We start from the raw sequence: 72,089 nt of genomic DNA on the forward strand, positions 1-72,089 counted from the left end.
TCCAAGTGAAGTTTCTGTTGATTCTGTGCAGAGTAGCTTGGATGCCAGAGTGACCCCCTGAACAGAAGTGTGGTATTCATGGAGAATGGTTGCAATCAGTGACGATTTGGCTGGCAGATAAATGCGGTCACGGTGGAAGAGCAATTCGTTGCGGGTTTTCCAGTCAGCTATAGAACTAGGGTTGTCTTGAATTTGTTGTAACAGAGCTGTAGAGTAGGGATCAGATTTGTACTCAGACTGTAAAACTATTGTGTGGTTAAGAACTGGGCCAGAATTGGCCATGCAGTGGGGTTGGGAAATCGTTGCACCCCCTGTAGATGAACGGGACAGGCTGTCGGCCACCGTGTTGGTCTTACCGGCCTTATACGTGATCGTATAGTTAAATCCCAACAATTTGGATAAGAATTGTTGCTGCTCAGGAGTCTGAATGACTTGACTCATCAAGTTATGAAGACTTTTGTGGTCTGTGCGTATGGTAAATGGGGAACCAAGGAGATATTGACGCCATTTACTAATGGCGGAAGTAATCGCAAACATTTCTCTAACATATACCGACTGTCGCTGCATTGCAGGCGATAACTTGCGGCTGTAGAAGGCCAAAGGTTTCTCATTCTGTAACAAGACAACACTGATTCCCACCCCAGAAGCGTCTGTTTCAACTACAAATGGTTGGGAAAAATCGGGTAGGGCCAATATGGGGGCTGTAATGAGATGATTTTTGAGTTCACGGAATGCTTTATCCGCTTCCGTAGACCAAACAAACCCATTTTTAGAGAGCAAATCAGTGATTGGACTAGCAATAGAGGCATATTGCTTAATGAATTTCCTGTAATACCCTGAAATACCCAAAAAGGCCCGCACTTGTGTGGTGTTGGATGGAATGGGCCAGTCCAGAATAGCCTTCAGTTTATCTGGATCAGGGGATACACCACCACCTCTAATAATATGGCCTAGATAAGGAACCTCGAAACAACCAAATGGACATTTCTCCTTTTTGGCATATAGGGAGTGCGCTCTTAAGGTAGTGAGAACAGCCCGCAAATGATCTAGGTGTTGAATTGGGGAAAAGCTATACACCAGTATATCATCGAAGAATATGACTACAAAACGCCGAAGGTAAGCAGAGAATATAGTGTTCATAGTGGCCTGGAAGGTGGAGGGTGCGTTAGATAGACCAAATGGCATTACCAAGAATTCGAAATGGCCATGGTGTGTGCGAAATGCTGTCTTGTGAGAGTCCTCTGGGTGCATACGGATCTGATGATAGCCGGAGCGCAAATCTAATTTAGAAAAAATTGTTGCGCCATGTAACTCATCCAGCAATTCATCAATAGTTGGAATAGGAAATTTGTCTTGCACCGTGAGGGCATTGAGGGCCCTATAATCTACACAGAAGCGCCATGTGCCATCTTTCTTTTTAACCAATAAAACTGGTGAACTGAAAGCTGAGTGACTGTGTTGAATCACCCCAGTGTGCAACATTTCAATCACAAATCGCTCGATTTCACTCTTTTGGCAGTGTAGGTAACGGTAGGGTCGAACTTGCACCGGTTTTGAATTAGGCAAAAGATGAATATGATGGTTATAATCTCTATCCGGAGGTAGAGAGGAAGGTTCCTGGAAGACATCATCGTATTCTTGGAGCATGTGATGCAACCCCGGAATGGTTTCTTCCGTGTCCACTGTGTCATTGTTAACGTTCAATTGGGAAGCAAAACACATTAAACAGGAAGATATGGAGTCATGGCTCATAAGTTTGTGCAATTGGGAAGAACTGATGTGGTTGAGGTTTGTGTCCAGATCCCCTTGAAGTAACACCTGTGAGTTATTGTGAGTAAAGGACATAGTTAGTGCAGCAAAATCCATTACAATTGGGCCCAATGTGGAAAGCCACTGTACCCCCAATACAATATCAGCCCCTTTTAAAGCAATGACATACACATCGATGCTAAATAAATGAGATTGAATGTCAACCGAAACTGACTTGCAAGAGGCAGAACATAACAAAGCATCCCCATTACCCACCCGAACCTTAAAAGGTGGAACAGCCTGTAAAATTAAATGTAAATGGGAAGCCATACGAGCTGTGATAAAGTTATGAGTACTACCTCCATCCACTAGCAATTGAACTGGTTGGCCATGAATTTTACCTTTCAACCTGAATGAGTTAGAAGAGCGATGGCCCAATAAAGCATTAAAGCTAATTTCATGAAAAACCTCTTGGGGAGGTGGTTCGGGTAACTCCACCACGGGCTCTACTTGTTCTGGGGATATATCAGGGGGCTCATCATCAGTCCCTTCTAAATATAGCAACGTAGCACGTCCTTTACATCTATGCCCACGGACAAATGTCTCATCACAATTATAACACAAGTTTTTGTCACGGCGGGCTTGCATTTCTGCAGGTGATAACCGTTTAATGGGAATGGGTGGTAACACTGAAATGGGTTTATGGGTAAGAGGTGGGGGTACTGTATTAATAGGGGTGGCGGAAACTGGTGATGTATTTGGAGTGGAACGTGAGAGCCACGGTTTAGTAGCACGGTTTTCGGTAAATTGATCCTCATAAACTTTTGCATAAGCAAATGCGGAAGACATATCAAGCGGTCTATAAACCAGGACCGCTCTGCGGATTTGAGGTTTCAGTCCCGCAATAAACAAGCTCTTTCTCATGAGAGGAGTGAGATCTGTAGTACGACGAGCAATTAGTTCAAATGCTGTCTGAAACTCAACAACAGATCCAGATTGTTGTAGTTTAGCCAAAGAGCCCAACGGATCCTCGAATTCCGTAGGACCAAAGCGTTGGTTAATAGATCTAACAAAAGTGTGCCAATCTGGAAAATGGCCATGTGTAAACAGTGTCTCAAACCAGCAAGATGCAGGCATGTCCAAGTTAAAAGAAACGAGATCCAAACGATCTTGATCTGGAATTTGATAGTAACGAAAGTACCTGTCCACTGCAAAAAGCCAAGGACCTGGGTCTCCTGAGCTGAATCTGAGGAAATCTATTTTCATAGATCGAATCGGCTGTGGGGAGCGAGAGGGTGAGGCACCCAGTAATCCCACTGGTGGGTTGGTGGTCATGGTTGTCATCTGCTGTTGCATATTTTGAAGCAGAGTGAACACTTCTTGGAACTACCTGGTAAATTCATCCAGCCGTTGAGTCTGGGAAAGCTCAAACGCGTGCTGCCTGTTGTCAAGGACGCGTTCCAGATTAGAAAATTGTAGGTCATGGGCTTGAACTTGGGTAGTAAGATCCTTGAGTCTGGTATTTTCTGCCATAGCACCTCAATGGAAACACCAATGTAACAGGGAAGTTGTAACAGAAATGAGAGAGAAAGGAGAAAGAGAGAAGGGAGAGAGAGTTTGCTGAATTTTTCATATCCTTTTCTGAAGCCGCAAAGGCTATTTGTAATACAATGGGTGTTGAAACCTAACATGAATAACAGTGGATAATCAGAATTGCATAATAAACTGAATTAAACTAATGGGCTCATGTCACAGCTCAGCCCAAAACAAAGTCTTTCAAATATGCTGGACACTTAGTTGCTCTTCCTCTATTGGGCTTCTTTATATTAGGGTCTTTACCAGCCCTAGAACCCGTTACAACCACGGGTAAAGTAATCATAGAAATCATTACCACGAAGAGTTGTTCGTCAGAATGAATAACCATTTGATATACGCAAAAGTCAGTATCCATAACAAAATTACCCATTTAAGCAGTTTAGTAGCCCATGATATAATGATTCGCCGCTTTTTCTCTAGGTATAATTCAAATTTAGCCTCTTTAAAATGACTAGCTAAGTAGTTAATTAGGAGAAATAAATCTCTCATATTAAATAATATGCCTTTGCCATATAAAAATATTGTGTTTATCTTTATTAACATTTATAAATTTTGATAAAATTTTACCTATCTAAGGAATATTAATGTTTACGAAGAGAAACTCTAGTACAAAATTCTCACGTAACCTTGTGTAAAAATCTTATATGAGAGCCTCCATCGGAAACATTAACAATATCTAACATTTTTCCGATAGAAACTTCCTAACAGTGATTGTGCAGAATTAATTCTTATGAGAAAAATGACTATAAATAAAATAAAAGAAGGAATGTTTTATATATGTTGCTCGATTGCAAAATATAATGGTCTATTGTTTACAATAGGCAATTAATTATACTTCCTTATTATTGTTACTGTGTTTGACATCTCGCATTATTATTACCATAATTAAATTTATTAAATAAAATATCAACATAAGAAAATTAAATTGCATGAAACAAAAAGTTTTACTTTACATTGAAATTAAACTACATTCACGTGTACATAACCCCCATCTGATCTGCAAGGAGCATGAAACTCAAAGCAAGAGGTAGCTCTTCTTCCGCAAGTATTGCTCTCACTTAGAATATGTTAAACACAACAATCCCAGTTCCAAGCCAGTAAAACATGGATATCTCCCACAACTGCATTATAATGACGAAACACAAGATCTATACCGTTGACTTGTTGAACTGACTATGAGAGTTTCTATCCACACTAAATTGCCTAGGTACTCAAAAACTATAAATAATTGAGTCTTAGAAATATGTTACTGTAATGACCCGAAATTATTTAAGAAAAAAAAATGGAAACAAAAAAAAAATGTTCAATTTCATCCTCTCTTGATGAAATCAACCATTGGATTTGATGCAATCAACGACAATATATGAAAAAAAATAGTACTAAACTTAAGAAGATGATTGTGTTACTAAATTATCACAGCTCAGCTCCAAACATAACTTGAATTTTTTCTTTTCTTTATTTTTTGTATTTTCTTTGTCATTTTCAAATATTTGGGACAAAATTAGATATTCACAATTACCTAGACGTGGATAAAGAAAATTAACTCTATAATATAACAATAACTCTAGTTATCAACCATCATGGACTCTATGTTACTTGATCTTGCATTATAACCTAACATACTTACCAATTGGACTAAACGCTAATACATAAGTATATATCGTGATTTCTAAACTCATAATAGATTACATAATTAAATGAATTTATAGAAAAAATTTAAGTTACTCATTCAACCCATTTTATAAATTCAAGTACACAATTTAATAGAAGCCAAAAGCCAATAAAATTCCAAGAGTGAATGCTGCCAGCAGGTCATGGAGTAGCAGAAACCTTGTCCATTGAGCACACCACACCAATCTTCTAACCCGATAAACTATTAGGGTCCGTCGGTTCTCATGTTGCTGCTAATGAGAAAAGTTGTAGCAAATTTTTAACACTAGAATACACGTGCGGATCCTAGGATACACGTGCGGATCCTATCAAAACAAAAAAAACTAAAAAAATCCAGGATTCGGACGCGTATCCTGTGTTACTGCAAATTTTCCCTTCTGCAGTCACATAAGAAGTACTTTCCCCAAACTATTATATATTATATAGAGAAACACGGCATGTAACCGCGTGGTGACATCCGGAAACTCGACTTTGCTACTGAAAAGAGACAAATTTACCAAATTATAAAATGAAAACTCAATACAAAATTTCCATTTCAAAATGATATAATAAATATCTCTCCTATTGCTGGGATATTTAATATGTCAAGTGTTTTTTTGAATTATTTTATTAATTGTAACTATCCTAATGTATCTCCTAATCTTAAAGATCAGTTCATGTGAACATGTTTTGAATATATAGCTTGTATATATTATGTACTTGTACATCTTTTGTATCATGTGAATGGAATCATCTTTCTCTAAACCTCTTTGCCGATAATTAGAGTTTTTTTGGGTAGATAGGCTTGGTATATGAATTGCAAAAGGGAGAGCCCCTTAAGACCAAAACAAGAAATAGATAAACGAGAAAACAATGGTACGGAATTGTTGGAGAAAAATATCCTAGAGCTTCTCATTCTTTAAAAGCATCATTTTAACTATTCGATCTAGTCATATAGAACTCCTTGGTAGATATATTAATAATATAGTCTAATAGTATGTTTACATACAAATTCAATAAGTGAAAACACGATTATTTGAGTTTATATAGGCTGAAGCACAAACTGTTGATCATTTCAAATTTGATGTCTCTTGATGTAATACTTAAAGCACCTCAAAATCATTCTCTTTTAAACTCATTACCTCCAACACTCCTCACATGCATGATTAAAAAATTATATTAGATGTTTGAGTTTCTAATTATTAAATTCAAGTCAACCTTTTGACCTAAAAACTAAATTTAGTACATGGAATAGTGATTTTATAAAATAAGAATAAAAAAAATCAAAAAGTAATTATGCATAAGTATTCAAAAGTAATTGCAAAATATATAAGGTATTATTTAAAAAATAAAAAATGTGTATGTACACGTGAATCACATCCTCTCATCTACCAAAACTTTTCAACTCAGAAGAGGGATTCTTTATTCCAATAAAAAAACTCAATGGTAACCCTCCTAAGTAACACAAACCACAAGTCAAACCAAGCATTTATTATGCACGATATATTTTTTTAGGTGAAGTATGGGCAACATCTTAACATAAATAATGGACCTCTTGATCGCCGGCATCATAATGGACCTCTTGAAGTAGAAAAGATTTTTCTAAATTAAATTTGTTTCTGAAGTAAAAAAATTAAGAGTATATTTATCTTTAGATTTTAATGAGTTAAACTTATGATGTATTTCAAATTAAATTAATAATAAATATATATTATTATATATATATATATAAGTTTATTTTAAAAGAGTCTTATTCTTATCACTTTATGAAAAAATCAATTTTTAGTCGCGCACTCATTTTCTTGTCCAATTCAGCAATAAAATTGCAATTTTCTAAATTATTTTATGTAAATTGCTGAAAAAAATTGTGCCCTGCGCCCCTGCCTGTTTAGAAAATAAAAGTATATATAAATAATAGAATGTTGATGTACGGTAAAGTTTGTATGAAAGCAAAACAAGTAAATTCACCTTCCTGATTGAACAGTTTAGTGCCTTCCCAACGACACATGGTATCCGAGGGTGGAATGTGCAAACATAATTTGCGTAACTTGAAAAAAGGGTATTAGGTTGGACACGAGGGAATGAGTAGGGATGGCAAAACATGACCGCGAATCAAATTCGTGTCATGTTTAGTTTGACTTACAGGTCAAACTGTCCAACTCAAATACAATAGATTTTTGTTTTCGAGTCAAAAATTAAAATTCGAACAAGACTTGCCACTTGTCGCAAGTGATGCGAGTTGAATTGTCAAAATTGAAAATATGATTTTTTTAATAAAAATTAAAAATAAAAGGAAAAGATCTTAATAAAATACACGAGTTGACTCGTGATCCACGATGCATGACCCATAACTGAGGTATGTTAAAATCACCAAAATTTTAACATTTTTATATTTTTTGACAAAAATATTGCGTGGTGACATGCGGGTCATGTGGGTAAACCCGTGATATGACACACACGACACGTCACTATTTCGTGTCATTTACCCAAACCCTCACATGACCCGTTTTATCCCATGAGTTGACACGACCTGTATTTTGACATGTCATGTCGCGGGTCATGATATATTGTTCCTTCCTACAAATGAGCAAGTTTGATTTGTGCATTATTCTCGCCATTAATTAATTATGATAACAATGTGATTAAGTTTAACCAACATGTGAGAGGTATACAATGTATTGCAAACGTAATTCTTGGGTAGTCCTTGTGGGAGGGGTTATACTTACCACCACAAAAGTTTATCACCCTTACAATCAACTTAATCAACGTTAGATCAAAATTAAATTTAATGGCTCACAATCAATTCTTATAATCCTAATTTTTACTCTTCGCCTTCTCTCTCACATTCTCTTTAAATCTGATAACTCTCTCTTCACCCTTTCTCTTTCGCAGTCAAAATTTATTCCAGTGGTCACTGATCAGTTTTGCTGATCTTTGCCGTCTCATCTTGTTCACAAGATTGTACGAACTGAAGCCAAAAAAAGTGAATGTTTACTACAAGTAATGATTTTTATTCTGGTTTATATGCTTCTACATCAATGAAGGGTTGTCTTATGGCATGATCACCGTGCGTTTCATCGGATTTCCCCTCGGCATTGACGGAGCCACTTGTCTGTCAGTTGGTGCCTTGGTACAAGCTAATTTTTAAAAATGGTACAAATTTTCTTCAAAAATTATGATATATTCTTAATACTGATTGATTTTTAAAAATAATACAACCTTGACACTAGTTGAATTATACTTGTTACATCTTTTAGCACTGACTGAATTTTTCTTCTGGCTTCGCCACTACCTTTTGGGTTTTTGAGGGTTTCAGATTTCCCTTCTAGTTTTTAGATATGATAGTATTTGAGAATAATAGATGATAGAAATAATTAAATATTTCAAAAAATGAAATAAAAGTGGGCCAAAATAAAAAATCATATATCTGTTGATTTGTATTCAAAGAAAATTGTAGGACACTAAATCTTGTGATGGGTAGTCCTTGACGGATGCAATGTATTGCAAACGTAATTTTCAAATACATTAGTTTAATAATGTTCGAGGGAAAAATATATTTGAAGAATATGAAACGGTGGAGATTGGCGAAACTAATCAGTGACCACTGGAATAAATTTTGACGACGGAAAAGAAAGGGTAGAAAGAGAATTGTCAGATCTTCAGCTTTGAAAAAGCTTATTTATTAAAAAGACACTTTCACGAGAATTGTCAGATCTTCAGCTTTGAAAAAGCTTATTTATTAAAAAGACACTTTCACAAGGCCTGGCCTATAAGCCTACAGACCGATCTATATTGTGCTATTTATTTTAAATAAAATAAAACAGAATAAGTATGGCTTGAAAAAAAATAAAAGATATAAATTTAATCAATTATAATTATTTATAACTTAATTATATTCGATTATATTTTAATAGAAATCTAACTTTATTTCTTATATAGGAGGAACCAATATATCAACATGTTAAATTGTGTATATGAATATATTAAAAGGTTTTTAAGAGAGATTATACTTACTACAAACATCATGATGTGTTGTTGGATTCATGTAATTATTTTAATTTACATAGTATGGATTTGTTTGTTGGATCTGATGAAATATTTGTTATTTAGTTTGAGCATTTTGCTTTTGAAAAATGACTTTAATGCAGATTGTATGAATTTTGTTGTGATTCATGATTCTGTTTGGACGTTGAAATTATGATTTTTTGTTTAGCAACAAAATTTGAGTATTTTGTAAAGTTGATTCATGGTTCTGTTTGTAAGTTAAAAATTAACAGACTAATGGGCTAAGCCAGACTATTTGTTTTTTTATAAACGGACCAAGTCAGGCTAACAGTTAGATTCGTAATAGACTTGGGCTAGGCCAAATTGAAATTTTTTGACGTAGGCTTGGGCTTTTCGGAGCAAAGCTTGGCCCAGCCCAGCCCACTTTCACCCCTAATGAAGAGTAAAAATTAGGATTATAAGAACTAATTGTGAGCCATTAGATTTAATTCTGGTCTTACGGTGATTAAGTTGGTTATAAGGGTTGTAAACTTTTATGGTGAGTACAACACCTCCCTTTCCCATATATTATTTATCTTAATTAATTATGATTACACGGTGATTAAATCAATTAGCATGTGATGAGCATTTGAATTAATTAAACGCTGGTTATTTACGGCAACAAATTTGAATTTCCAATTAGCAAAGTCTTAAAAACTATTTTCGATATTTTATTTATCTCAATGGATTATGGTAATAACATAATTAAGTTTGATTAGCATATGATGAGCATTTGAATTATCATACTTGATAGAATTTGATTAGCTTTAGTATTTAAAGAAATGATTTTATCAATTAGAATCTTGGTATTTAAAGTCATTTATGGAAAACAATAATGTATTTAAATGAGACCTTGAACTGAGAACAAGTAATTTAAAAATAAAAAAATGGGTTTACCAAAAAAAAAAAGCAAAAAACAAAAGAATGGCACATGTATGATTCCAAATCAATTTTAGGAGCATCATTCTCCCCTCAAATCGATTACCACACATTATCATAAGCCAGTTATAAGAACATTATCCTCCCTTCGGATCAACTATCATAGGTGGCAAATGAATAATTACTAATAATATTTTAGAGCAACAATTTAAATTTAAAACAATGATGTTTGGACTTTTGATAAAGAAATAAATATTTGAATTATCATGATTAATCAAATTGATTCACCTCCTTATTATAATGAACTAACATAAATAATACAAAATATTTACACAATAATATAGAAGTAAAATTCTTTCACCTTAGTTAAAGGATCAATCATCCAAAAAGTTTACCTTTTTCACCAGACAATCACTTGGGGCCACGAGAAACAACCCAAACCCAACTTTCCGTTTTCCAACAGGAATAAGAAAATAAAATTGACAACAGACAACGGAGAAGGCATATAATAGATAATAATATTTACGACTGTGTGTGGAGCATGCTTTTGGCGTTGAACTAAATAGCCAAGTGGGTCCCACCTCACATTGGGTGGCCTTTCCTCGGCAGCAACTAACCACGTGTTGTTCGAGAAACACACAATCACAAAATACTCGCCATTTCTCCATTCCATTTCCTCAATCACAGTTTTAAATTATAACCTACAAATTATATTTATTAACAGTAATTAATTAATTATAATAATAATCATTACTTAATATATTCATAAAAAAGGTACACACGAAAAGGCAAAGAAAAAGGAAATCAATTAAATAAATAAGGAAGGAAGGAAAGAAAGAAACAACGTGTTGTTACATCTGTACACAGTCCAATTTCCATTTCCATTTTCCAATTCCAATTCCAATTCCAATTCCGTGTGCCCTGCCCACTCATCACACCAGACCGACCACGCCCCAATTCCTGCCAATACTAGGGTTTTGCTCTCTATCACGCAACTCATGTTCTCCATTTCTTGATTCTCTCCCTTCGATTCGATTCCCTTTTTGTTCCTATGGAACAACAGCACCCGGAAACAACAACCACCACCGCTGCGGCGGAGCTCGTGAGCGGTGGTTTAAAGAATTTAGAGAAGTCGGAGAAGCTCGTCGGTGTCCCTGTCAAGCCCGCTCGCGATGTTGACATGGCGGAGAGAGACGATGGTTGTTGCCACGTGACCGTTTTGAAAAGGAAGCGTGGTCGTCCAGCTAAGAGCCTTACGAAAACGAAAACGAAAACGACTCCTCCGTCGAAGGACGACGAAGATGTTTGTTTTATATGCTTCGATGGCGGCAGCCTCGTTCTCTGTGATCGCCGGTGAGTCATCATTCTTCATTCCGATAATATAGGAATTTTTTTTGCTACTTTACTTTGGACTCCGTGTGTATAATTGCTCACTATTTGGCACTTTGTGTTTATAAATTCTATCTCTACTTGGCTTTTAGCTTGCAATTAAGGTCGCTCATGCGTTATTCGGTTACAATCGTTCGAGTTTTCATTTTTTTTTTCCTCTCTTCATTTCCCTATTTTTAGGGGTTGCCCTAAAGCGTATCATCCCGCGTGTATTAAGCGAGACGAGGCTTTCTTCCAATCAAAGGCCAAATGGAATTGTGGTATGTTGCTTCTTAAGCTGCGTTTGTTGTTCACCTGTCTTACTTAGCTTGCATACCTGTTCGTTACTAACATGCAAGTGGATCTCATTTGGCTAGCTTCGTATGTTCTTTGAAATGTACTTGGAATAATATAAATGTTGGTTACACTTACATTCTGTATACATTGCCATCCATACAAATTAAGGAGTTTTAATTAAAATTTAAGTTACAAAATCATATACTTATTCACCTGTATGGGGTTTAGAGATATTTGAATTAATTTAAAATTTTAATATTAAAAGTAATTAACTTACTATTGTTCAAATAAGATCTAATCATTTGTCAATGAAATCTGACGTTAAACTTTATAAAATTCAAATATATATATAAAACAATAGGGTTGATTCACTGATGACACAATTGTATCAAGGGAACATTAATTTGGAGGGGGGAAATTCATGTACAATTGACATTGGCTCCACTTGCATAGATTGTGATTTATATAAATACTAAATAGATTTCCTATTCTTTGTGTTTTTGCCACAAACATTTTCATAGATGTTTTAGATTATACCGAACCAACTCTATATTCTCCTATGCTATTCATTTATTATCTCTTTTAATGGAGTCTCGCAATTATTACATTTGCCAATTTTTGCACACTCGCTCCTTATATTTGAGAAGTCAATCTCATCTATTTGTTTTGGATTTTAATATTTTAATATGTATTAAATGGCATAGCTTTCCTTTAATAACCATTCATTTTTGTACTACTTAGGTTGGCATATATGTAGCGTATGTGGGAAGGCATCCCATTATATGTGCTATACTTGTACGTATTCTTTGTGCAAGAGATGTACAAAGGATGCTGATTTTGTCTGTGTCAGAGGAAATAAAGGTTTATGTGGAATATGCACGAGGACTATAATGCTGATTGAAAACAGTGCCCAGGGAAATAAGGCAATGGTATGTCAAACTTTCTTATATATGCGTGTACACAAGTACTATTTCCCTCTCACTTTTCCCTCTCTTTTGTGTGCTAGGGAGAGAGAAAAAGAGAGGGGGGAGCGGGTTGCTTGATGTTGAGTTAATGATATATGAAAGCATGATGGTCTAATTTTTGTATTTTTTCTTTCCTTGTGCTACTATTATAGTGTGAAGTGGATTTTGATGACAGAAGCAGCTGGGAGTATCTTTTCAAGGTGTATTGGATTTATTTGAAAGAGAAGCTATCTTTAACGTTTGATGAGCTCCTTCGTGCTAAAAGCCCATGGAAAGGTGCTACTCCTATGAGTTGTATGGTTGAAACTCCTCAAGAATTTTTTCTTCTTAAAAATGACAAAGTTTCTGGTTATGAGAACTCCAGTATAGACACAGAATCAAATAATTCGAAAAACAAGAAGTCTAAGAGAGGAGATAAACATAGACATATTTGTGATGGTGTCTTGAATGATATTGGATGCAGTACACAAGACTTAACCCATATCCGTGAGCCAACTGGGAGTATATCTATAATAAAGAACCAAATTAACCCTAATGTATCAGCAATTGAAAATAGCACTAATGCAGGAGATGTGAGATTAGAAGCGTCTGGTGTTGCAGCGGGCATTTCATTAGTACTTCTCTCTACAGGGATGGAGCAGCCAATTAGTGATTTTGTGGATGATAAATCATGGCATTATCAGGATCCAACTGGGAAGGTTCAGGGACCTTTTTCTATGTTGCAGCTGTCTAAGTGGAATGCAAGTGGACATTTCCCTCCTGATCTCCGAATATGGAAGGTAGATGAGGAACAAGATAACTCTATATTGTTAGCTGATGCACTAAGTGGGAAGTTTTCTAAAAATGTGTCATTGCCATACAACAGCATACAGCTATCTTTGGAGGCCAGTGTTACATTGGATAATAAAGAGAATAGTCAGGATGGTGGGAGCATTGTCACAAGGAACGGAAATCATGCAAACAGCCAAATTGTCGAAGACAGCAGGGAGCAAAGGGTGGAAGATACTTGTACCCAATCTAATGGCAAAGATGAATCTGTTAGGAGCAATGGATGGCACTTTCAGTCTCCTTGTTGGACTGTACAAGCAGATGGGAATAACAATGAGGAACAAAGTGGAATTCTTGAAAGGAAGGAGGAGTCGTCAAAGGGTGAAATTTCTTGTCATGACCGTCCCCATGTATACCCTTCCCTACCTTCAACTACCTTTTCTGAGAAATTGAATGAGAATCCTTCTGATAAATTAAGGGAAGATCATAGGACTGAGGGAAACTCTGAAGATAATGGAAATTGTGGCTCAAACAGGATTTCTGAGGGTCAGAGTAATAGTGTGCAAAGTTGTCAGAAACAATTTGATGGTGAAGAGAATTCTGGGCAATCTTCTGGTCAGAACTGGAGATGCCCTGATGTAGTTCATCCAGCATGTAATACATCTACATGGCAGGCAATATTTGGTGATCCCTTTGATTTTGAAGAATCCGTTTCAGATCTGTTGGCAGAAGTGGAGGCAATGGAGTCACTTGAAGGCATGGAATCTCCCACTTCAATCATGAAATGTGGTGAGGAGTTGACTGACGGTTGCATAACTGATTGTCTCAGTTTTGCACTTGGGCTTAGCCCAATGCATGATGCTGGTAAAGGTGATGCAGTAAGTTCCACAGGCGATTTACACTTACCTTCTCAATCCACAACAGCAGAGGAACCATTTCGGCAAGCAGATGTACACCATCATGCCTCAAGAAGTTCTGAAGTTGAGGTGGGTACAAAGAACATTAGAATTTCATGTAATTACTGGCAATCAGGGTCAGAAAACTCTCTTATTATAGTCTCAAGTAATATGTATTTTGAAAATTTACTTTAAAAGGATTACTTTTAGTCGACAGGAACTCATCTATTAATTTTGTGCAGTCTACTTTCTCAAAGATTAGCTGGAATCCAACCAATCGATATTCCTGGGATCCAAATTGTAAGTTGTTTCTCCACTTCCTTTGCTACGCATAACTATTTTTGCAAGTTCCTATCATATCTTGAATAATTAGAGCTAGCGTTCGTAATTCTTTGAATTTGGATGTTTTGCTTAAATGGTTCTTTGGATTTGCAGATTGACGGACAGATTATGTTTACGACCATTTTTCTTATCTTTTGGCTGCACAAATCTTAGACCCACATGAATCGGAGATCCTGTTTATAACTACATTCTTTGCAAGCAATAACCTCTTGCCTTTCCTTCGTTGTTTGTTTGTTGATGAAGAAAAGCATTAGTGTTGAGTTTCTTGGTAGTCTATACTGCTTGGTAATTTCTTTGAATTTTAAATGTGAAGAAGTTATTAGATTTTGGGAATAGATCCTCCGATATGATGTCATGAAATAGAATTTCAACTATTTAAACATAAATCAATGGAGATAGGAGAAAATATTAAATAAAGAGTAAGAAAAGAATAACCGTTGATTTATATTAAATAGTTGAGAGCTTCTCATATAATCTCACGTCACATGAGATGATTACTTCCCCTGCATTTCCTTGTTAAACAGATCGGGGTTCCTTTTCTGTTCATCAAAATCATGGGATTGAATCGTACAAAAGTAAACAAATTCTTGGATTGAATTAACCCATTATATAATGGATATTATCCAACATGAACAACTTCTGTTATTTATCCAACATGAACAACTTCTGTTATTTATCCTAGGTTCTGCATTTTGATCTACAAACATTTGCACTTGCACGACAGCACGAGTAGGGACAAGAAGCTTGGAATCTGGGTTGGAGCTTGGATTTTGATCCCATGGTGGTCTCGCTCTTAATTGAAAAATGAAAAGTAAAATCATAGAAACCAACTTCTCAACACTTGAAAAAAAATAACAATAAAGTGCAGAATTTTCTTTATAGTGCAGAAATAGTTAGCGCGTTGCAAACAAGGGTTAGACATTCTTGGTCAAATCTTTTGCCTGTACTAGTGGCTTGGTTTTGATTATGAGATTTTCTTATTTGGAAGGTGATATATAAAGTTTTGTAAACTTTATATGAGATTGGTGGTTGTTTTTTCCTAATTAAACTTTCTTTACCAAAAATAATAGTTATTAAATATTTTTAGTTATATAAATAATAAAGTAATCATATTTTTTCTATTAAAGTTATCCATAAATTAAATTCTCTGTTTCTCATTTTGAACCTTTGACATTTAAAAAAAAAGAAAGAATTATGAAGATGCATGTTGAAGTTTGCTGTCACGAGATGAAGATTAGGATGGATTTTGTGCATATACTAGGCTATGAGGTAGCCCTTGATATCTTTTAGATATCTAAGATCAATATTTAATAAGGGGAATATGTTGATGATCATATAAATCATAAAACCATAGTTGGTTGGATCAAATAACCAAATGCATAAGGGTTTTTATGTGATCGCAAAATTTTTATGATGTCCAAAGAAAAATTCCATAGAATAAAAAAAAATGGTTTAATGATAACGGAGCTGAATGTTGGCTAATACATAGTTAAATTGAACATAAAATAGGAGTAATAAAAATGGAAATGTTAAGGTAAATGTGCTGAAGATATTCAATAAAAGGTAAGAGTAGTATTGGTTGCTAAAAAAGTGAGAGAATATAGATTAAGATGTTTTGGATATATTATTTGAAAGCCACTATATACTCTAGTCAAAACCTATGATGCACGGACACCGACACGGGATACGGGACACGACACGACACTCCGACACGTTAATTCTAAAAAATGCTAAATTTCGACACGTTGGGACACGTTTTGATATTAAATAATATTTATAATATATATAATATAGTTTACATTTAATACATATACCAACTCATAATAAGTCATATAAATTATTTATTTTGCATAAAAGAATACAGAATTTTATGGAAATTCTTTTTCTTCATCTAAGAATGAAGAAGGGAGGTGGAATACAGCTGGACAATCTTCATTTACTTTTATTTTATATAATTCCATTCTGGTTCTCTTGTCTTTTTCGGCATTTTGGCTCTACTTTGGAATTTTGGCTCTACTTTCGGACTTTCAGCATTTGTCCGAGTCGGTCGAACCATTCCCGTAGCACTGCTCTGTTCTCCATTTCTCCACTCTTGCTGCTTGCTAGTTGCTACCTTGATCAAAACAAAACAAAACAAATTAAAATGAAAAGAGTTTTCACAGCTCACAACGGCGTCAACACAAAAGAGCAACAGTTGAAATCAAGATCCAAAAAAACTTACCGGGTTTCTAATTCGGACTGAAGAGTAGACGACGAGCATAGGAAGAAGAGCCGAAGGCCAACGAAGAAGAAGAGGAGTAGCTCCAGCTTGAAGAGAGCAGAACTTAACGGGTTCTCCATTTCTAGACTTTTCAATTTTTATTTTTTTAAATTGTAATTTTATTTTATTTTTACAAAAAAATGTCAAAACGTGTCCGAAAACGTGTCCAAATACGTTGACTGCGTGTCGGATTCGGTCAAAATCGCGTGTCCCTCTAGTCAACGTGTCCCAAAAAGTTGACCACGTGTCGGACGCGTGTCCAAACGTGTCGGACACGCAATTTTCTCCAACAAACCCGTGTCCATGCTTCAGAGGTCAAAACCAAAGTTTGCTACAAAGAGTATGACACAAAAATAGCAAGACTTCAGTTGAAACTTACTTGAGGAAAAGTAGTAAAATAAGGTGTAATGAAGTAGAAATAAATTTACAGATTATGTGTCTTAAGACAGTGGAGAAAATTACCAATGTAAAGAGATAGACCAATTTTTTGTGATGTTCCAAATGGTCATTTTCGTATGCTATGATTCCATGCATATACTAGGATAATAGGTATCCAAAAAAGATTTTAGATATATGGAATCAATGTTTCACAAGGAGGGAGAGGTTGATGAGGTTGTAAACCATGGAATTAGAGTAGGTTGAATAAAATAGAACAGTGCATCAAGATATTTATGTGATTGCAAAATCCCTCCAAGGCTAAAAAAAAATTATATAGAATAATTGTAAATGTTGTCTTCTTATATTGAGTGGGATGTTGGTCAACATATAGACAAAATGAACATAAAATGAAAATAGTGGAAATGAGAATATTAAGGTGGATGTGATGAAGATATTCATTAAAAGATGTGAATAATATCAATTGCTCAAAGGATGAGAGAACTGTTAGGTGATGTTCGTCGATTAATGTTGGCACGTACTCTCATTTAACGAGGTGCATGACTCAAGGGCACAACCACCTCATCCACCTAATGATTAAAGAAGATTCTCGAAGAATGTGGAGAGTTTCCCTCTCCCTTATATAAACCCCATCAAATCATTTGTATTTTGGTTAGATTGTGGAAAAGTTCTTTGAATACCTATAAAGAGAAGCTTGAGTATTAGACCTCTTTAGGAAAGTTTAAGCGTACCACTATTTTTGGTGAAGTTTGATTATTTGTATCTCATTATTTACATAGTGAAAATTTGATTCTGCACTAGTGTCACATGTATTTTTACTTCTTCACATTTGACTGTGTTCTTCTCTCTCTCCTCTGTGTTCTTCTTATTAAACTTTCTTTACCGACATTCAATTAACATTAAATATTTTTAGTTATATAAATAATAAAGTAATAATATTTTTCTATTAAAGTTATCTATGAATTAAATCCTTTGTTTCTCATTTAGAACCTTTGACATTTAAAAAAAATAAATCGAATTATGTTGAAATTTGCTATCACGAGATGAAGATTAGAATTTTGTGCATGTACTAGGCTTTGAGGTAGCCCATAATATGCTTTTAGATATCTAAGATCAATATTTAATAAGGGAAAGATGTTGATGACGATATAAACTATAATGACCGCAACTGATAAATCTTAGTTAGAGATCTAATTTATGGATTTAAATATCATAATTAGATTCAGAACGTGATTTCGAGTGTTTTGACTATAATCATGATTACGTCATGAACAATGATTTTTGCCGGGTATTCTGCACTGCTGTGTAGCAACCGGTAGAGCTCGAAAATGAGCAGAATGGTGTTAGAGAACTAATTTGGCAATTGTGATGCCAAACATGAGTTCAAAACGAAAAATTGTGTAGTCTGACATTTTTTGCAAAAATCTCGTAAAACATGTTTCTACCGGGTATTTGTACCGCCATTTAGGTAATCGGTAGAGTCCAGCAATAAATAAATGACATAAGAAATATATGAAAGTCCAATATATGTCAAATAACTCATGTTTAGACCAAAAATGATAAGTTTAGTAGTATAAATTAGAGGTAAAAGCAACACTTTAAAAGAAAAAAATCACTTAAGTGACAAGTAAGAGAGAGAAAGAGACATAAAAACACCATGTTCTTTCCTTGCTTCTACTCTAAACCATGGACAGCACCCATGGAGAGGACTTAGGGTCATTTTCTTTCTTCTTCCATTTTCATCATCATCCACTCATCGAATCCAAAAAGTTTCAACACAAGAATTGTTTTTTTATCATCTTAGGAGTAAAACCCATCCATTCTTTCTTCTTGGGAAGCATTTTTGAGAGAGACACCTCCCCTTTACAGCCACAAATGACTGTTCATTGGAGGGAGAAAATCTAATTATTTTTGTTGATTCAATGCATGGAACTTAAAGCTTTGGTTGTCTAGGAGCTATTCAAGGTGAGAAATCCTGTTTTCCTTGGTTGATTCATGGAGTTTCATTTTAGGGTTCTTTAAATATTTTTTTTTGAAAATGATGAAGTCACCAGAGCATGAATTAGTTGTTTGTGGTTAAGGGATTAATTACATTAAAGTATGATTGTAGTATGTATAAAAGCATGTGAGGTTGTTGAAATTGTGAAAAATCATCACGGTCCCACCTATGTACAAATCTGCCCACATGATGAAATTGATGCAAATTACGTGTTTGATGAAATGTCAATGTGAAAATAAGGTTTTGTATGTGTTTATTGATGAGTGATATGAATTATGACTTGTAAAATGTATGTTTGTATAAATGAAAAATTAGTTGCCAAAATTTTGAATATTATGGATATGTACCTCTGATTTTGGAGTATGATATCTCCCTCATCTCTTGGTAAAATGAGGCTCATGATACCTTATTTTAAAGCTTGAGATGTCATCTATATTGACCTAGAATTTGAGATGATTATGTGCTGTGGTTTGTCCCTAAAGTCAAATTGAGTACAAACTGCCCAAAATCGTGAAGTTCAGGGGCGATTCCAGTAGTCCGACTTCAAAAATTCATATCTTCCTCATTACTTACCCAAATTAAGCTTATGATACCTAGAATTAAAGCACTAGGTGTCTACTACAACATATTAAAATTTGAGAGATATCAGACTTGTGGAACTTCCACAATGGCGAAAACCGTGAGGGAGTTTGGGATACCCTGCACTGTCTGAAAACAGAGATTAGGTTGAATGAAATAGCATAGTGCATCAAGATATTTATGTGATTGCAAAACTCCTCTAAGGCTAACAGGAAAATTATATAGAATAATTGTAAATGTTGTAATCTTATATGGGTTCATTTTTCTGTAGTTAATGCAAATAAGTTATCTGCATTGATCTCAAAATGACGTCGTTTTGGGACAGAAATCAAGGTATTTGGTAATTTTAATTTATTTCAGGGTTATAATAGTCTTTATAATTATAATTTTTTAATATTTTAACACCAAAACGACGTCCTTTTGGGAGTAAATGCAGATAACTTATCTGCAGTAACTGCAGAAATATTTTTCTGATCTTATATGGAGTTGAATGTTGGTCAATATATAGAAAAAATGAAAATAGCGAAAATGAGAATATTAAGGTGGATGTGATGAAAATATTCAATAAAAGGTATGAATAATATCAATTGCTCAAAGGGTGAGAGAACATATATTGAGATATTTTGAACATATTATTTGAAGATCAGTAGATACTATTGTGAGAATATAAATTTACTACTTATTTAGAGAAAAATAGTTAAACAATAATTAATTGACCAAGAAAAAGATTGACACATTATGTTATTTAGAATGGATTGAAAAAAAATTATTAGCAATGTGGAGAAGTAGACATATTTTTTCCTATGTGGTCATTTTCCCTATATTAATTTTTCTCTTTAATCTATTTTTTCTTTCTTATTTATTTTTTCTCTCTTAGATATATATATATTTTTTTGGTAAACTATTTTTTTTTATTTGTTATTATTATATGTTTTTTTTTAATTTTATTTTATTTTTTCTCTCTTAGATATATATATATATTTTTGGTAAACTATTTTTTTTTATTTGTTATTATTATATGTTTTTTTTTTAATTTTATTACTTTTTATTTGAATTCATGCCTATCCATCAAACTAATTTAAGATAAAGATATAATTAATGTTAATATTGATTTTTGGAATTTTAATTCCTAAGAATGTATTTAGCAAATTTCTTATATATAAAAACATATTCTATCATTAAAAAAAAAAAAACATATTCCATCATGCAATCTCTTATATTATCCTGGTAAGCTACCAATGTGAAACTTCAACAGTACAGTGACATTAAATTCGGGAAGCCACCACCACGTCAGAAAACAAACAGAAAGAGAAAACCGTTTATCTTCCCGCAACGGTCAACGGAGAAAAGAGAGTTGGGGGATCATAACCAGAATTCCGATCATCGAAACGACGATCGCTCTGCATATTTTGGGTTTAGAATGATGGCGGCGACGTCGTATCTGACGCCGACGCAGAGGTACGCAGCCGGAGCCGTGTTTAGCCTGGCTCTGCATCAAGCCCAGCTTCACCAGACCCACCCGCTAGGCCTAACAATCAATGACTTCCCTTCTGACAATAACTCCCCCACTGTTGCAGTTTCCGAAGATCCCGACCTTTGGATCCACCACAACTCCGGTTTGCTCCGCCCTGTTTTCATGTATGTCTTGTGTTTTCTCATCCTTTACCCTAAATTTGAAATAAAGTTATCATGTTCTGAAATTAACTGCAAACTGGAAAATCCAATTACTGTGCTATGTTGGGTTTCTGTTTCAGTGTTATTCTGTGTCTCTGAACAGGTTTCTAGATATTAATACCGCAGCTTGGTCTGGACTCGAGGAAACTGCAGGGTCTTCTTCAGCTTCACGTCACGTGGGACCAGTACGTCATGCTACTTCCTCTTTACTCCTCCTTAGCGTGGTGTTATATACAGTAGTAAAATGTATTCACGGTTATGCCTTCTTATGTTTCGTTGCTTTAAGTATGTTCCTATATTCCAAACGTGGATTACCATGTTCAATTTTGGATTCTCCTTTACTTCCCTACATTATTTATTTATCTGGTGACAGGTTTATAACTTCATACCCCTTTGTTTCCTTTACTCTCATCTTTGTTGATATATATGTGTACTTGATGTGCCTCTAACTAGGGTGTAAATGGGTTAGGTCGGCCTAGCCTATATCAAGCCAGATTTGGCTGATTACATATAGTTAAATAGAGTAGGCAAATGCTTTTAAAAAAATCTATATAAAAAATAGGCCACAGGCTTTTTTTTACATGTCAGACCTATATGTTTACAGCTCGACCTATACCATCTTATTTATTTTAAATAAAACAAATAAAATTATTATTTTAATTATTGAATGTTTAATAGGCTTAAACAGGCTAAAAGGTTTAGGCCAAGACTTTTGTTTTTAAAATATAGGTCAGATCAGACTTATAATTTAGTCTTACACAAAGCTAATAGGTCAGGTTAGACCTAAAGTATTTTACACAGGTCTAGGCTATTTAAGCCAAAAGCTTAGCCTATTTATACCCCTACCTCTAAGGATATCATGCATGACTTGGCTTGTGTCTTTAAACACTGTTATCAAATAAAGAATTGTTAAAAAATCCTAAAAAGTTTAGTTTTCATTTCTTTCTTTCTTTTTGTGGGGGAGGAGCTAAACAGCATAAAACATTTGACAAAAAAAATCACCAACCTTTGTGTGGCATGACATGGATTGTTGTTTAAGGTACTGATCCACTGTTCTTGTTTTCTTCCCTCTTCTCTACTAACTGCCCGTGTCACATTGAATTCAGTGCCTTCTTGTCTACAATTTATTCCTGTGGGCATAACTCTTTTGATGTTTACTTGTTATGTTCGTATACATTCTTTGTTTTTTTATTTAATGATTTGCTTTTATGCAAATACATCACTTATGGATAATCTATGTGAATGTCACAGTTCTTGAGACTATTATCAGAAGAATTTGGTGATGATTGTTCTCAAAGGTCGGATCAAGAACTTGCTTTGTCAGAAGCTGTTGATGCCATGGTCCTTAGCCTGGAAAAAAATTCAGAGTCTTCCAAATCTAAAAGAGAGAGGTTTCATGAATACGAGCATCAATGTCGTGAAAAGTTTTCCACTGCTGATGTTCAACCAAATTCTGAGAAGGTAGATGTGGATTTGGAAACTCAGGAGGAGACAAAAACTCCTTTCTTTGACTGTGATGATGCAGATCAGGGATCTATTGATAGTAAAATTGATGAGAGTCAAATTGAAGAGGTAATGATGCTCAGCTATCAGAGGAAAGTGACAGTTCTCTATGAACTTCTCTCTGCTTGTCTGTCAGATTTAGCTGAAAAAAACAAGAAATATACTCGGAGAAGAAAGGGTTATGATGCTCGGCATCGTGTGGCTCTACGGTTGCTGGCAACTTGGCTAGATATCAAGTGGACAAAAATGGTTTGTAAAATGAATCTTTTAATTGGTAATTTTTATGTAATTGGGAACAACTTTTTATAAGTTGAGGTGATCATGAGATATAAGTGTGAGGATTTTTGACTGTTTATATTGTACTAAAAAGACATGTCAAGAATTAGTCTTCACTTTGGTGAACATCGACTATACATTCACCTTGATTTCTATGTTACATGTTTAGCCTAATTCTACATGGGAATAAGTCATAAGCTTTGCTTTGAATCGTCCTTTATTAAAAATCTCAAATTTATTGGTTAAATATCTTCAAGTGATGAAGATGAATCTTCACTTTGCAGGAGGCCATTGAGATGATAGTTGCTAGTTCTGCAATGGCTTTCATTAAAGAACAAGAATCAAATAAAGAAGAAACTGAATCAAAAGAAAGCAAGTGGTCTAAATGGAAGCGGGGTGGTATTATTGGTGCTGCTGCATTAACTGGGGGAACCTTGATGGCTATTACTGGGGGTATGAATACCTTAACATCTTTTCTGTTTGTGGGAATATATAATTTCAGATTGAATTAATTTTCTTGTGGATTTGACTGTTCTTATTTTTAAGCATTAAACAGGATTAGCTGCCCCAGCAATTGCTGCAGGACTTGGTGCTTTGGCTCCAACTTTGGGTACTCTGATCCCTGTAATTGGAGCAAGTGGATTTGCCGCAGCTGCTAGTGCTGCAGGAACTGTTGCTGGTTCGATTGCAGTTGCTGCATCATTTGGAGGTATATATATTTGCTTACGTGTGATTGAATTTACTGGAATCTTCTCATGCTATGCTATTATATCTTCGCTTTGTATGGAAATTAAGTAGCCCTTTGTGAGTTTCCAGTGTTGCTTAAGGATACTACCAGGACCACCAAGTCATTATTCATATGCTTATGTGTCTTAGAGGAGTGTTGTGTTCTGTTGAGATATATAAAACCATTAATGTAGCCTCACCCAATAGCTTAAGCTTTTGGGGTGAATTGGTTCTTTACATGGTATCAGAGCCTCGGTGTACCGGGTTCGATCCTCACCGCCCCCCACTTTCTTTCTTGTGGAATTTCTTTCTTCACACAGGTAGGTGGGCCTGTGCATTGTCCACCTTTCAAGTCCAGTGGGCTCTCGTGTGAGGGGGCGTGTTGAGATATATAAAACCATTAATGTAGCCTTACCCAATAGCTTAAGCTTTTGGGTTTAGTTGGTTCTTTACATGTTCTATTTGGGGTTTTGGATTGGTCCTCAATATGGTGGTTTTTGTGCTACATTACTGGTCAAATTATACATTTTTATTGCTGTAATTTATTTATTAGCATGCTTACAGTAATTGCTTGAATGAGATAAGTTAGACAACTGCCAGTCAAGCTGCAAATGGAACTCTTTAAATTGCCTTTTTAGACGAGGAGTTATAAAGGTTATATGGGAATTTTTCTAAAGTTTTAGAACAGTCTGGAGGAGTGGTGCATGGCACATTTATACCTCCTATATCCTATTATCTAATGGGCCTAAAAGTAGTGAGTAGGTTAGTTAGTTTGTTAGGGAAATTTTATTCTTAGAGGAGGGAATGTGTGGAAGAGGTAGGCATGAATTGAGGGGATATTGGGGATCTCTTAAAGCCTAGGTTTGTTGGCTTTGAGGGTGATTGGGGTCTTTTGGGTGTATTTTTCTGCATTTAGTCTTTGTAAGGAGCTTGTCTCCATTTGTTTTCATCAATTTCAGATTAATAAAATTAGGTTCCATCATTATCCTAAGACAGTACCTTCAATGTTCAATTTACAAAATTTCTTTACAGTACATGCTAGTTTTATCTGTTATTGGGACTCATGTATGATCTGTAGGACAATAAACTCTCTTTCTCACAGTTGTTTCTACTTTTCTGTGTTACCATTAACGAAGTTCCATTTTTAGATGATGAAAATATTTTTTGTATCACTTTGTTCTACCAGCTGCTGGAGCTGGACTTACTGGAAGCAAAATGGCTAGGAGAGTTGGGAGTGTTGACGAGTTTGAATTCAAAGCTATAGGAGAAAACCATAACCAAGGCGTAAGTTTTTATTGATTTTATTCCTATTTTCTCGTTACACTTCTTACTTGATTGAGTTATGATCCGCGTGAGCATGTGCATGTGTGAACTTTGTCTAATCTTTTTGTATTATATAGACCTACTTTTGTGCTTAGTTTATTGTTTCAAATTAGATTCTTATCGGACTTATGCTTGCAGAGGCTTGGGGTTGAGATCTTGGTCTCTGGATTTGTCTTTGAGGAGGATGATTTTATAAGGCCTTGGGAAGGACAGAATGACAACTTGGAGAGGTACACATCTTTGCCAATTTCCATATCCTAAAATGGTTGTGTTTCCTTAATCGTTATTTGGGAAAAATCAGTTGATGCAATTATGAATACTATTGTTGAATACAATTTTCATTTAGCCAAGGACAACATGTTGATGGAAAATCATCTTATTATATTGTGATTGCATATTTTCCTGCAGTTTTTCTTCATTTTAAAAATTACAATGTTAAACGATTTATGATCCCATCAAAACATTTGACATTTCATATGGCCCTTGCCAAAAGTTAGGTATGCGCTGCAGTGGGAGTCCAAGAATCTAATTGCTGTGAGCACTGCAATTCAGGATTGGCTTACTTCAAGTAATTGGTTTGGGTTTCAGGCTGCTAGTTTTTCTGAGTAGTATATTTAAGTAGAGTTGTGTATGACGTCAATATTGCTGTGATTTGCATTAGGATTTGCGATGGAGCTGATGAAGCAAGGGGCAATGATGACTGTATTGAGTGCACTTTTAACTGCATTGGCTTGGCCAGCTGCATTACTTGCAGCAACTGATTTCATAGACAGCACGTGGACAATTGCTATCGACAGGTTTACATTTAACTCTTGATTATAAGCGGAATATAACTTTTGCACAGTAAAGGAAATGCATCTACTTGCTTTTTGTTACTTATAGTACATAGGCAATTCAAGGGTTTCAATTGTTTTTGCTGGACAATATGCAGTGATGTAATTGATTGTTAGTGGATTATGATAGCATTTCACAAACTTGAAAACTGTCATGAAAGTTGACAACTGCATGAGACTAATTTGAATTAATTTCATTTTGGGGGGAACTTTCTTACGATGTATCATTTGTGCTATTCCTAGCAGATAGGTTTTCTAAGGCTTCATCATCTCCCACCTTGTCAACATGAAATCCGGCATTTGCCTATATCCTGTTTGTTAAATACCATATTTTTTTAGCCTAAACCATGTAGTGGATAAACTGTGGGATGTTTAGGTGCTTTGGTATTTCAAGGATGTATCTGTTTATGTTTTTCTCTTTTTTTTATAAAAGGCATGGTAAGGAGCGATGTTTTCACCATCTCAATGAAAAAATTGTTCAATAAAGTACCTTTTAGGTCCTCAACAAATATCACGGGGCTCAATTTAATTCCTTAGAAAAAAAAAGTCGACTCGTGATCCATCTGAAATTCAAAATAGAGCCATGTTAGTCCTTTTGAGGAACTAACGTGGGTCTTTGAATTTCAGAGGGATCACAATTTTGACTAACTAGATCTATTTTGAATTTCAGAAGGACCACAAGTCAATTTTTTTTTTTTCTAAGGGGTTAAAATGGGCCCCTTGGTTTTTGTAAAGGATCCAAAAGGTACTTTACTCAAAATTGTTATACTGAAATCTGCTTATCTAAGTTAATTTTACTTTTCAGATCAGACAAGGCAGGGAAGTTGCTTGCTGAAGTATTATTAGGAGGATTGCAGGGAAATAGGTAGTTGGCTTATTTTAAAGTTCCTTTTAAAAATTCAGCTCTTGAAATGTGTAATATCTTTAATCTATGAGTTTCAGGCCTGTGACACTTGTAGGTTACTCACTTGGGGCAAGAGTTATTTTCAAATGTCTAGAGTGTTTGGCTGAAACAGAACAAAATGGTAGGTATTTCCACTCTTTCCTTTTATGGTCCTTGATATGATAGATTATTTTCCTTTATTTCCCTGGGGATCTTTTGATCTTATTGACAACCTATCAAAGGCTAAGTTTGGTTTCCCCTTAAACTTCTCAACTCTAGTGATGGGCACATATGATTTCATGTCTGCGGGGACTCTTGTTTGTTTATCCGTTAAATAAGATGTTACTTTTCTTATTGATTTTAAGGTGATTCTTCTCTTTATTGGCAGCTGAATTGGTAGAAAGAGTTGTTATTCTTGGAGCCCCCATTGCAATCAAGGATGAGAACTGGGAAGCTGCTAGAAAGGTGGATGGGGATTTAGTTTTTATCTTAATAATACCTTTTAAATCTCACCTATATGATGGAAATATAGTTTTCATTAGTTTTTATGAGATCCTGGTATTCTGTAGATGGTAGCAGGAAGATTTGTAAATGCTTATTCAAGGAATGACTGGATGCTTGGTGTTGCTTTCCGTGCCAGGTACGTGAAAATGTAGTTGTAGAATTTCTGGTAGCGCTGTGGATTCTTCCAGTTGATCCACAGTACATAACCTATGGACCAATTAATTCTTGCAAGCGTTCACTTCAAAATCAAAATTGAAAAATGAACGAATGGCATGAAGTTGTATTCGTGGTTCTCATTACATTATCTATGGACCAGATATTTTTTATGCAGTTTTATCCATGAAAGTTGTAAGTTATGCGGCATTCTGACCCTGCAACAGCAGATAACATCATTTCATATTTTTATTGACTCCATTTCATCATTGATTTGAACCCATAACGGTCTCATAATTGTGGCCAATTTTCGCATTATACCCATTTTATGTGTGAGCACTGTCTCATCTAATCCATACACACAGAAATAAAGGGTAGGTTACAGGCATATAACACAGTTGTTTTAAATTTTATGCAGTCTACTTTCTCAAGGACTAGCTGGAATCCAACCAATCGATATTCCTGGAATCCAAAATGTAAGTTTTTTTTTTTTTTTTTTTTCATCCTCTTCGCTACGCATACTATTTTGCAAGTTGCTATTTTTTTATTTCGTTTATTTTGTGGTACAATTGCAAGTTGCTATTTTTTTATTTTTATTTTTGGGTAAAAAAAAGTTTAAGTGGAGTTAGACACCAGTATCCCACTAGGGTCAGGGAAGATCTCCAAACCTCTTTGAAGATTTCTTGGAGGGATTACATATCACCCACCAACAAAGTCCTCACATCGATCAGCGAGATTTGAACCCACGCCCGGATATGGACCAAACCCTTAGTCAACTGTGCCCCTTTGCTCCAAGTTGCTATTTTAACTAGTATAATTAGTGCTGGCATTCACAATTCATTGAATTTGGATCTTTTACTAAAGGGAAATATAAGAATCATGTTGCAGAAATGATACTATTCATTTCTACAATAAAGATCCGGCAACGTATCTTGAGAATACGGCGCCGTATCCTGATTTTGGTTTGATTTTTTTTTTAACTGTGGACTCCACACTTGATTTGTGTGTGTAGAAAAATAATCCTGTCATGTGACATGACAAAAAGCGAACCTTTTATTAAAATGGTTCTTTTGATTTGCAGGTTGACGTGACGGATCACATTGAAGGCCATTCATCTTATTTGTGGGCCACACAAAAGGTCTTAGACGAACTTGAATTGGATACGTATTATCCCGTTTATAATACCATTCTTTGCAAACAGTAACCCTTCCCAATTCTTCCTTGCTTGAATATATAGAACTTTATAGTATCGCTGTTTTTAGTGGAATGAAATTGCCTTAAATTTCCAAAGAAAGAAATTTACTGTGTAAATATTTTTTCACCAAAATCCTTGGGTTGAATTAACGCCTTATATATATGCATGCTATCCAGCGGTCAGTCACATGAGCAAGTTCTATTTTTAAAACCAAAATTCTCCATCGAGCTTGGTTTTATATAAGGTTTGATTAAATCAATTCAATTACAGATTTGTTAGAGAAATATAAAAATCATTAATTTAGTCTCATTCAATAGCTTAAATTTTTGGATTGAAATAGTTCTTTATACGATATCAGAGCTTCTTTGATCAGATAGTCCTGAGTTCGATCCTTACTGCTTTCATTTAATTAATAAATAATTAATTATTGTGAAATTTATTAGCATAGTCTTGTGCATTATCCACTTTTCAAGTTCATCAAGTTATCGTGTGAGGGGACGTGTTAGAGAAATATAAAAATTATTAATGTAATTTTATCTAATAGTTTAAACTTTTGGGTTGAAATAGTTTAGTTCAAAAATATTTTTGTTGTCAATTTATAAAGTTTCATCGAAATTATCTTTCTTTGGTCTGATTTAAGTAAAAATGAGTGCAGTAGAATTATAATTTATAAACTAATTCAATAACATTTTTATATTATATGATTGATAGATTAAATTGAATAGATTTTTTTATTATTAAAAGACTAAATTGATAGCAGTTTTTTTATAAGACTAAAATCATGACACTTTACATTGTTAAATAGCCAAATCAATAATAAAAATATTTCAAGACTAAAGAGTATCATGCTTGTATTTTTTTATAACGAAAATAAGAGTTGAGTATAACTGAATCAAGCTTTTCTTTTTACACGGTTAATTTAAGGGAAATATTACTCTCCTTTTATGAGGTAACTTATCTCATTTTCTCTCACTTCGATTTTCGCACCCCACTTTTATCTTTTTTCTTTTAATGGTGGAACCCACCTATTTTCTCTCTATGTGGAAGGAGATTAATAAAACTCTTAATTTAAACAAGGGTAATTGTATTATCATGGGACAGCAAAATTTTTTTTGTCTCCTGCACACTTAAGCTGAAGTGGGACCCATTAGGAAAGAGAAGAAAAAAAACAAAAAAAAACGACACAGGTATTGATGTATGGAAAGGAGATAAGAAAAATTTGACAAACAAAATATCATAAATAATAATACCAATATATATATATATATATAGGGTTTTATAAGAGTTATCTTGTAGGAAAGATGATTGTGTTATATTATAGAGATTCGTTTTGCGTGCCATAGTTTTTTTTTTTTCAAAACATGCGGGTCCCACAAAATATTGTGTATGTAAAAATATTTTGTTGTCACGTTAAATGATAGATATAAACCCCATATATATATATATGGGAAAAATATTTCTCCGGCAACTTGAGATAAGTTTATTTTCTGCCACCCAAAATTACGTCATTTTGTTTATTTATTTCCTTATATTAATTGATTCACCTTTGAATAGTTATGATTCATTTTTTCTCTCTTTCTTTATCATCATTGATTTAGTAGCCAGAGATAAAATTATCTCAAACAGCTTGAGAAATGATAAGTCCTATATATATATGGCTTTTTGACCCTTATAACCCTTTACAAATAATTAATTACCTAATTGACCTTCATTATAAACTATTTCAAATATTTAACCCCCTCAAAAAACATAACACCAATCTGCCCCTGTTTGACCGTTGACCAGCAAGCCTACCCGGGTACACCCCTCCCTACCCGGGTATTTTTTGAAATTTTTTGCCTACCCGGATAAAGAGGGGTGTACCCGAGTATTGTTCTTGACACCTAAAAAATTGTTTGAATTATTTACTCGAGTAGGTAAGGATGTACCCGGGTAAATCTCCAATCTCCAAATTGACCTTCATTTTTGAAATAGTTTATAATGAAGGTCAATTTGATAATTAATTATTAATAAAAGATTATAAGGGTCAAAAGATCATATATATATATATATATATATATATGTATATATATATATGTATATATATATATATATATCTCGTAAATAAACATCATAAACATTAATTAGAAATCTAATAATTATTGACAAAATAATTATAATTTCTAAAGTCCATTCCATTGAGCTATCGATAAAAAAAAAAAAACAAAAAGAAAATGAAACGCCTTGTTAAGAAGAAACAACACCGAATTAGGATTGAAGAAGTCCAGGTGTTTGTGAACCGTATAATGGTTTGCTTGAAAAAAAACGTGAAAAAAACGAGAGAATTTATTGTGATCCGGGACCACTTCCCTTAGTGTAAATGGAAGGGTAAAATTGGAAAAGAAGAAAAATAACAGGGGTAAAATGGAAAAGAAAAAATTAATGTTGTGAGAGAAAGTAACAAATCATTAGGTGGTCTTGGAATATATTAAATATTTCCCAAAAAAACGATTCTCTCATGTCCTTTCCGCTATATTTGGACTAAGTAATCTTGTCGTAACAATATCATTTTGATTCAAAATAGGAGGAACTAGGAAGCAACCGCGAAAAACCTTTTCTTCGTTTCATTTCCATCAATATACCACTTACTTCCTCTATGTGCATTTCATGATTGATCTTCTCCTTATCCTATTCAGATTCAGGTAACTTTCCGTAAACATCTTTTTTATGATTTTGTTTTTCTTTTCCATCCTGTTAGGTTCACTTGACGAACTCTCTTGCCACTAGTTTCATTTGTCATGTTGTCATCTTCATGGTGCACTCTCATGGGTTCTGATGCAGCACACTATTAAAAAATGCTATTTTTTCAACGAATTTTTTTTATGAAAAATCATTAAAATTCCTTTGAAAATGAAGTTTTTGAATATCTCTTCGTGGGTAACATTGTCTGCAAAGATTGGTTGCTTAATGCATTTATCTACGAAAATGAAATCGTCGAATATCTCTTCGTTAAAATATCGACGGAAATGAAGTTCTAATATACTAGAAGTTGAATTTGACTTGTTCAGCCTTGCTCTAGCTTCTACCAAATTGGTTGCTTAATGCATTCGTCCACATTGTCTGCAAAGATTCAAAGTTCTTTTTTCTTTTGTTTCCTTAATTTTGTGTTCTAACTCTAACGAAACAAAATAAAAAAGCTTAGTCTTATTCGATGTTATCAAACTCGAGTTTCTACGTAGAAACGGAAAGAGGTGGTAGAAACGTAAAATGTAAAAACGACACGAAACGTAAAGTTTGTACTACTTAAGGTCCAGATACAAAATTATATATATGCATGTAAAAAAAATATTGCATAATGAACATGTGTGTTGAGCCACTTATCTATCTAAAAAGGAAAATTAATTTTGATAACTAAGTATCAAATTTATAAACAGTGATAACTAACACATAATGGATAACTAATATGCTCTAACTGATTCATACAGTCTGCAGATTTTGGATCATCGGTCATTAGGATATAATTCCATTCTTTCAATGTACACAATGATCCAAAAACACAAAACGATTCTTATAGCATAACTTATAATATAATTGCAGGTTTATAAGACATAATTATAAAAGACATATATCCAAACAAAAAGATATCAAGATACTCTATGCATATGATTTGGGGAAAATGAAAATTGGGTTTTTTTTAATTTTCTTTTTTGTAAATCTTTTTTTTTTAATTTTTTTTGTTTTAAGTAAAAACGGTCAAAACAGTAAAAACTCATTTTTACGCTTTTACACGGCGTTTTTATCATTTTTTATCAATGTCCGTTTTTACTTGTGTTTTAACACGCATCACTCTAGTAAAAACGTAAAAACGTAAATTTTTACGTTTTTACACTAGTTTTTGACAACAATGGTCTTATTTACTAAAAAAAAAAAAAAGAGCTTAGTCTCAGATTTTTTATTTTCAGAAATGACATTGGATCTTCCAATTATTTAGCCATTCGGCTTTTATTGCACTTATGTCAAATTATGCTGTGCATAAAATTGCATCCCTTCTATGAAATGTGATTAATAAACGGGTGTTTCACTGGTATAGAGTTTATATTATTAAAAATAACGAAATTGGTATTCGGTGGAACGAAATTACGGTTTGGGGTCTTTTAGTGCCGCCGGGGGTTCCCATCGACTCTAAATGACGTCGCACCCTCCCCGCGGCACGTTTGTATGATGTTATTTTTTTTCCCCTGATGTTGTGCCGCTACCACCCCCATCGGCACTCAATTTATAATATTTTATGAGTGCCACACATCCCCCCAACGGAACTTGTATTATTTTTGTATTTTTATATTTTAAATGCCGCCTAACTCCCCCATCGGAACTGATATATTTTTTTTTATATTTCTATTTTTAGAGTGCTGCTCAACCCCCCTTGTGGAACTCTCACAGCAGGCCAAGTGGCACATCCCCTTCTGTCTGAGCCCCACCTTATCTTATTTCACCTCTTGTCTCGCTTTCATTTAGTAAACATCCATATCTAAACTATCTCTATTTTTTGCCATTTTGTTTATACTAATCACCAGTCTGCACAATTAGTTAGTTGTTGTGACTTAACACAAGTCATAAAATTTAAATCCTCGGTTTCAAGATACCCAACACATAAATTAAACATTGGGTGCAAATACTTGTAGTCATCCATCGTAGAAGGGATTCCATCTGCCAGGAACTGTGGACCATTACTTGTGCCAACTTGAGCGCAAGTTGCAAATACTTGCTAGTAGAAAATCTTGCGCAAAATTAGGCAATCCAATTCCTCAAATATTTTGACCTGTGATACATAATATGAGTGTCAATAGCAAAAATATCAAGGAATAAGAAGAAAAAATTGATAAGGTAGAATAAATATTTGGTTGGGAGAGGGGAAGCATGGTAGGGAAGTTGTTAACAAATCATAGTACCAAACAAACTATAAGTAGTTATCCTAACAAAGTTGAAAAAACAAAACTATCCTTTTCTGCAAATAAATTTTTGGTTACATGAAAGTAACCATACTGCTATTTTCTCAACTTTAAGCATACTATAATTCAGTTCCTGGTTAAGCAGTGTTATTAATAAGATTTCCAACCCCAGTTGCATTTTCTATGCCAAAAAACCACTACATGTTATGCCATATCAGTTCAAAGATCCCATAAATACTAAATAGAATTAACATCAATACAAATCAAACTATTTTATTTGATTATTAGTTAGACCAAAAGGCAATCAAATACCACTACTAATATGTCATCTGCAATCGGTTTTTCATCACTGTGATCATGTGGCCTCTCCAAAATCCTAATCGTATCAAACTCAGAATTGCTATTTCCAAATAAAATATAGGCTAAAATACATAAAACCAAGTTAAAAAAACTACATAAAACCACATTACATTTTAAAGCTTATTGATCATCCTATACTTCATATATACTGCTTTCAGAAGGGAAACTTCAAATAGTTTATTCTATTCTACATAAGTAAATACTCTTACAGTTCTACATACCTACTAATTTATCCAAATTACATATACCACCAGCACACTATGATATCATATATGATTCCGTTCCTGTGAATAAATACATCACTTCCTAACATGATACGATTTTGCAAAGTTATAACCGTCCATGATACTATAGGTTGTGAAAAATAGGTTCAACAGTATTACATAAAATTGTTTACTATAGCCAGCCACAGTGGAGATTACATGAACATCGTATAATGTCAAGTAAGGACATACACCAATCAAGTAAGGACATACAGACAGGTATTGAGTATGGTACCTGTTATTGTGGGCGATAGGCTTGTCAAATAACCCTCAATCATTTACCTGATTAAAGCAAAAACAAGTGTCCAAATCAGTTTTTATTTGAAGACTGAAGTTATAAACTCTGTTACAAGGCATATCAGTTCATCATTGGAAGTACCTTTGATCACAAAGTCTCATCACTGTGATCATGTATAGGGCACGAACCCTGTGATCCGATGTTACAACATGGGAATCGTCGATGTCGCGCACGCCTATCTGGCTGCCTACGTATTATATACTCTTGGTCCATGGGCATGCTGACATTGTCCATAATGTCCATATGCATGGCCCCGTCATCCTGCTCCATAGGCATACTCACAAAACAATTTGTCGATGTCCCTGACTGTAACAGATCAGTGACTGGTGCTGCTGCAGGAGGTGTGACCGACTGACAAAACTCGGTAAATGACGCAAACGGGAAGGTTAATGATGCTTGTTCCACGCTGGGACCACGCCATGGGACCACATGATCACATGATGGAGCATACTCGGACCGATAGTCAACTGTACCAGATAATGATGCTGGTGAATGATGATGTACTGGTGAATAATGCGGGACTGGTGAGTGATGTGGTGCTGAATGATGCTCGACTGGTGACTGATGATAAGAAGGTGATTGATGGTTGGAAGGTGACTCATGATGAGAAGGTGGCTGGTGATCCGATATATATGTATCTTCAGGATAAAAGTAAGACTGTGATGGTCCCGCAGCTTCAGCGTAGAACATACCATGACCCCTAGGAGGAAGATGGGGCAACTCCCATTTAGCATGTTCAATTTGAGGTCTATGAAGTGCTAGCCCCTTCCTTTCCTTCCAACTACGAGGTATCCGATCACCAACCACAATGGGCTGTGATGATAACTGCGTAGGTGCAGATGCTAATTCACCAGGATATGATACCCGATCATACTCTGCTTGCATGTTAAGCATATGCTCAACAACTTTCTGAATTTGATCGTATGGCTTATGTGTCTGACACATGTAGTGAACACGTTGAAGGCGATCTGTCTGCATTTACAGAGGGACAATACGATTTAATGGATGTAATAAATAAGGCAATAATAAATGTAAGAAATAACATTACTCAACTCACCAATAAACCCGAGTGACATGCCTTCCTGGTCATCCATCGTCTAGTGATTCCTCTATACCAAACCATGTACTCTGAGTTAGGACCTAATATGCGGTCCTGTGGATGAGGTGGAGCATTATGAATTGACTCATCTCTCTGAGACCATCGTTGTACAAACTGCTGCAACACCACCAATGCACCAGATATTTCAATCCGATCCGGTGAGGTGGCTATGCACAACTCCCGATAAAGGAAGGCCAACACTGCCGATCCCCAGCTATATCGTCCACATGCCTCCAAGTCTTCCAGAAAAGGTAGATATAGGAGGTGCACCTTACCACCACTGTGATCCGCAAATAAAAAGCCTCCAATAAGGCGTAATATGTATGCTCGTGTGAATCAGAGAAGATTCTCTTCATCCTCCATCCAATCCTCAACATTAGCAAAATTTCTATCCAACCATGACATTTTAAGCGTGCCACCCTTCAAATCAGATGGACTCAGGGTCCTCCCAAGCAGATGTGGTACCAAAGCTATCAACTCTCGTGTTTCAGACATGCCAATAACAGGTTCGCCGTCCGTAGGAAGACCTGTGATCATTGCAACATCCTCGAGTGTTATAGTAACCTCTCCCGTGGGCATATGAAATGTATGGGTCTCCGGTCTCCATCGCTCAACTAGAGTTGTGATTAATGCACTGTCAATCTGCAAACCATAAAATAATAAACAAAAGTATAAAATTATTTTTGTTTGATAATTTCTTGATAATTTAATACATGTAGCATGTAAATACCTCCATACGACCCATCCGAGCAGCGCCAAGAAAGCCAGCACGACATAAATAAGGAACAATGAGCTCTGGAATAACATCCAACCCTGCCAATCGTCCACTTCTGACATTTAGAGATTTATAATCCTCTTCCTCCGTCCAGACAACCTCTGACCGGTGTATAGATTGCATGCATAATACCGAATTGATGCGAGGACCGGGATGAAGATGTCTCTCAGATGAATCATCAAATGCCATCACTGTGGGTGAGGTCTGTTATTTAAAACTGAATGTAAATTGTGAATGTTAAAAGTCTATTATTTAAAACAGAATGCAAATTGGAAATATCTTTGAAGTTAAGTAAAAATACTAATTTACAAAAACACAATGTTGAAGCCTACTTGTTTCTTCCACACCAGATGCTTCAAAATCCATCAAAAAAGGATTCTATTTGTGATATTTTCATCTACTAAATTCATTAAAAGTTTTAGTTTATGAAAACTTCAGTGACCAATCAATTATTTTTGTTATAGATAAATAGCATCAATTTAGCATTTAAATTAGGAAAAGATGAATTAATGTTACAAAAATGTATGGAACTAAGTCAGATGAATCAGTCATGACTCATAGCAAGATGACTTTAATTTATAATAGAAAATGACATTAATTTAGCCACTTGTTCCTATGATTTGAGCACAGAAAAACAACTTTGATGCCACCTTTCATTACTGAGACTAAATTAATGTCACATATCTTTTATGACCAAAATTATGTTGGCTCAATATTAAAAAAACTAAATATAAAAATACTCTAAAATATATTAATCAATATCTGGCTCGAGTTTATATTTAGATTATCAACATGAACAAATAATTAGAATAATAATTAAAAATAAATACCAGTATGTTTGATGGCTAGAATGCTATTCAGAGATTAATCATATGTTTCATTAGATAAAAACAATTACCCCCCACATTAATCCCAGCAAGCTTAATATCCCAACCAACCAAGCTTATTAAATAAAAAATACAGCACATATTAAGAGGAAAATTAGATACAACAAAAAAATATAAACATGTTCCACAATCTTTGCAACTGTCACGGGAAATGGGTTGCTCTCAAACAAACTGAGACCTTTTTATGGTATTCCTCCAGTCCACAGCAATGCAATTGTCCCCATTTTTATACCAATTTTCACATAATCTGCATTTCATTTAAGGAATCATTTCCTTCACTACAGGTGTATTTTTATTTTATTTCCCCCTTTCCAATCAGCATTAATACAGTAGTTACAATCATTTTATTTAAAATCTGCTCTATTACCATACCAGATGCGCTAATTGGGCAAAACAAGCAAGGATTTTTTTTTTTTTTGGAAAATACAATCAACCATTTCAAACGCATAACAGCAGCTAGAAAACGCGTACCTGTGAATCTGTGATAGAGACCACTACTCTGCTTTTGAAGTCAAAAACGCTTTTCTTGTAAACCCAAATCCGAGGTGATAGAGGATCTGGTGGTTGACGGCGAATGTGGCTCCGATGAACAATGGTTCCGACCAACGATGGCGGAGCGGTGGTGGAATGAACGAAGTTGTACAGAGGCACCAACAGATCGGAGGAGAACCTTGTCAATGGTGTCTCTGTGATGATGAAATCAACCTGTAAGTGTTCTTCTTGTTCTACACACAGCTCGCCGACAAGGACAAATTGGGGGACAACGTTCTTCTCGATCTCCTCCTGCTCGCCGACCACAAATTGGGGAAAACGTTCTTCTCGTTCTACAAGTGTTTCATTTATTTCGCAATTGTTCACAGAACGGATACAAATTTTAGGTTTGCAAAAATTAAAATAAGTGCCGTAACGAGGGATGGGCGGCACTTACATAGTAAAAATATAAATATTATATTAGTGCCGTATGGGGGGGTGGGCGGCACTTATTTAATTAAAATAACGTATTTGAGTGCCGTGGGGAGGATGGGCGGCACTGTCTAACGAGAAATAAAAAAAAAAAATTCACATTACTGCCGCGGGGCTCTCTGGGCGTAATTTAGATACGATGGCAGTCCCCCGTGGCATTTACTGACCCCAAAACGTAATTACTCCCACCCACGTACCAATTTCGTACATTTAAATGGGAAGAGTCCCAAACTGGTGAAAGAGCCATTAATAAACAGGTAGCAGTTTCTCGCCAAGACCTCAGCTACATAATTATTAAATTAATTTTCAAGTGGTATTCGGGTTCGCCAATAATGTGCGATTCCCACAGTATTGATGATATTTATTAAGAGTAATGATATTTAGTTATTTACACACATATATAGCCTCACATTCTTCGCATGTCATGATTTGGATACTTTTATCACCCATCGTAATAGCCAGGTTTTTTTAAGATATCAATTTATGTTTGAAATTCTAATGGCCCTGATTAATTTGATTTTGGGTTTGAATTTCTTCACCCTTCTCATAAATTGTGACTCTCCAAATAGCATTTGTACATATGTGAGACAAGAAAAGTGACATCTTAATAAAAAAAAATTTAAATGATAGCACTCTCTCTGTTAGTTGTTATTTTTTATTTAATGTTATTTTTTTTAATTGTAGAGAAGAGTACACTTCTTTTGATTCCTTGTAAACGCATGTTCACACTGACCCACAAGCATGAAGTAAAAGGGTTGTGAGAATTTTTTTCTCTCAGACCCTCCGTTGTACTAGAAAAAGAAATTAATAAAAGGGACCTTGAATATATGAGCAGTCTGTGTTGGTATCCCAAGTAATTGAATTGAATGTCATAAAGCTGTGCAACTCCGGTAGTGTTCCTGAGTTGACTAGCATGCGTAGATACAAAAGGAGGTACCGTACAAGCACTTTCAATTATATGGTTAAAATTCTGATTTTGAATTCGAAGAAAAATCAAAGAAAGGCCTCACGTTCCCTTCAATTCTGACCCAAACCCACCACCTTACTTTCATCTTTGTTTTGCTTCTAGATGCTATTACATAGATGATTTGAAACATATTTTTCCCCTTACCATCATCCTTAATTGCATTATGATTTGCCACTATTATGCCATTATTTTGCATACAATAGAGCAAGGAAACCAAACGATGAGGTTTATTGACCTTTTTTTTTTAATTTCTTTATCAGGTTATCGATCGACTAATCCAATTTAATAGGATAGAACCATAAAAGTGGCAAATCATTTTGCTGTGGGTAAGATTTTGTATCTTGATTTAATGAGTGATAAAATTTAAAAAAAAATTGTTAACTCTATGATTTTTTTTTAATATTTACATTATTCGAACATTTAAATAAAAGTAAATTATTTTTTAATGGATTTGGATGATATTACTTTTGCTCTCTTTAAAAATTTTCTTATAAAATAAATTTATTTTCATTGATATATGCATGGTTAAAAAGAAAAGACCTTTTCATTAGGAGCATCATTGGTGACCTAGCATTCTTACTTCCATAGGCATAACAACTGTTAAAACTATCCTGCCATTACCATATTCAAACTCAGTTAGCAAAGCGATTTAATGCGCAGAGACAAAGCATTGCAACATCATTATATCTTAAGGACTATTCAACCTGAGCGATGACACTCCTTGTTTATTTCATACTCTCCAATAATAGCTAGATTTTTATTACACACTCCAAAGTCATCAACTTCATTTGCACTTTTCCCCTCCCCAACCAAATATTTTTCGCCTCTAGAATTCCACTAACTTAGGAAACAATACTACAAGCGGTAAATACTTGATTTGATTTCAAATCCTCACAACAAGCACCAACTCCATTACATTCAAACGTTGTCTCCACCAACAAAGTCTGACACAGTTGGTAGATAATTGAAAAGATTTGATTTCTAGCCGTATATATAGAAAAAAATTTGTTGAAAGAAGTTGTATCCATAATAGCATGATCTTTCCATCTCAAGGAGATTAGTATTTGACTTTTGGCTGGAAATACCCTTAGAACAATTTCCAAAAAAAAAAAAAAAATGTCGCCTTCGAAGACAAAAATAAACAAAATGACCACAATCGTACAACTTGATTTACCACGCCAATATTGGCATTACCATCATCACCCACTTTCTTTTAATGGTTAAATCACTTTTATTCCGGTATATAAGAATCAAAACGAAAGTGGGGGTGGAGGAAACAAATACAACTGTGTCGGCACAAAAGCTCACGTCGAGAAGAGTTATTGTTTTTTCCCAAAGCAAGAAGGAACTTGATATCCCACATTTTTTATTGTGAGTCTTTATTTTCTCCTTCATATATTTAAGTTTATACATAATTGGGGATAAAAAGAAAATGCCGAAAAAAAAACCAAAAAAAAAAAAAAAAAAAACAGGGCACAATAGTTGTTTTTTATTTTCTAAAAGAGAGGGCACACCACGCGCTTGGTGGGTATGGCAACGAGTCGACTCGCCCTGGGAGCGGTGAGTCCGAACACGTCACCCATGTCCATCTCACTGGGTTTCATCCCATCAGGTAACTCCCACGTGAAGCAGTGAAGTAAGTGAGCCACCGCCAACTCCAGCGCGTAGAGACCCAGCTGCATCCCGGGGCATGACCTACGACCCGACCCGAATGGTATGAACTCGAAGTTGCTCCCTTTGAAGTCTGGCACGCCCGGTTTCAGGAACCGGGAGGGCTTGAAGCTTTCGGGTTCGTCCCAGCAGTTCTTGTCTCTCCCAATGGCCCACGCGTTGATCATCACGCGCGCCTTCTTCGGGACGAAGTAGCCGGCGACCGTCGCCTCCTCCGCCGTCTCGTGGAGGAGTAGGGGGATGGGTGGGTGGAGGCGGAGGGTCTCTTTGAGGGCGCATTTGAGGTAGGTGAGTTTCTCGAAGTCGGGCTCCTCGACCCGACGATCCAGGCCCACGATATCCGCGAGCTCTTGTTGGACCCTCTTCAGATCTTCTGGGCTTCTCATTAGCTCCGCCATGGCCCACTCAATCGCCGATGCCACCGTTTCCGTTCCTCCAAACATGACGTCCTGTTATGATAATGCACACCATCATCACCAATATCAAATTCTTATGTGTCAGAGTCAGACCTCAAGAATCTACTATTAGATTTTGCACTCAAAATCAAAATTTAAAAAAAAAAAAATCAAAAAATAATAATCTAAACATAAGACCCTAAATTGATACCAACTCAACCCCACTGAAAGAACGGATGGTCACTGCATGTTTGGTGGCTACCTTGCTTTATGTGCTTATCTTCAACAAGCCAATAATAACAACAATCATATTTAAATTTCATTTATTTTTGTAATTTCAACAAGTTTTCATAACTCGTTTGAAGACATGTTTTTCTAATAATAATACTCAAATAAATTTTTTGTTTTTAAATGAATTCAATGAGTTTAATAAAGTAAATAATAATAATAATAATAATCACATATAAGTATTTAAAAACAAAATCTAAATTTATAGTGTTACAAGCTTATATCATTATAAAAATTATTGAATAGAGCTTACACAAATAAAATAAAATTATTGAGTAGCATTATAATCAACTTTTGACAACTTAAAATTATGCTAATAAAGATATATGTATTTTTAACATGACTAAGCAACGCGCAAATACTTATATAACTCTTACTAAAAAAGAAGTACTTATATAACTAGCAAGTATCTGATTTATTACACTAATATTTTTAAATTTAGGAAAAGTAAATAAAAAAGTATAAATGTGGATGCATAGTTAGTTTAAAATAAATAAATATAAAATTTTAAGAAATAAAAATTTAAACTAACAATATGTATAATTTTTATAAAAGTATATATTAAAAGATTAAATCATTCATAAAACAATATACTGTTAAGTTAATTCCACAGACAAAATCTTTACAAACTCAACGCAGATCCATTTTTTTAAGCTTGAAAAAGTTTTGATTAATTGTAAATAAAAACTGTTCCAACACTGTAAGACTAACAGTACTGTCAAAAACTATTATTAGTGCTTTGGTGGTTTTTAAGACTAACACTGTTCTAAATTACTGGTGAGTCGTGACCAAGTGAGCAATGAATAAACTTGTCATTGTCCTCAACTAATTTTATGTCAGGAAGTTGATAAGATCATATATTTGAAACTGAACTCATACCATAATGATGGCTTTGATATTATCCTTAGTGAGTTTGATTGAGTTCTGCAGATCATCTGATTCACTATTCACTTTAGCATCATCGCTGTAGAAAGCAAGCAACTCATCCACCATGTCCGTTTCTTCATCATCATCATCACCATCATGATTCCTCTTCTTCTGGACATGTTCATCGATGATCTTGTCTATGAAGCTATCAAGTTCCCCACGAGCCTTAACAAGCCTAGTATTAAGCCCTTGAGGATCAACACCACCCAGGTAGGGTATAAAATCAGCGATGTTGAAAGCTCCAAACAATTTGGAGAACTCTTGCAATATACCAATGAACTCATCTTGACCTTCCTGCGAACTCGAACCAAAAGCCGCACGATATATTATGTTCTTGGTCAGGTTGAACACTAGCTCCCCGATGTTAACGGCTTTTCCGGTGTTGGCCACGACGGAGCGTACGGCGGCGTCCACTTCGTCTCTAACGGATTGCCATGACTCTCCTCGCTTGCGGCTGAAGAGCTTCATGACGCAAAGCTTTCGCATCTGACGCCAGAAGGGACCATAGTGAGCGAAAGCCATGTCTGCACGGTCATAGGTTAAGTAGCTTATGGCTACGGTGGCTGGACGATTGGAGAAGATGTTGTCTTGGACTTGGAGAACTTGACGTGCTGCATCTGGGTCTGAAATAGCCACCATGTGAAGGAACCCCATTCGAAGGTGGAAGATGCCACCGTATTGCTTTGCTAGGTTGGCTAGACCACGGTGTGTTAATTGGTCCATCATCAACATGTTACCTATAATGGGTAACCCTTTTGGCCCTGGTGGATATGGTGGCCTTCCACGATTTCTATACACTATACCCAAAAGCAATATGAGTGGGATAATGAACAAGATAGCCATCTTGAATGGTTCGAGTTCAAGAAGCCAATCCATATATATTTGGTTTTGGTTTCTTTTTTATTAGGGATCGAGGCAATGAATGTGCGTCTATAGTGTGTTTTCCTGGGGCTTGATGAGAATGCAACTCCAAGTGCTGTTGCTGAGTTGAGGGAAATATTAAGGGGCCTTATATACACACTTTTGTTGTAAAACTATTGGAAGATAAATAATTTAAGTGGACGGTCTTTTTATGTGAGTAAAATAATAGTACTATATATTCACACTTATTTGGATGATACTAATTCTCTTCGCAGCGTAAAGCGTGAAAATTTTTACCACTAGTTTCAAGGTACTTTGCCTATGAATCGAATCAGCAACCTTTCAGCCACAATAATTCGCTTCTTGGACACAACCCGTTTACCAATTGTTTCACCCTTTAAGTTAGAGTTTTATTAATCTCATGTTAAAAGAGATAAGTTATCTCATGTCATAGAGATAAATTTATTGACTCCATCACCTAAAAAAAAAAAAAAAAGAAAAGAAAAAGATGACACAATTATCGAATGGCGTGTAGGAAAGAAATTTATCACATGTAACATAAGAGTAGTTTTTTCCTTAAGTTTATAGGGCGTATATTTTATTCTTACGAAAAAATATTTTTTTCAAAATAAAAAAATCTCGAAAGTTCACACAGTAGAATGTTACTTGTAGTTGTTGATAAAGAAAGAAAAGGAAAAGGGAAGAACAAAAGAATGAAATTAATGTTCTCAAAAAAAAAAAAGAATGAAATTAATTTGTAAAATTTATTGACTCGTGTGAGTAACAAAAACTGTGTTATTGTGTTTGAATAGGTTTTTTTTGGTTTAACATGCAAGTAATTGTGTCGGAAGAACTAATCAGAAGTACTGTAGGACCAACCGCCGGAAAGCGATAGGGCTTCTCGTTTTCAACTTAAGAATACAGACTCATTCCACCGGCGTCATACGTAGCCATATACGTGTCTGCTTCTCCTCGTTATCATGACTATATATACGTAATTGTATTAATTAATTTTGCATAATTGGCAGTTGGAACAATCTAGCAAATCCTCTAACGGTTGAAAAACAAGAAATAGAACAACATGAGGAGTTAAGAGTGAACGAAAAGTTTGTTATTGTGAAAGGGGATGACAAGTTCAAAGGTTTATAGTTGATAGTCATAAATGTAGACGACTTTTACGAGTGTAAATGCAAGCAGAGCCGCGATTTTGACAAAAGCATATCTCTTAATTAAATACCTAGAAATTAAGAGAGAAGAAACGTCAGTTGTCCATGATAACGATATCAACGAAGTTTTTTTTTTTAAAAAAAAAAATCTAAAAACGATTAGCAATAATATTTTATAAAGTTGATTTATTTTTTTACAAAAAACTTTTTTTTTCTTAACACACTATTTATTAAATGCATACATTGTAGCTTATGTGTATATATTATTTATTAAATACATCTCTCAGTGGGAATAGAAATAAATTATGTTATCAAATATATTTTTGTAAAAAAACTTTTCCTACGCACATGATTGAATATATATTCGCACTGATTGAATATATATATATATATATATATATATATATATATATATATCGTAATCAAGACAAAAAAAACAAAATGGTTTTCGCCAAAATTTGTTGTTTCTACATTTTTCTCTTGTTGGTCGGGAATCGGGATAAGTACATCCGATTTAAAACTTGTTCAACCAAACTACAAAACGTCAGAAGTTTGTGAATTGAAATTCATAAAGGGATTGTTAAATGTACTTCTAACTTAGGTCCCGTTTAGTTTAAAGAATTGGTATCTGTTTTTATATTTTCTATCAACACTTTAAAAAATGTTATTTTATTTTAAATATTTATGCATTTATTGTTTTCACTATTTTCTGTGAAAATATTTAAAAATAAGAGATAAATTATAAATAATGTGAAACTTTTATAATTATCAATAAAAATAGTGAATTAAAACATAAACTACTTTCTCAAATCAAACAACTACTTCATTTTTCTATTTTCTTTATTACATTTTTCCACAAAATTATATACGAATACACATAAAAATATTTGCATCCAAAAAATTTATATTATTCTTACACTATTTCTTTATTATAATAATAAGAACATAAAGTTAAGTAATAAAGTGAAAAAATTATATTATTCTTACACTATTTCTTAAGTAAAAAATACATGAGTAATGTACTTTTGAGTTTTTTATTTCAGTTTAAAATACATGAGGTAGTAACAAAAAAATAAGTTTGCAAAAAAGAACTAAACTTAATCGGTCAGTCCAAATAATTGAGTAAAATATATTGGTTGAATTAATAAAATTTAACTAGACTTTATGCGAATTTGTTTGCGGTGAGCAAGCCAACTTGATAGATGGATTGAGCTAAATCACACACGGTTGAAGGTTGAAGACTATGGACTGTGAACAGTACTTCGTGAGCTAGTGATGTTCTCTGTGTAGGTGGTGGTTAGTGTATACTTCAGGCGCAATGGAGATGACTGGGAGTACCTGCAAAGGCACTCACAACGCTCAAGTCAGTATCAATGCTAGATTTATGTTATGTTTAATGGGAATCAGATAATCATACCTGAGTTTGTACCCTTCATATTTATAGCAAGCCTTATGTCGCCTTTGATAGGTGGCATGTCTTCTTATTGATTGTTATGGGCTGCAGACTTAATTGTCTCAACTGGCGCCTTGCAGGCTATAAGTCTACATATTTGTCTGTCTTTTTAGAGTGGTGGCAAGCTGGAGCTATCTTTCGTGCGTTGGTCTGTATGCGCGGTGGATCCCAGCATGTTGCTAAATCTTTCCTTAACCTTTAAATTACATAAGGCGGTTTGGCGCAATGCCTGCATTTCGCGTAATGAGGCCATTGCGTCTCTTTGCCCTTCTGCGCAATGCTTGTATCTCGCGTTATGAGGTCTGTGTATTGCTTGGACCCTTTCTGGGCTTTAACCTTGATGGGCCTGTGTAATTATCCAGATCAGATAGCCTTATGTTTAATTATTTTATTGGAATATTATTAAATAATTTATTTGACATATGAATAGTTTTATTTTTTTATTTTTAATGTAAATTGATATTTTTATCACAATTCTCCTTTATTTAATGTTTGTTGAGGTTTAAACTATGAGAAGGGTTATATTGACAAACTTTTTTTTACAAACTTACAAATTATACTATGTCTGATTGGTAAGACTTCACTCAAGAGTGTCTTACCGATAAGACATAGTGTAATTTGTAAGAGTTTGTAAACAAAAAGTTTGTAAATATAACCTTCCTCTTAAACTTATACGCAAAAGAAAAAAAAATGAAATAAATTAAAAATAATTTTTTAAGTATTAAGATTATAAATAAAAAAAATTGCTGGCGACCTAAACTATACGTAAAACTGAGTCATGTCGACAATTTATTAACCCATGAAATTAATTAACCTTTCAGTAAGCTAACCTTAATGCAACAAGCTACACATTCACTATGTTTGGTTGCGTTTTGCCTTTCACGCTACTTGGTGCACGATTTCCAATTTGCAGTTACATCTTAAATACGCCACATGCATCAAATGAAAATAAGGGACCCGTTTCTTATACACTTTTCTATGCCGTAATTAATGTGGCTTGATCATAGCTTGCTGGGTCAAACTTTTGGTGAGGGAATGTGTTTTCATGAAATATTTATTCAAAATACAAACTCTTTGTATAATCATCATCTATTTTTTTCTATTGTTGTTTTTTTTTTTTTTTTTTTTTTTGTAAATAAAGAGGGGCTAAGCCCCAATTGTTGTTGTTGTTTTTATCCCTTCCTTTTCATCACCAACATGACAACTGCAACAGATTCTTTCATGAGAGAGGTTATATATAATAATTTTGTTATGTAAATAAAGAAATGAATACAAAATCTTAAAAAAATGAGGTCCGACCAAAATTTTTCCTATAAGATATATATATATATATATATATTTATCTGTATTTCTCTTTATACGATATTTTCATATAAAAATTTAAGATGAAAACATTCATTTTCATGTTATATAAGCGGTTATAGAAAAAGTTCATTTTTGCCAATTAACAGTAAATTTCTTTCTGTATATGATTATTATATATATAAGGCACATTTATAGCTTAGTGTATATTGTGAATCATCCCATGTCTAATTTTGGTATGAGTATATCATATGATGAATCTCATCATAATTTTAATAACAAAACTCGTAAAACGAAAAAAAAGTTCAAATTAATTAGTTACGGTCACATGACATAACAATGCGAAAAATTGTTACAAAATAGAAGAAGTGAAAAAATTCACTCCCATAAATAGCCTAATTTTCGTTGACATAAACGAAGCGTTAAATTAATGTTCAATAAAGTAAAATTACACGGGGCACCACACTGTAAACAAGCATTAGAAATTGGATCACGGAAAATCATTCAAGTATATTAATTTTCTTAATTATATAGCTTTACGTCAATTAAAGATGACATAATTGTTAATTAGTAAGATATATAAATTAGTTATTAAATCAGTAATACAGTGTATATTGATAAGTTAAGAGTATATTATTACTTTGATAACAAGTTTTTAAGCCCTTTTTTTTGGTATCCAGTTTTTAAGCCTTATTAATTAATAATCAAGCATCATTAATTCATATAAAAAATAATGTGAAAATTTTGTTGTACAAATAAAACTACTAATTGGTTTAGCAAAAAGAAAAGAAAAAAGCTGCTAATTGGTCATTTATCGCAGAAGCACAACTACTAAAAGTCTAAAAGTAACCATGGTTGTCTTAGGTACAAAACAATATATTCATATGAAGAGGGGTTTGGTTTTTTCTATAGTCAATAGATAATTTATTTACAGTGAGTCTAAAACGATGTCATTTTGAGGCAGAAATCAAGATATTATTATAATTATAATTTATTTCAGGATTACAATAGTTTTTTCATTATATTTTTTTAATTTTTCAATCCAAAACAACATCGTTTTGAGAACAAATGTAGATAATTTATCTACATTCACTTTAGAAACATTAAAGCCTTTATCTAAATATATAATGAGTTCGCTTTTTCTGCAGTTATCGCATATAAGTTATCTGCAGTAAGCCCAATACGACGTCATTTTGGAACGAAAGTCACGGTGTTTTTATAATTTTAATTTATTTCAGGGTTATTATAGTCTTTATAATTATAATTTTCTAATCTTTCAATCTTAAAACGATATCGTTTTGAAAGTAAATGCAGATAACTTATATGCATTAACGGCAGAAATGTTTTTCTCATATATAATTTAATCTCTCAATTATGAAAACTGTAATGTTTTTTTTAATTATACAACTATTTACATTAAATTCAGTTTTTAGCTACAAAACTAAATGTGGTACAAAATTATACCATACATTAAAGCAACAGCTCAGATAAATCATAAAAAATATGTTTAAATTCGATTGATATTTTTTTAATGTTTTTAAAATGACTACACAAATTAGTTTACCCGTGTAATTAATTAACAAATAAAAAATTGGACAAACCGAAGAGAATGATCGAAGTGGGATAAAGCCATCAAAATTTGCTATATTTGAGTAAACAATGCGTTTGTAATCATTCTCTTCCAAAACGACTTATTAATGACGTTAAATGTTAAAGGCTCGTTGAGACAACTGTTTTAGGCGCGCGCGTGTGTGTATAGATAGTTAAGTACAGTGATCTAATTGCTTCATATGTCACTGTCTATTTGATTCCTTAGGAAGAAAATTTGAAGACATAAACTGTTTGGCAAAGATGTACCCAAAAAAAAAAAAAAACGGTTTGGCAAAAGGCCATCCACCCTTTCTTGTTTCTTTTTTGTTATTTATAACGGCAATGTGTTCCGCGTGTGACGAGGTTTTTAATTTGCCAACCATGTTCTATTTTAATTTGGATGCCTTAGAAAGAAATAAATAAATAAACAAATAAATAAACAAATAGAATAATTGTTTAAGTATATATGAATTCCTAGCTTTTAGCCTTCTTTAACGTTTATTTATATATGTTGTTTTGAAAATGAAAATAAAGAAGTATAAAGATAGGTTGAGCCTTGTGATCATCCAGCAGCACTGAAAGCTGATAGATTTGACGTTGGACCTTATTAATTTGTATTTATAATTCTATATTTATGGTGTCGCTCTCCGTGGTTAGACATCGGAACCATTGACGGTTTTGTTTTACCACTTGATCCAATAATTCCTTAATATTTTCTTTCTTGTTTAACTATTTTGGTTGCTGAATTCCCTCCCTTAGCAACAAAGTCATTAATACGGGTTACGCATATTTCTGCCATGATTATTGCCACTCCTAAAAATTGATATCTACACACACACTAGAAAGATTGCGTGTTTTAGCATCACCATAACGTCACTTTCTTTATTCAAAACAACAATTAGTAAAATTTCTGGGTCCCTCTTAAAGCATTTGTGGGAACTGGGAAGTGATATTTACCTGACGAGCTAATTCGGAGTATAGTATGCTAACTAGAGGTAGAAAATCCACCTTAGTGCAAAAGCTAAGAGGCCTGGAAGTGAAGCATCATTAGAGATTGATCCGAGTGTTTTTTCATTACCAGAAATTCTGAAAACAACTTTGGCTAGTTTGGTGGACCCCATCAGATGACGTGGGACAACGGGAAACTCACCACGTCATATCGTGGAATATAGTTTTGAGTTGTGTCCAAGGACATCATAGCCAGCAGCTAGCATCAATTCCTTTCACAGCAATGGGGCCGCAAATATTGTATTTTTTTTATTGCAAGTAAAGCAGTACTTGGCAGTCAAAATCCACAACTTCTCGCAACCACGCCCTTTCAACTTTCAAGAGTGATTTGGAATAAAAAAAAAAGGTTACATTTGTTATTTCTTACTTTAGCACCTAATATCCATTCTTTTACGTACTTTTTTCTACTCAAACGTGATGACAGACACTGTCAAATAGTGGTAACTTAATTGGTTTATAAAAATTAAGCAGTGAAAAGAAAAGGGCTTCGATTCGATCTACACACATGTTGTTTTTGAGTGAGGTTTAAAATCTTTATTTCTAACTCGTCCCATATTTTAGATTGTCTCGTAACCAGCTCAAAGAGTCAAAACTTATGAGGATATCGAGAGGAGCCTACTCGCCTCAAAAAAATAATTAAAATATGTTTGAAAAAAAAAATGAGATGACAGACACTTGAAAACATGATAAAGAATATAAAAGGATTCTAGGCTTGAAAAGGCTTAGACAAACACCATATACATGACCAATTTGCGTTGATATTTTACATTTCATTTCGTCGTGTTGATATTGACTATTGAGTAGTATACCAGATTGTATTGAGATTTATAATAAAAAAGTAGGGAGATCATAGACAAAAGTATAGTACATGTTTTTCAAGATTAGCTGTGTATAATAAATTATTCATTTCCGTTTCTTGGTTTTACGGTTAAATAATCATACAATCTAATAAAAGATCTTTATGCTATTCAAAGACATCACTCTAAATATTATATACGTGAGAAAGGCTATGATTGTGATTATATACATATGGAAAGCTATAATTGTGATCCTACAATCATAGCCTTCCAAGAGTAGCCAGGTAGGACTTCCTTTCTTCAATGTGCTAAATAATTTTGAATTGAACTTGTCACTATATATAATGTCGACATTGTGTGAGATGTTGGTAAAACAGTCCAAAACTTTGTTCGCATACAAACAATTTTAAAGTCCCCAAAGGATTCGTTCTTTCGTGTAGGTGGAATTGCAGCTGTTTGTCCTCCTCGTCCTCGATTAGTCCGGATATGTTTGGAGCATCTGATAAAAAATATAGGATAAGATAACTTATCATATCCTACTTTTATATCTTGTTTGGTAGGTCAATAGGATATGATTAGCTTATCCTATTGTCTTATTTTATCCTATCAAATACATGATTTCTTATCCTATGAAGGGAGCTGGGTTAGGATTCAACAGGATATGATACCAATATTGAATACCCAATATATCCCCACGCTACTCAATATATTTGTATTTATTGCATTATATTTTATTTTTCTTTCTCCTTTCTCCTTTTACATAATCTTATCAGAGTGCTAATCAGATGCTCATCAAACACAAGACATGATATAGGTTTATCAGCCTCATATCATATCCTACCCTTATCAGTCCCATATCAGATCCTACCTTTATCCTATCCTGTCCACCAAACGAGCCCTAAAGGACATGACATTGTTAGCACTCAGCATGGATGCATGCATGTAGGGGTGTAAATGGGCTGGGCTGGGCTTTGGCCTTCCTGGCCCAAGCCTACATAAAAAAAAAATTCAGCCTATCTGGCCTATTAAAGGCTTTATTTGTAGGCCAAGCACGGCCCATTTTTAAAAATAAGAAAGTCTAACATAGCCTACAGGCCTTGTAGGCCTCCCACTGTAGATGCTAAGCAAAAAAAATAATTGTATAGAGCAAAGAAAGTTCCATTCATTCATGCATGAAAACGAAAGAGTGTGCAATAAGGAATAAAATTGCATAAAAAATAAAAACCTTGTCAATTTGTCTAAGAGAGACACTGATCTGAAAGTGTTGAGTGAGTGATTGAAGTCTTCAAGTTCTGTGTACCATGAAGAAGATCACAAAAATGGGACTTCTGGGAGGGAAAGAAAAAGATTAAGAGAAAGAGGAGAGAAGGAACGTACGCTGCGTATAAACAAAGGAGCTCCAAGCTGAGGTGGCTGTCGAAAATGGCCGGCTACAAGCACAAGGGTTCTAAGAGAAAAGACGAAGCCAAGAGTGAGAAGCGGTGGTGCACATAAAAATTAGGGTTGGTATTGGTACTTTGCCACATAAAATAAATATTATTTTATTATTTTATTTTAATAAATTAAATAGGCCAGCCTACAAGACTGTAGGCCAGGCTTGACAAAATTGGCCTATGGCCTATTTGTTAAAAAATATTTTTTATAAGCCTAAGCCTACATTACTTTTCTGAAAGGCCGGGCTTAATGTAGGCCGGGCTGTAGGCTGGACCGAGCTAGCCTGCCCCATTTACACCCCTACATGCATTCATATATGTGGGGTAGCAGTCTGGGGTAGCACTCATATTCTTGATGATCTAATAATGTTCATACACAACAAAAGCATTTAGATTAAGTGCAGAAAAATTAAGATCATAAATACCTCTCGTCATTGTTATTATTGTTTGCTCTGAATATGAGGTGTAGTTGTCCATGAGTCAAGAAATTCATGAGTGCCTTGTGAGTTTTCCAAGCTCTAGCTCTCATGTTGTATTGCATATATCTAAGAATGAATTCAGGGACTCCAAAGTCTGAATTCATACCATATATAAACCCTAACCATCAAGATGTATATTATTAGTGGTGTACACAAAATAAGGTTGTTAGGATTTTTTTGACTGTTAGTGGAAGATTGTAGCTAAAAAAATATGGACCATATTTTTGACTTTATTATTCTCAATTTGTTACGAAAGATAAGGTATACTAACAATGATGAGACACACTCGTTTGCTTGACCGATGGGACTGAATATATATATATGCATTATTAACACAAGTAAGTTTGGCATGGTGGCAATTGTAATTTTTAATAACTTGTATCAAGTCATGAGTTTGAGTCCAAGTTGCATCACACCCGTTCCGGTTAATTAGAACTTTAAGTTAAGTAAACACAAGTGTTGGCATGGTAGCAATTGTAATGTGTAACTTGTCTTGAGTTTGATTTCAAGTTGCAGCAAACCTGTTACGATTAAAATTAGCACTTATGCGATCCTTAATAGTCCACTATTGGCGACCCCTCCTAATAGGAGAAGTACGCATGTCTTGGATGATCTACATCTCAAGTTAAGTAAATATATTTTTAATATTTTTATATTTTTCTAACACGCTCCCTCACACGAGAATTCATTGACTTGAATGGTGGACAATGCACAAGCCTACCTACCTGTGCTAGAAAACTCCATAATATTTAATTATTTATTCATTGAATAGGAGATGGTGAGAATCGAACTCATATAATTACTTGGTCAAAGAAACTATCTCGAGTAAATCCTTAGCGCCCTCGCTTTCTAGTGAAATTAAGTCAGCACATGTCATAGAACCAAAAAAGGGTTTGTACAATATTCACGCTTCAAGCCCAAAAAATTCTTGCATAAGGAGGTGTCTTAGATAAATATAGTATAAAAGCATTGATCAAATACGTAATCGGTCCATTGCCAGACCCAGACTAGTTATATAAGTATGGTGTGCAAGCATACATGACAATAAATAATAAATGAGGTATTTAAGACCATAATATTATCCCCCAAAGATCATGACACATTTCATGTTGTAAAGAAATTGCAATACTTTTTAAAAGAAAAATGTTGAATTGGAAAAATTTTGTGATCACTATCAAATCTAAGTCCAAATAAAATAACAGGTATGATGATGATTTGTTTGGCATAAAAAAAATAACAAATTTGGTGTGATTTGAGATATGTTTTGAATGATTTAATTATAATTTTATTTTATTTTTTATAAAATAATTATCGTTATATTTATTTTTAGAATTTTGAAATTTGAATTATTAGTTTATTAAAAAGTGTTTAAAACCTTTAGTGCAAGAGTTAAATATTTTGTTATTTTAAAAATTATAATTGAAAAGATAGGATTTCTCTTTTACCAAATTTCAACTTTCTTTTTAACAATTTTTCCGTAGACTTTCGGCATTACTTTTTTTTTTTTTTTTTGAAGGTAGAGCCTAATGTATTAGTTGGGTTATATTAAGCTTGACCATCCCTTGAATATGATACCGATTGTGCCTCCCTTAATCATAATGATTTTGCTCCATACGACACTTTTAACATTTATTGCAATTTGTTTGACTAAAGCTCCTTGGATTTAAAAATTGGGGTAATACTCACTACTCAGTAGTGTACCACCAATATCTATACAAGGGAAAAGTGGTTCTATTTACATTCCAAATTTAAATGGCCTCGTTCTTCTTGTCACCTGTAAATTTCAATTAATAAATTACTCACACGCATTATTAATAAATAACTGGCATTGATGGACGGAATTTATTCCACTGGTGTACTAATTTGTAAGTTTATTTACCCTTTCTTTTCTTGTTTGATCCCTTCTTCATATTATCGGTACTTAGAAACTGTTTTGGCAGCTAAGTTAAAATTAATAAAAAGAACTTAAAAATGAAGTTAAAAATTATTTAATGATTATATAAAATTATTTTGATGATTTTAAAAGAAGAAAGGTAAAATAATTTATTATTAGAATTCAATTATTTGGGTAAGGAATAAAATTTATAAATATAAATTTAGAATAAAGGTAAAAATATAAAATAAATATGCGGAATTAAAAAAGCTGGCATATATATATATATATATATATATATATATATATATATATTAAATTCTCTTGGTGATTTTTAATTTTTAGTTTTTTTGTTATAAAAAAAAACTCTTTTTATAATAAGATCATTCATAAAAACATGTTTGGCTGAGATTTTGATTTTAAGAATAAGAGGAATTATAAATAAGACATACTAAATACACACTTATTATTGTGGTGTGACTGTGTGAGTTTGAGAGCAAAATTATTAATCTAATCGAGAGTCTTCTAGCATGATTGATTCATGCTTTGATATGCAAGGATTTGAATATGTGGTATTTTTTATTTTATTTTTTGTAAACTGAATATGTGGTATTTTGTAGCACACGAATTGTACCGATTTGGCACGGCTTAGTCATAAAATGCATTTAATTTGCTGAGAGCTATTAGACAAGCTCTGTAACTGATTTGAAGTTTCATATACGAGTCATTGGTTGCTACTGTTTGTTTATCAGTTTGAAAATTACCAAGCATGAATCATTTTTGGAAGAGTTATTCTAATTTAATTAATGATATCAAATTTTAGGGACGTAGCTGTCTTAAAAATTTAATAAGGAGAATTTTGTATTTCATGTAATTTTACCCAACTTGAACTCATGGAGCCATAAAAAAAATATTTAAAAATATTTTTTAAATAAGAAAATTAAATATAGAACATTTTTTATTTTAGAAGCAGAGGAGTTCCTGAATTCTCTTTCAATCTCACTTAATCCCCTTTTTTTCCACTCCCTTGTTTTTTGTCTTCTTTTTTTTCTGAAAAAAATCTCATTCAAAAACAAACCAAAATCCCAACCCCCAAGGAAAAAGAATCTTATTTTTTTATTTTTCATTTTCCATAAGAAAATTCAAAACCAAATTGAAGTGATTACTCTGAACTGTCACCCTATGTTGCATTGACACTGATACGGGATATAACACGACACGACACTCCAATACGTTAATTCTATAAAATGCTAGATTTTGACATGTTAAGACACGTTTTGATATTACATAATATTTTTAATTTATGTAGTGTATATTATATTTAATATTCAATAATTTAACAAAAAAATGAAGCTAAACTTATAATATCTATTAATTTTGCAAATAAACATAAAATATTCATATATTTATATTAAACTCAATAGAATGGTAATCGTAATCTAACGAATCTAATAGTTAGAATTAAAAATGCAATACAACGCAACCTTCGAACTCTTTTTTTAGTCTATGAAATGCGTGTTAGAGTGTCGGAAAGTGTCGGAGAGTATTGAAAAGTGTCGGACACGACATGTCAGGTATTTTGGAATGTCGATGCATCACAGCTGTCACCCATAAGTGGCAAAATCCCAAAGGACTCGACAATAGGCTGATGACATCATCATCTGGCCAAAAACTTTTAACGAGAAATATTTAACTTTTATGGAAAAGTTGTGTTTTATTTTAAAGGATGTAAAGTTGTGTTATTTTAAATGAGAGAAAGAGATAGATAAATTGAGAGAGAAAGTGAATAAAAAAATAAAGGTGCGGGTCTCACATCTTTGTGAAAAGTGAAATGACACAAGTTGTGTCATTTAAAAGGACAAACATTTTTCCATCTTATATATATATATATATATATAATTCGCTTTTTCTGCAGATATTGCAGATAAGTTATCTGCAGTAAGCCCAATACGACATCGTTTTGGACAGAAATCATGGTATTTTTGTAATTTTAATTTATTTAAGAGTTATTATAGTCTTTATAATTATAATTTTCTAATCTTTCAATCCCAAAACGACGTCGATTTTGAAGTAAATGCAGATAATTTATCTGCATTAACTGCAGAAATATTTTTCTGATATATATAAATATATATAGGACTTACCGTTTCTCAATTATTATTATTTTTGGTGGATGAACCGTTTCTCAATTTGTTTGAGATAATTTTATCTCTGGCTACTAAATCATAACCGTACAAAGATGGATCAATGGTGATAAAGGAAGAAAGAGAAAAAGTAAATCATAACAATTCAAAGGTGAATCAATTAATATAAGGAAATAAATAAACAGAACGACGTAGTTTTGGGGTGACCGAAAATAAACTTATCTCAAATTGCCATTTTTTCCTATATATATATATATGGGTCCCTCTTTTCTCATGTTGTAGGAGAATTCTTTCTCCTACTATAGACACAAGATGTGATGGGTCCCACCTCTCATTAAAAATAAAAAATAAAAAAAATTATTGCACACATTTCAATGTATCACTAGTAGAAGAAAGAACTCTCCTATAACATGAGAATTTTTTCCCCATATATATATATATATATATATATATATATATATATATATATATAGGGAAAGGATATTGTAACAACTAAGTTGTGTTACTACCAAGTTACTACCAATCAATCTCACCGTTAGATCAATTATGTTGATCCAACGGTTATATTTATTTTAATCTTTGTATGGTCATGATTTCTCAAATTTAATACTTTATATTTATTTTCACCTTTGTATGGTTATGATTTTCCATATTGAATGCTTTCACTTTAAATATGAGGAATCATAATCATACAAAGATGAAAATAAATATAACCGTTGGATCAACATAATCGATCCAACGGTGAGATTGATTGGTGGTAATGGAAATAAAATATAACCGTTGATTAACATGAAAGAAATCACAAAAATACAAAAAAACGAAAACCATGAATAATCCCTTCCTTTGAAATAATCTGAAGCGCCATTGAAGAGAGAGAAAGGAGAGAGAATGAGAGGCATCGGGAAAGAAGAGAAAGGGGTAAAATAGTTTATTTTATAGCATAAATCTCCATCGTTGGATGAGATTGTAATCTAGCGGTGTTGAGAGTAGTAGATAAAGGTAGGCAAATTAAGAGTAGGCAGGATAACCTATCTCATATATATATATATATATATATAGGATCCTTTGACACCGGTGTCAAATTTTTAAATTTGACATCAAATTCTAACTGTTGATTTTCGTCAATCAACGATTATCATTTATTTGGAATCAAACTTATTAAGTAATCATTAATTCTCGATAAATAATAACCGTTGATTGGTGAAAATCAACGGTTAGGGCTTAGTGTCAAATTTTAAAGTTTGATACTGATGTCAATATATATATATATATATGAGGAATGTTATATTTACAAATTTTTATTTACAAATTATACTATGTTCTTCCGGGAGTACATAATGTAATTTATAAAAATTTATAAAAAAAAATTCTAAACAGATCCTTCCATATATATATATATATATATATATATATATATATATATATATGTTCAGTTTTTTTCTTAAGATATTATTTTTTACTTTAACTTTTAAAGTTAAAAATGAAAAAAAGATTAAATAGGCTCCAAATCCTTTTGTATTTAATCATGTCCGCTTTTTAATCACCTATAGATATCGATTAATTCGGATTTGAGTTTGCAAGATTATAAAGGTGACAAAAATTTTCCTACTAAATTTTAATACATCCTGTTCCTTTTATTTTGTATTCTCATTTGGATGAACTTCTTAATAAATACTAGTTCGTTTTAAAATAATTATTACTTTAATTTTTTAATTTATTTTAAAGTGAATATTACTTTGAAAAATAAAAATTATCAATTATCAATTTTTTATTATTTTCTTATTTCTTAAATTTTCACTAAAGATTAGAAAAAATATTAATGAAATAAAATGATATAGTTTAATGAAATGTGTGGTATATCTCTATAAAATAATAGTATTTAATAATTTTTTATTCTTGTATAAACACTGAAATAGTAATTATTTTAAATAGAGTGTAATAAATTTAAGACAGACGCATGCTCTACCCCCACCCATCCCCAAATCAGTAGGCTTATTTTTCTTGAAAAATGAATACTGCGCCAAAGATCATATATCATCGGAGTTATTATTGTATTTTTGGAAGTATTATATTCAGGTTAAATTGTTAAATGTTTATTGCCTGATAGTTTCACAATAAATGTTTAAAAACTATTAAATATATTAATAATCAATAAATATTTGTAATCTAACACAAGTACAGATAATAATGGGATGACGGCTTAAAGGGATTTTTTTTTCTCTTTTTCTTTTTGTAAATGTTGGTTTTTATTGTGTTCTTTTTCAATTTTATTTATTTGCCTCCCGAGACATTATTTCTTCACTAGAAATAACCCAGAATTTTAAAACATTACGTTATGTGTCTTTTTATTTATATGATTATCATTTAATTAATTCTTAATCAAAGTGGGACTTCACCACTCGTACTTAAATTTTTTTCTAAAAAAAAAAGCATGAAAAATAGAGCAACAATAACTAGAGATGAAAGAAAAAGCCGATTGAAAGCGAGGAAATCAATGTCTATCACGTACAAAAGAGGAAAAATAATTAAGTGATCCAGGCCCATTTTATTATTTGGTGGTCCCTCTCACATGAGTAAATTTTTTCTTTCATTTTTATCCCTCTCATTTTTTTCTTTTCCCATTTTGCCCCCTTGTTTTGTAAGAATGAGCACCCCAAATTTTATGGGCCAGGAGCACTACATTTCTTCTCACAAAAGAGGAGAATTTTTTATTATGGTTAAGGACCACCATAGTCCTTCACTTAAAATTTGACACTTGGATTAATTTTTTTTTCTTTTTTCTCTCTCCTCTCTCCTCAACTTTCTCTCTCTTTCTCTCAGCTCAGTCCCACCCAACATTTTTTGGTTCGGGTGCACATTAACTCCGATCCAAAGGAGGAGACCGAGGAGTGTTTTTTACCCCTTGATTGGGGTAAATCTTAATCCTAAGGGAGTGTTTGGTAGGTGGTTTGTGTTGAGATTGATGGGTAAATGAAAGTGGATATTTAATTACATTATGTTTGGTAAAAGTTTAGGAAAAAAAATTACCATGCAACTGTTTTCTCCATACAATTGAATGTGTAAAGTGATGCAAAAGTCACTGTTTGATAAAAACTACCTTGGATGTGGTATTTGCAGATAACAAGGCAACTGAAAAAATGTTCACAATGTTCAGACGGAAATGCCCCTAACCTAGAAGATAGTATTTTGTAAAATTATCTATGAATCTTTGTGATTGAAATTTTCTGTTAGAAGCCTCTTCAACAAGTTTTGACATTCTTGCCACCATTGTGTCATTTGTCAACAACAAGTTTTTACAGTGTACCATTTCAGATTTTACAAGTGTAGTACTCCATTTTTTTGATCTTCTTATTTTTACTAAGACATCAGAAGAACCACATCCATGTTAGTAGCTATCTCGATATTTAAAATCTTTGCCAATACTTGTAATCAACCAATAATGTAGTTCCTTCTATAAAATCTTTGAACCACATTGGCTCTTCGTAATGCGTACTGTCATACTTATAATTGCAACTCGATCCTAATGTCCAACCTTGTATCGGTGTCGACTTACACTTATCAGACCATCGTCTGACCGGACCCCAAGTGATGGTGTCTGACTTCCAAATGAGAGACACACACAAACACAAATAAATGGAGAACGGAAGGTGTCCAACGAACGTTGCCTCCACCGGTCTACTTCAATTCAGATTCGAAATCTAAAAAGGGTGTTTTTGGATTTTCAATAATTTTTCTGTCAATATTTTAATCTTAACCAAACATAGGTTTAGTAAACTTAAATAAATTTTTCTGATAATATTTCAGCTTATCAAATAACTTTTTTAAAATTTTCCTACTAAATTTACATTCTTATTATTTCTCCATTAATTATATTTACATAATTAAAATTTTTTACTACTCTTTCAAACGCCCCTTAAAAGCATTATTTCCCTGGAGAATTTTACTCTTTGCTGGTGCAAAACTAAGTCTTAAGGTTAAAGTCTTGTAGCTAGCCTTGACAGTTGAGATCTAAAACTACTTGTTTTATTTATTGAATGTTTTTATTTTATAGATAATTTCTTAAAAAAACGATATATATAGGATAACGGTGAAGTAGACACGAGATGTTGAGGTTTCTGTCCTAAAATTATGAATAAAATTTTTTGATGCAATAAAAACTATATAAATATAAGATGATGAGTATAAATGGTGTTATTGTAAATCTTATGTATACTTGGCAGCATCGCTCGAGTATGGGAGCAACTTTTTGGTGAAAGTTGAGATAGGAAGCTAAGCTAAACACACGTGGCAAGTTGTAACAACAAAAAATGTGATAAAACAACATAAAATATACCGAATAAGCTCGACAACAATTTGTAAAAAATTAAATCAACTCAAAAGCAAGTTGTTGAGCGAGTTTATATTAATAATTTTATATTTCTCTAATACGCTTACTCTTATAAAAGTTTATTAGACTTGAAAGATGAATGATGTATTAGGTCCAGCAAGTTAGTAATAATCAAATATATAACCACTTAGTCATATATACTCTAATATTATGTAAAAAAATAAAGTCAACCAAAAAATTTTTAAATAAATAATTTTATATTTCTCTATAATGTAATTTGAACGTTGGTGCAAACCAAACTTCCGTCTAACGCCCCTCAACAGATTCCATCAAATGTAAATCTACACGATATATTCTCAAAAGGAAAATATGGATTGGTAATTGATAAACCCTTGGTTTATAAGATTTTAAAGCATGAATTAGCTTAATTTATGTGATTAAATGGATAAAAAAGAGAGTTAATGTCCTAGAAAGTCCTAAATACAAGTTCTGAAGTTTGTATTAAAAATTTCCATTGTTCTTGTAGGAAAATGAATCTCAAGAAGGAAAAAAGAGAAGGAAAAAGATTATGAAGAAATTGGAGAATTCAAGTGTTGGGCGCTAAAACGGCCAAATCAAACTTTTTAGCGCGCTGCTGCAAAAGGAAGCCCAAAAGTGCTGGTGCTGAGCGCTAAAACGGCCAAATCAAGAGTTTTAGCGGTGTTGAGCGCTAAAACGGCAAAAGCAAATGTTTTAGCGCTTTGCTGTTCAAAAAGATGCGAGTCTCGAGTGCTAAAACGGTCAAGTCAAGAGTTTTAGCGATGAGGACAGTTAAAAGTGGTTAGGCATCCGTCAAGTTGAGCGCTAAAACGTCCAACAATGAGCATTTTAGCGCTCATGTCAGTTTCTGGATGTTATTTCAGTTTTGAACTTATAAACTATAAAAGGGCAAGGGGCTTCACACTTGACATAATCTGACTTTTCCCATCACATTAGGAGAGGGGGATCAGATCTGATCTTTTATAGATCTAATCTGACTTTTCATTCTCTGAATTTCTAAATTCCTTAGGACCTACTATTGTATTAGTTTAGTGTATTTTATGTAATTGTGATTGAAGATTGAAGATTCAACATCATGACAATGGAGTTTGATCTTTCCTCTTCTCTTGTTATTTCTTTTATTATGTCTGAGTAGAGTCCTTTGTAGTCTGTAACTAGCAATTTCATTATCAGTGTTCTAGTCACCAAGGGATTGGGACTAGGACTCTTATGTAATCTTTAAAATCTTAGTGCTTAATGTATGTATTAAGAAGAGAATCACCAAGGGATTGGGATTCTTGATTAATGTATCAACCAGGATAGTAAGAGATTACATCTTGGTGATAAGAAAAAGGTTGATTGACATCACATGGGAGATAATTCATAATAGGATTGATTCTTACATAAGTTTAGGGTTGAGGGACATTGATTTCTGATTACTTGTTATTAAAATTTTAATTCATATTTTAGTTATTTTGTCAAGTCTTAATACAATTCAAATCTGGTGACAATTATCAATGCTTTCAACAAATTATTGTTTGATTCAGCTTAATTATAAATGGTTAGTTGGTGCTTGAACACAAATCCTCGTGAGAACGATCTTTATTCATCATTTTATTACTTGTACGACTAGTACACTTTATAAGTTGCAACAAGTTTATGGATTGCTAAAGTTTACTTGTACGATATATTCTCAAAAGGAAAATATGGATTGGTAATTATTAACGAAAAATTACATATGTCCATGTTCATCTGAAACGTGATCGGAGTGGGTTTTTAGGTGAGAGAAGCATTGCGTACCTATTTATTTATTATCTTCATTATTTCATATCCTAATCCCCTTTAAATGAGCTTTAGGTATAATATATACATCCATGCTATGGTAATCTCGATCGGTTTGAATAATTTTTTTTCTTAAAAAAATAAAATAAAATTTACACGATTATTTTCTTGCATGAAATAATTTCAACAATCTTTTTCCTTGTTAGTTGTCTAAGATTTCACATCTAAATCTTGCTTGATCTTGCTTTTGACTATAATTAATCATTTATTATGCAAATTTACCGCCAAAATAAAACCTTACATTTACGGCGATTAATTTATCCACATAATATACAAAAAAATTGTATCTGTACGTCTCATAATCGATTAGGATGAAAATGTCATTTTCATGTTCGGTGAAGTCAAATCTACTATGAAAATGTCATTTATTATGCAAATTCAAATTTTGCTTTCTTACTTTGCAGGTTAGCTGTTTCTCACACGGATGGATATTTGAATTTTCACATTATCTTCTGTGACAAAATTTTATATCTATTTCTTTCTTGGCATAAATCAAATAGCTAGCTAGGTGGGGATTCTATCAAAATTTATGAAAAGAGATAAACACAAGACTTCAACATATATATGACAACGGACAAGATCACGTTAAATTTTTATTTTTATTTTTATTTTTGAAAGCTCGATCACGTTAAATTTAAATATAGAAGATCTATCATTTTCATGCACGTATAAAATAAATACGATGTGTATTAAACTACGTCATTAAGAAACAAAATCTCCTTCTTGCTCCCTTTGCGAGTACATGCCAAATCCGTCTTTGTATGATCTAAGCAACGGCTCATGCGGTCGCCTGATATTTTTATGGTACGTGGTAACTCAAGATTAATTAATTAAGGTAGAAATTTCCAGATTCATGTCAAGTGGAATGAAAGGGACTAAGAGACACCTTGGTTGATCTTATCTAAATCAGACAACATTGATGGGACACTACAAAAAAAAAACGTTGTTTAGCCACGTTAACAGATTAACCTTACTATAGGAAAATAAATTAATTAGTCGAACTCGAAATGGGTTTAACTTTGATGCCTTAATTTGTAGTAAGTTGGTGCTCTAATAGAATTAATGACCTTAGAAAAACAAAAATATCTAAAAGGTTACTTTATTTGCCCCGTGAAACACAGTAGGAAACCATGGTTTCTTGCTTCACGCATTGGTCAGTCTGACCTCACCAATTTGGATAGTTAATAAATTGATGTATCACGTAGTTTCCGTGTGATGTTTAGGTATTTAGAATTAGACATTCATGTTGGCCATGGATGACGACCAATTTGTCCCTTTTTCTATAATGCTTTTATCATAATTAGAAAAGGACTCATTTTCTTTCTGTCCACCCGCGATCTGTGACTAGGATAAGTTTGTGTCTACGGTAGTTTATTATAGTAGCAAATGGTTTTCGATTATTGTTTTCTAAAATTTTGAAATGAGGATATTTTAAAAAAAAAATTATTAAATGAGGAAAACTTTGAAAAGCATTTCTAAGTGAAAATATTTTGTTTAGTAAAATAATTTCTTAAAAGAGATTATCACTTTCTTTTTCTCCTTTATAAGGAATTGTAGCAATAATAAACTCAAAATGTTTTTCTTTCGATTGTTATATCAAACGTGAAGAAATATATTTTTACACCAAACGACCAAAAAATAAATAAATTATGTGGTAAACACTAAAAAGATACAAAATAATATTGTTTTACAAAAATAAATAAACGCAAATAGATCTTTCAGTGATGCAATCAATGATGGATACAAAGGCGGAACCCAAAAAATACTAGGGGATACAAAATATGAATTTTGCTTCAGGATAATGTTGTGGACCAATATAATGGATATCATAAGCTTTTGCTGAATATGAACGTTTTAGATAAATTTCTCTATAAATAAAGAATTAAATTTTATAGGTACTTTTTTAAAAACTTTAATCTCTTTTATTGCCATTGTGCATACACACTTCCATCATTAGCTTCAAGTTTTCTTTTTGTGATTATCTCCACTATAGATATGTTAACGCACATATCTAACATTAATCACGATCGATCTTCTCATACCGAACGGACAAGGTTATATTTCGTAAAAGTAAATATCAAAATAAAATAAAAAATAAAATTTCTTAAAAGTTGGGGTGCAATGACCCGCTTAAGTGCTTGTGTGGTCTCGTTATAGGTCCTCCTCCACTGGAATATGCCGGACTGCGTACATCCACACACCCCACCGCCACAAATTTTGACCTTTTGATTTGCAGTGTGTACATGTGATGCGCGTATAACGCTTGTGGTTTGTTAATTGGTTGTCTCTATCATCTATAATACATGGGTATTTTTAAATATGGTTGTTCTATTGAAGCAGGTACATATCTACTGTTGGTATCATTGGATATACATAGTACGCATTCGATACTCACTTGATGATGTATCATCTTCTAAATATACTACTTTAGTAAAATAGTAAGTTCTGCAATGACGGTTTACCGGAAATGTGATCCATTCCGTTCAGAGTAGTTTGAGGATTGCAGTTTTACAGATCGATGGTGTTCCCATCTATTTGGATGAAATTAATCCTCATTATGAGATAGAACGGGAAGTTTTTTTTATCAATAATCCAAAAATACTTCACTGACAAATTAAATCGGTGACCTTTCAGCCACAAACCCGTTGGAGTTTGACTTATATTTTTAACTTGGCAATGTGTCTCTTTATTTTCTTTGGGCCAAGCTATCTATATTATGGACCAAGTGGCAATCATATATATGATGTTTTGTAATTTCAATTTATTGTCTTGACCTCGATAGCGAACGATGCGGCTCCTATTGGACCTTCCAGAATTCCTTTGTCAAGGATTGAAAGGTTGAGCCTATGGCCTAGTTGTGGGGGTAATAAACCAACAGAAATATTGGGCCCGTGTTTGTGTTTCCGAAAACAGTTTATAATTTTACACAAAAAAAAAACAAAACTTATTTAATAAGGTTTGTTTTGTAAAAATAGTTCTAAAAATTATAACTATTTTTTAGTTATTAAAATCAAATTTAGATAACATGTCTGAGTTATTTTTAATTTGTGTTTTGACTTTTAATTTTCAAAACACAAAAAACATATAAAACACATATTTCATTAACTATTCTTCAAAACAATTTTAAGAAGAAAAAAAAATAGAACAGCCCATTGAAGCCATGATTCCACTGCCCAAAAATTCAGCATCAGAAATATTGTAGATGTTCACGGTCAATGGTTAATTATACCACGAAATAGAAAAGCAAAACAAGCGTTTTTATTCTTTTATTTTTTGGCAGGTCAAAACAAGCGTTTTTAGTTGACGCAAATCTCAGTCCTATGTCTTGGACGCCATGTTAATTGTTGGAGGAGATAAGTGTCACCAGGGTTTCACGATTCTATTTTGTATATGTTGCCATTTATCATATATATGTATACACCCAACAAGTGTTTAAAATACTAATTCGGTATACGGTTTACGACTTTATCCTGCCATATCTCTCTTACGATATTATTCCAAGTTATGCGACTTGAAGCACCATATTGGTTATATGAGTGACTAATGTAAGGTTTATATGGACTTTGGACCCTCATATCTCTCGAGCTAGCTTTTGGGATGAGGTTCTCTTAAGGCTCGTATCAAATGGTATCAAAGCCTTCCACTATGTTTCCCGTTGCAATCGAACGACGCTAGTGGTGATGCCGGCATTGCAATGTTCGCCTGGAGCTAGTAAAAGATTAGCGCAACTCCAGCTCGCATAGGTGTTAGAGCTGCGAAGCGTGGTGAAATGTTATGATCCTACTCTATTGTATGGGACTTGGAGTCCCACATTGGTTACATAGGTGACTAATGTGAGATTTATATGAATTTTGCGCTCTCCTACCTCTTGAGCTAGCTTTTGGGGTGAGATTCTCTCAAGGTTCATATGCTTTTGGGTTAGGTTCTCCCAAGATTCATATTAATCTCTACCTATATAAAATGTAGGTACAGATAATAGTATTGTTTCCAAATTTCTGATGATGAGATAACGTTGCGAAACAACCGATCTATTAAGAGGGATGTGGACACTTCAATGGATTCCTCCAACCATTTTAATCCAATTACAACGTTCACACCTAAATCAGTAGTTGAGTTCGAAGTGCTTTTGGGCTTCAGACGTTGACAATACAGGCTTTTAGTCCCAGATTCCTATTCTCTACTTTCTTGGATTCGTTACAGTTTACATCTCGTCTGTCTTTATATAAAAAATAAACCTATTCGCAAAAAATTTAATAAAGTTTAAACAATTAGGTAAAAGTCACATTAAAAAGATAATAGTATATTTCTCTAATCCCTTCCACATAAAGCATTTTTGTCGTTCTATTTTTTTTTTTTTAAACAAGCAACAAAAAAAAAAAAAAACCACAGCTGAGAGTATCTAGTTCTATGAACAGAACTAACATCCGACAAGTACAACCACTTAATATCACGAGAGGGGAATGCTAAATCGTAAGGTCCTGCATGTCCAATATTTCTAGCGAAAAATTAGCAAGCCAATCTACACAAGTATTTACTTCTCTAAATGTATGTGCAAGTTGTACTGTCCAGTCTTTTGCAAGCAATTCTCATATCCGAGTCACAAGGCGAGACTCATGGGATGCATCACCGGGTTTGGTGAGCAGAGTGATAACTGTAGAAAAATTATTTTCTAGAATTACTTTCCTCCGACCTCCATCCCAAGCAAATTCTAAGCCTTTAAGCAACCCCCAAAGCTTGGCAGTAATTGCATTGGAGAAACCTACCTTATATGAGAAAACAAATAACCCATTTTCACCTGGTACCCGTAATAGTTCACCACAAGTGGCCTTACCTGGATTACCTTTTGAAGCTCCATCCGTATTATTTTTTACCAACCCCTAAGCCGGTGGGACCCACCTAACAAGAATTTCAGCATAGGTTTCTCTGCATTTCTCAACCGTCCAAACCAGAAAAAGCAGAAAAATTTTCCAGCACTTTTAGCTTAACCACTTCAAGTTCATATCTATTAACAACCATAACTAAACCATGGAAAATCTCATTCCTCCAACACCAAGCCATCTTGCAAGTGAAACCGAAAATTGTTCCCCATTGGTCACCAAGCAGTCTAGGTTTTGTCAGACTTAAATTTCGAAATAGCTAGACATGCAGCTCCAACTCGAAGAAGGTTGCTCTCAGGTTATTTGCAATTAACTAACAATAGAGATGTTTAATAATAGGATAATATCTCAACATATGTAAAGTAGTTTCCTTACCTAGATTGCAAACTAGGCATGTTGGCTTACCCATAAGGAATATATTCATTCTAGCTTTAGTTGATATCCTATCATGTCCCACTTTCAAAAGGAAAATTCTTACCCTTTGAGGCCTATTTCACCTTCAAATGCCTTCCATAATTCAAGTGTTGTACTTTGCTCATTATAAGAATCAAAGAATGCCTCATACATCACCTTTATTGATAATACTGGGTGTTCAGGTATGTATCAAAACAATCTGGCGTCACCCTCATTTTGAGCAGGTGCCATAATACTCCTTATGCAGTTATTGACATTAGACGATATCCATCTTGCAAGCTCCTCGATCCTCCAATTGCCAGATTCATCCACATATTGATTAATTGTCTTATTAACCTCCTCCAAAGAGACAGGTTAAACAACCTGATCTAATAATTTACCTAAATTATTGATCCACTATCTTTCCAGAAGAGGGTTAAGGAACTATTACCAATTTCCCACATTAGCAGCTCTTCGAGTTTTTTTCATGCCATAGAGATATAGGTTCAGACCCGAGAATAACCTAATGTAGGTCTAAAAATGTCAACTCCATCTATACTAGCAGCATACTTAACCCGGAGGGCTTGAACCCAAAGGGCTTGAGGTTAAGCATAGATAACCCAGGCCAGTTTGGCGATGAAAGCATCGCTCATAGAGCTAATAATACTCAACCAAAGATTTCCTTTCCACTTTGGCATTGTGATTGTATCCCATCCTATTAAGTGCATATGTTATCCGTCATCAGCGTCACCCCAAATAATTTTCCTCTGGATTTTCTCAATCTCCAAGAAAGCATTGTTGGGTAGCCTACCAGACTGCATTTGAAAATAAAGGATGGTAGCCAGCACTGATTGTGAAAGGATAATTCTACCCGCTTGTGAAAGTCACTTTGATTGCCAACTATTCAGCTTACCTCTCACTTTGTCAACTGTTGCCATATAGAAATTCTTTGTAACACAGCCATGATGCATCCAAGCTCCAAGATAATGGCCAACATTCCTCACCCTGTTAAACCCACAAATATCTGTAATATTCACAGCAACCTCATTTGGAATGTTCTTAGAAAATAAAATACTCATGTTTTGGGCACTAACCTTTTGACCAGAGATTTCCCCGAAAAGGTTCAGGCATTTTAGAATAATTTAAATCTGATCTACGCTAGCCTCGGTAAAGAGCATAAGATCATTCACAAACATTAAAAGTGAAATTCTTGGTCCCTCCCTGACTACCCGAATAGGTTTCCATAAATCACCTTCGATTGTCATGTCTATAATGTGAGAAAGTTTTTCCATTGCTATCACGAATACGTACGGGGATAAAGGATCACCGTAACGGATACCTCAGGACGGCTGAAATTCCTCAATAACACTCCCATTCCGTAATATATTTATCCTGGTGGAGAAGATTGCCTGTATAACAATACCAACCAAATTAAGAGGAAGCTTCATTTCCTGCATAGTGTTTTTCATGAAGTTCCAATTTAACCTATCATACGCCTTCTCAAGATCCTCCTTAACAGCCATGAATGCCTTATTTCCTCTCATGCGGTGCATAGTATGAATGAGTTCCTACACCACTATAATGTTGTCTTGGATATGCCTTTGTGGGACAAAGCTATCCTGCAAAGGAGATATTAACTTCATCATGATAGGTTTCAGCCTCATGACGATAATTTTACTGATCAGTTTATAAATTATCGGGCATAAGGAGATAGTCTAAACTAAGTTATGAGTGACAGTGTTTGACTCTTCGGGATAAGGACCAACAACATTGAATTTAAGGTTGAAATAAGCACAAGATAACTCTAAACAACATCTACAAGCTTGAAAATATGATATTTGACAGTGCTCCAAATTCTTTGGAAAAATATCGCGAGGAAACCATCAATACTCGGAGCTTTTAATTCGCTTATTTCAAAAATAACTTGGCGAATCTCCTATGGTGATGGAGCTCTATTTAGCAATAACCTATCCTCTTGAGACAATTGAGCCCACGAATTCTCCGAATTTAGCCACCTCCAAATAGTAACCTCATCCTTGAAAAGATTTTGGTAGAATTTGTAAGCTTTATTTTTCAGCTCCTCTGGGTTAGTGATTCACCTATTGGTATCGTCTCTCAATCTCAAAATTTTATTGCTATCCCTCCTGATTAGGGGTGTTAACGGGCCGAGCCGAGCCGAGCTTTGGTCTTAAAAGGCTAAGCCTGTGTTTAAATGTGTCGGCCTTACCAAGCCTGTTACATGTTACGAATATAATTATCGGCATGTGCCTGTCTTATTTACAAAAAATAAAAGCCTGATTTAGCCTGTTAGAAAAAAATAAGACAACAAAAATTTATTCAAACAGAATACACAATCAACAACACTAGTAATTTCATAAATTCAATGTATATCCAAACAGCATAATATAGAACAAAATCATTCAAAAAGTCTGTTTAACTAATAAAATAGGAGTGAAATGGATTGAGAGGAGAGAGAGGGCTATTATAAATAGTATAAAAAATATAAATAAAAAAAATTAATATACTAGACTAGCCTGAGAGGCTCCAAGGCCGAGCTTTTGAATTGGAGCATGAGGCCTTTTTACTAAACAAGCTTTTATATAAGTCCAAGCCTGGTTCCAACAACCAATATTAGGCATGTAAGCTCAGGCCTTCACGAGCCGAGCCAAAAGCCCCTGGCTTGTTTATCACCCCTACTCCTGATGATTGAGTAAAGTGATAAAACTTTGTGTTACGGTCCAATCCATTGATGTCTAGACTTCTGAAACCAAAGTCGTTTCTCCTTATCTAAGATTTTTGCAATCTCTTTTTTGACAATTTTCCTTCATCCTTTTCCCCTCCTCTATCTCATAGTGCATTCTTTGGTTTTGAATATGCTCTAGCTTATTTCTCTGTTGGATGTTTCCAAAAACTTTTATGTTCCAATCTTTTACTGCTGAAATAAATTGTTGCAACATATATGGTACATCAAATGTGTTGTTCCACACGAAATTTTAGACCTGATAAAAAGAACAACATTTTAAGTTCAAATTTATTTTTTGTTTAATAAATTAAAACAAAAATTCAAATTGACTCATTTAAATAAGTGAATCAATTTTAAGTATGGTAAAAAAAATATTTAAGGAATAAATTTAATAAAAAATAATTAATTATAAATGAGCGAAATAAATTGTTTTAATTTATTAAAATTAAAACAAAAATTCAAATTGACTCATTTAAATAAGTGAATCAATTTTAAGTATAGTAAGTAAAAAATTTTAGAACAATATAAAACATAGCGTGAATTAACCTGATAAAAAGAAGTATAGTAAGTAAAAAATTTTAGAGCTGAAACACGTTAAGATTAGCTCTGAGTCTGACTCTGAGGAATGACAAGCAGTAATTCACACGTGTAAGATTTTGAATACCCCTAAATCCGTAATAGAGGAAGAAAATAGAGAGTGCAAAAAAGAAATAGAAGAAAAAACAGCAGGTTCGGATCAGTATAAAATTTTACCTCCTTGTAATGTTACTCTCTAATCAAATGGAGGATGAACAGAAAAAAGAAACATATAGAGCAAAGTTATCTTTTTCCTTATTTAGATGATTAATAATGGAATAGAGTGAAGCTCTATTATCTTGTTTGACATTAAATCATAAAGGAATTAAATGAAATATTAAATACTTACTTTTATAAAAGTTTGCTTTTCTTCATGTCATCCAAATTTTAGAAGGGAAAAAAATAACTTGGGAAATAAAAGAAAAATAGTTTCCATTGATTTTTCTTTTTATTTCTTATTTCCTTTACCTGTTCTTTATGTTTCCCTCGAACTCAAATTATTATAGAAAAAAATTCAAATTGGTATAA

General features: G+C 33.6%; 4 protein-coding genes across 4 annotated transcripts; 2 read left to right on the top strand and 2 right to left on the bottom strand.

Annotated features, from left to right (window-relative positions):
* Positions 1-10,756: 10,756 nt before the first annotated feature.
* Positions 10,757-14,891, top strand: LOC133291390 (zinc finger CCCH domain-containing protein 44-like). The gene is made up of 6 exons (XM_061489651.1): positions 10,757-11,271; positions 11,488-11,567; positions 12,325-12,512; positions 12,701-14,302; positions 14,455-14,512; positions 14,648-14,891. The coding sequence occupies exons 1-6, from the start codon at positions 10,970-10,972 to the stop codon at positions 14,650-14,652; spliced, it is 2,235 nt and encodes a 744-aa protein (XP_061345635.1). The 5' UTR covers positions 10,757-10,969; the 3' UTR covers positions 14,653-14,891.
* A 6,168-nt stretch (positions 14,892-21,059) lies between these two features.
* LOC133291385 (uncharacterized) lies at positions 21,060-29,037 on the top strand. The gene is made up of 15 exons (XM_061489644.1): positions 21,060-21,426; positions 21,566-21,647; positions 22,714-23,214; positions 23,526-23,694; positions 23,798-23,950; positions 25,154-25,251; positions 25,429-25,520; positions 25,788-25,858; positions 25,952-26,087; positions 26,929-26,988; positions 27,066-27,148; positions 27,395-27,471; positions 27,576-27,646; positions 28,082-28,139; positions 28,745-29,037. Exons 1-15 carry the CDS (start codon positions 21,209-21,211, stop codon positions 28,865-28,867), a joined length of 1,992 nt encoding a protein of 663 aa, XP_061345628.1. The 5' UTR covers positions 21,060-21,208; the 3' UTR covers positions 28,868-29,037.
* A 7,729-nt stretch (positions 29,038-36,766) lies between these two features.
* On the bottom strand, positions 36,767-38,881 carry LOC133291369 (uncharacterized). Its single transcript, XM_061489625.1, has 3 exons — positions 38,878-38,881; positions 37,940-38,292; positions 36,767-36,798 (listed from the first exon to the last, which is right to left on the bottom strand). The coding sequence occupies exons 1-3, from the start codon at positions 38,879-38,881 to the stop codon at positions 36,793-36,795; spliced, it is 363 nt and encodes a 120-aa protein (XP_061345609.1). The 3' UTR covers positions 36,767-36,792.
* A 1,741-nt stretch (positions 38,882-40,622) lies between these two features.
* Positions 40,623-43,682, bottom strand: LOC133291362 (cytochrome P450 84A1). Its single transcript, XM_061489618.1, has 2 exons — positions 42,632-43,682; positions 40,623-41,518 (listed from the first exon to the last, which is right to left on the bottom strand). Exons 1-2 carry the CDS (start codon positions 43,553-43,555, stop codon positions 40,895-40,897), a joined length of 1,548 nt encoding a protein of 515 aa, XP_061345602.1. The 5' UTR covers positions 43,556-43,682; the 3' UTR covers positions 40,623-40,894.
* Positions 43,683-72,089: the final 28,407 nt, after the last annotated feature.

This window comes from Gastrolobium bilobum, unplaced genomic scaffold (genome assembly GCF_033153095.1).
Source record: "Gastrolobium bilobum isolate Gb01-03AN ecotype WA unplaced genomic scaffold, APGP_CSIRO_Gbil_v1 utg12132, whole genome shotgun sequence".
Classification (NCBI taxonomy): Eukaryota; Viridiplantae; Streptophyta; class Magnoliopsida; order Fabales; family Fabaceae; genus Gastrolobium; species Gastrolobium bilobum.

Bases quoted from the DNA above. Each gene is read 5' to 3' on its own strand.
- LOC133291390 (XM_061489651.1), top strand. From the start codon at position 10,970: ATGGAACAACAGCACCCGGAAACAACAACCACCACCGCTGCGGCGGAG. The intron at 11,272-11,487 runs GTGAGTCATCAT...CCCTATTTTTAG, and splicing joins CTCGTTCTCTGTGATCGCCG to GGGTTGCCCTAAAGCGTATC. The intron at 12,513-12,700 runs GTATGTCAAACT...CTACTATTATAG, and splicing joins CCCAGGGAAATAAGGCAATG to TGTGAAGTGGATTTTGATGA.
- LOC133291385 (XM_061489644.1), top strand. From the start codon at position 21,209: ATGATGGCGGCGACGTCGTATCTGACGCCGACGCAGAGGTACGCAGCC. The intron at 21,427-21,565 runs GTATGTCTTGTG...GTCTCTGAACAG, and splicing joins TTGCTCCGCCCTGTTTTCAT to GTTTCTAGATATTAATACCG. The intron at 23,951-25,153 runs GTATATATATTT...TTGTTCTACCAG, and splicing joins AGTTGCTGCATCATTTGGAG to CTGCTGGAGCTGGACTTACT.
- LOC133291362 (XM_061489618.1), bottom strand. From the start codon at position 43,555: ATGGATTGGCTTCTTGAACTCGAACCATTCAAGATGGCTATCTTGTTC. The intron at 41,519-42,631 runs GTATGAGTTCAG...TTATCATAACAG, and splicing joins ATATCAAAGCCATCATTATG to GACGTCATGTTTGGAGGAAC.